The sequence below is a fragment of the Schistocerca serialis genome, chromosome 1 (genome assembly GCF_023864345.2).
Source record: "Schistocerca serialis cubense isolate TAMUIC-IGC-003099 chromosome 1, iqSchSeri2.2, whole genome shotgun sequence".
Lineage (NCBI taxonomy): Eukaryota > Metazoa > Arthropoda > Insecta > Orthoptera > Acrididae > Schistocerca > Schistocerca serialis.
The window spans coordinates 1,082,264,586-1,082,336,674 of record NC_064638.1 but is presented as its reverse complement, the minus strand read 5'-3'; positions in this window follow the sequence as shown (position 1 = coordinate 1,082,336,674).

Genomic DNA, 72,089 nt, shown 5'->3' with positions numbered 1-72,089 from the left:
GCCGTTGTAGGATTTTGTGCTCGAACTGACCGCACGATTATGTCCCATATCTGTTCGATGGGGTTCATGTCGGGTACCCTGAGTGACCAACCATTCGCTTGAATTGTCCAGAATGTTATTTAAGCCGGAGCAAATGTGGCCCGGTGAGATGTCGCATTGTAATCCATAAACATTCCGTCATTGTTTGGGAACATAAAGTATAATCGGTTGCAAATGGTCCCCAAGTAGCCGGATAGAACGATTTCCAGTCAATGGTCAGCTCCATTGGACCAGAAGACCTAGTCTATTGCATGTAAATACAGCTCACACGATTATTGATCCACCACCAGCTTGCACAGTGCCTTGTTGACGAATTCGGCGCCGGCTGGGGTGGCCGAGCGGTTCTAGGCACTCCAGTCTGGGACCACGTGACCGCTGCTGTCGCATGTTCGAATCCTGCCTCGGGCATGGGTGTGTGTGATGTCCTTATGTTAGTTAGGTTTAAGTAGTTCTAAGTTCTAGGGGACTGATGACCTCAGGAGTTAAGTCCCATAGTGATCAGAGCCATATGAACCATTTGAACGACTTCGGCGCATGGTTTCGTGGGGTATGCGCCGTCAGCTCTTACCAACTGAAATCGGGGCTCACGTAATCAGGCCACGCTTTTTCCAGTCGGGTATGGTCTCGAGCACAGGAGAGCCGCTGTTGCAGATGTCATACTATTAACAAAGCCACTCGCGTCGTTGGTCTGCTCCTATAGCCCACTAACACCAAATTTCGCCGCACTGTCCTAACGGATAATGTTATCGTACGTCCCACATTGATTTATACGTTCAAAGTCTGTTAATCTCCGTTGGAAACCTTTTCACAAGATTTACGCTGACGATTATCCCTTTGGAATGTTTTTTCTTCTTCTTTTGTTGTACATAGAATAAACACGACAAATTACTAATGGGTCTCTGGAATTCTAAGTTTTCCCTGCATAAAAACCGAAGGTAAATTAAAACATACACACCATTGAAAGGGGTATCAGAGAGAACTGCATTCATCTATTTTACCTTAAAGATTGTCTACCTGATGTAAATTTGAACCAAATTACATCCCTCATCAGATACCTGTATGAACTTTATTCATTATGTAACTGTAAATCCAATAAAAAATTTGGTCACTATAGGTGGGAATTTAAAAACCAACAAGGGAGGTGTCACCATTTCTGGTACCGGAAATATTATACCAATTATCAAATACGTACGTCATTCTCCATTCGTAGCTTCACGTACGTGAACTGGAGCTACTGGAATGAAAAAGGTATCAGCTCTCTCTATCCAGGACTGATGCTCTGCCCCCCTACCCCCACCAGCCCTCACTCTGTCACACCACACATAAAAATGTAGACTGACATGTAACAATCTACTATGAATAAATAACGACTCATTACAAGGGGATTTGTGTCATTTGACATCACACTCTTGCGGAACTTTCTGACCCTGAGGCCACATTTGTCATTCAGAGCTGATTAATTTAAAAAGAAACTGGTTTACAGAGATCTTATAATTTCTTACGTGAATTTTGAACTCCAACTTACTTTACTGATTTAGAAAATTAAGCAACATTTGATCAAAATGCTGTGCTTCCTTGCACTTTTTAACACTTCAGCTCTGCGTATAAAAGATGAAACGGTGACCGAAGTTGGTAGTTAACTCCCTTTACAACTATTAACTGGGGAATCTGCGACAAAGTTACCGCTTTTACACAAATTGCCGAAGAGAAACAGACATACCATCACTTTAGAATATTCGCAATCCACTCACTTTGGTAAAGAAACTACTTGAAGACCCGTGACGTGGGATCACGTAAACTGCTCCCGAAGAACACTTATAGCAGCAGCTGACCCCTTCATCTGGATGAGCTGAAACTGTAATTAAACAGCAAACTTTCAGAATCAGCGGCAGAACCATTAACAAATGCTCAACATATGTTTTTCCTTGCAGTAAAGGTACGATTATTTTTAGTCACACAGTACTGGACTTTCTAAGAGTATTAAGCTGCATTAAAAATTGATCATGAAATGAGTCCATGGGATTTTAGGAGATGTTCTACATTGTCTGTAAGGCATAGGGGTAGAAGTAGGCGAGAAAGCCGAAATGACTGTATTTGCTGCACAGCGCACCGTTCTTTTATCTTTATAAAGCTTCTCAAAATTATTGAGAATTTTGTTTAACAGGGTATTACGCAACACATTTGTATCGAGCATCAGTAACCTAAGAGTCAACTTATCTTCTGTAATTTATATAATGTGCAACTGAAAGCTGTTTCCCACAAGTCACGAACTGCTGCAGATGACTTTTCTAACGTGAATATACCGTGCCATACCAGAGCCACAGTAAATACTGGTTCCTCAGATGGCAAAATTAATCGCCCTCTGTTCGAATCCTTAACAGTGTCATACGAAGAGACTACTTCAGTTTCTTCATCCAACTGCAACCTTGCAGTGCTGACTTCTGTCACACATCCATAACTGGATAACCTATGTCGGTTAGTATAGTTAAGGTATCGTAAGCGATGTTCTCTATTTTGAAACTCTCACATACCACATCTGCTAAAATATGTATATCAATATTCCGATCTTCGCTCTGGTGCACAGGAATCAAAGTTTTCAGTTGTACAATGCCACTGTCAACTGACTGAACGATTATTCATATCAGGAAAATGCTCTGTGTTATTCTCATTTCTCTTTGACTCCCTGTTATTCCTAACGTATTTTATTATGTGGAGTGTATCGAACATAAAAAAAGAATCCAGGAGATGTACAATACTGGGCTGTAGGATTTTATTTGGACTGAAGAGATCAAAAACCTTTTTGTTCACGCTGTCATTATCAGCAACGAGACTTACAAAGTTTAATCCTATCTCTTCTACCATACAAAGAACATTACTGGTGAAAGACTTTAGCTGTTCAGCTGCCATGCCTGCGATACGTATAACAGCCACTACATTAACATATTAGGATGCAAGAGCAGAAATCATAAAAACCTGGGCTGTCTTTGTGCGTATCTCAGCATCAAAAGTATTACTTTCATGTATTTCACCACAGATAAATGAAAGAAGTGGCTTCACACAAATCTTATCGATTAAAAGGGATACTTACGGTTGATGTTGTTTTATATACTGAATGTTTTTCAAATGATGGCTACTTTCAAATGACGAACTGAGTAGCTGATAATTACAAATAAGCTTCTGTAAGGTACGAGGGAGTGGAATGATCATGAAGTCATATTTTCTCAGAGCATTGCAAGTAGAGACTGATTGTACATGTAAACAACATGCTAATATCGTGGTTTTGTTACCATATCTCTATTGTTTTTGATATCTGTGACAGTTCGAATTGTTCAACAACAAAAAAATCATACACTCCTGGAAATGGAAAAAAGAACACATTGACACCGGTGTGTCAGACCCACCATACTTGCTCCGGACACTGCGAGAGGGCTGTACAAGCAATGATCACACGCACGGCACAGCGGACACACCAGGAACCGCGGTGTTGGCCGTCGAATGGCGCTAGCTGCGCAGCATTTATGCACCGCCGCCGTCAGTGTCAGCCAGTTTGCCGTGGCATACGGAGCTCCATCGCAGTCTTCAACACTGGTAGCATGCCGCGACAGCGTGGACGTGAACCGTATGTGCAGTTGACGGACTTTGAGCGAGGGCGTATAGTGGGCATGCGGGAGGCCGGGTGGACGTACCGCCGAATTCCTCAACACGTGGGGCGTGAGGTCTCCACAGTACATCGATGTTGTCGCCAGTGGTCGGCGGAAGGTGCACGTGCCCGTCGACCTGGGACCGGACCGCAGCGACGCACGGATGCACGCCAATCCCGTAGGATCCTACGCAGTGCCGTAGGGGACCGCACCGCCACTTCCCAGCAAATTAGGGACACTGTTGCTCCTGGGGTATCGGCGAGGACCATTCGCAACCGTCTCCATGAAGCTGGGCTACGGTCCCGCACACCGTTAGGCCGTCTTCCGCTCACGCCCCAACATCGTGCAGCCCGCCTCCAGTGGTGTCGCGACAGGCGTGAATGGAGGGACGAATGGAGACGTGTCGTCTTCAGCGATGAGAGTCGCTTCTGCCTTGGTGCCAATGATGGTCGTATGCGTGTTTGGCGCCGTGCAGGTGAGCGCCACAATCAGGACTGCATACGACCGAGGCACACAGGGCCAACACCCGCCATCATGGTTTGGGGAGCGATCTCCTACACTGGCCGTACACCACTGGTGATCGTCGAGCGGACACTGAATAGTGCACGGTACATCCAAACCGTCATCGAACCCATCGTTCTACCATTCCTAGACCGGCAAGGGAACTTGCTGTTCCAACAGGACAATGCACGTCCGCGTGTATCCCGTGCCACCCAACGTGCTCTAGAAGGTGTAAGTCAACTACCCTGGCCAGCAAGATCTCCGGATCTGTCCCCCATTGAGCATGTTTGGGACTGGATGAAGCGTCGTCTCACGCGGTCTGCACGTCCAGCACGAACACTGGTCCAACTGAGGCGCCAGGTGGAATTGGCATGGCAAGCCGTTCCACAGGAGTACATCCAGCATCTCTACGATCGTCTCGATGGGAGAATAGCAGCCTGCATTGCTGCGAAAGGTGGATATACACTGTACTAGTGCCGACATTGTGCATGCTCTGTTGCCCGTGTATATGTGCCTGTGGTTCTGTCAGTGTGATCATGTGATGTATCTGACCCCAGGAATGTGTCAATAAAGTTTCCCCTTCCTGGGACAATGAATTCACGGTGTTCTTATTTCAATTTCCAGGAGTGTATATTCATTTTGATCATAGTTGGGTGTAGTTGCAGACACTGGATGTCACTGTCTAACTTACTTGTGACATCTGGTACTATCTTCTTTTCTTCTATTTGTAGCATAATGGTGTCTAAACTGTTCGCAGAGCATGAACAAAGAGAGTACTGGCAGTATTTACGTTTGAACTGCAACTCAAATCATAGTTTATTGTGATGAAGATAGTGACACAAGGCACTCCCCTACAAACTCCCAACAGAGAAAGATGCAGTTTGTCATCATTAATTACTGACCACTTGTTACTAATTTTTCTGGTTTGTAAATGCGACCTTTTGTAATTTAAGCTTTTGAGTGCATCCTGTGCAAACTAATTCTTACTGACTTCAATACTATCGTGAACGGTGTTACGTTGCTCGCTTATTTCCAAGTCAGTATCGATCTTAGTGCTGAGTTTTCACTCAGACGGCGCTTTGGCGTTAGGCTGCTGTTTCCGTGTGGCTGGAGCTTAGCTGGAGGCGTGTGAGAAGAAAAGAGGTGGGTGCCTTGGCGTGGAGACAGTTCGGCTCGGCTGGGGTTGTTTGCGTCTGAACGCCTAGTGGGGCCCGATGGGAAGACCGGACCTAGATTTTACTATTAATAGTGTGGACAGCGGCGTGGTGTGCAGTTTAACTTGATTCGCAAGGGGAGCAAAATCTCGCCTGTTGTAGTTTGCCGAGCCTGAGTTTAAAAAACCTTATATGTGTGGCGGGATGTCATTTTGTCCTCCTGTCTCTCCGTCGCTGGGATTGCTATCCTCGTTTACCATCCCCTGGGTGTATATCGGTGAGGTACGCTACTCTCCGTACTCTACTAGACGCTGGTGATGGAAGTGCGTCGTTCAGCGGCACAGTAGTTTGGGTGCATTATGTTTGATCTTCAAGTGCATAGTCTTCGAGTGGCACTCATTAGAGTTTCCCTTGCGCAGTTAGATTGGAGTTAATTTTGTCTTGTGGTGCTTCTGCTTTCCGTAAACGGAGGTTAAGCTTGATTCGGCACTCCGTACGACGCTTGGCACCTCAGCAGGTGGGTCGGAGCCACCTTCGCGACTAAACGGAAGCCTTTGGACTGAGAGGTCTTGTGTTTTGCATATTGTTTATAAATTGTTGTTTTGGTATTAAGTTGGCTGAGGTTTCTTATGGATTTCCCGGCATTTGGTCTGTTGTCCGGCCCGGGCTAGGTCTCATTATTTTAAAAGTCGGTCCTCGGTTTGGCTTAGTACGATTTTGGTTCACTGCCTGGTGGTTCTGGTAGTACACCGGGTCGCGCTGGTTGTGTTGCATTTTGTATGGGGCTGTGTGCTCGGAGCCGTGGAGTACCATTTGTGTGAACAGCTTCACTGGGGAGTACTGATCGGGCCATTCTTGGTCCTCTGCGGTATGAAATGATTTTATTATTATTTTAAAGTAACATTATCACTTAAATGATCTAATTCTTGTTGCGTTAATTACAACTTGGGTACTGAGAAATTACGGAAGATTTAATAGTGGCACATACCCCTTTACCTGTATCGTAATCTCTTAATTACAGAAAGATTCAAAAAATGGTTCAAATGGCTCTGAGCACTATGGGACTCAACTGCTGAGGTCATTAGTCCCCTGGAACTTAGAACTAGTTAAACCTAACTAACCTAAGGACATCACAAACATCCATGCCCGAGGCAGGATTCGAACCTGCGACCGTAGCGGTCTTGCGGTTCCAGACTGCAGCGCCTTTAACTGCACGGCCACTTCGGCCGGCATTACCGAAAGACCTTAAGCTCATAGTCATATGATGTTATTTTGTTAAATTATTGTATTTTGATGTCATGTTATTGTTTTTTTTTAATTTGCTGGTGACAGGTGTACTGTTCCAAGTATTAAAATGTTTCAGGTAGCTATTACTTGGGTGAAACGCGCGGAACCGCAACGGAGAGAGTAGTTGCGTGCCTTACGTGTCCGTTGTTGGCGCGGCCTGGTGTCCGTTGTTTGTTTTGGTGCACCTGAGTTAAGTATTGTGTTGCCTCCTCCCTTGCGGCCCCGTCGTGGTCTTCTCATAAACATTTACTTCAAGACACTTTAGTTAATTTTATGCTAGTATTATTTTAACTTCTTACATTGGTAAAATTGTGCGGCCTTCATTATGCACACTGTTTGTCATAGCGGATTTGATGTGACATTGTAATTTCTTAAACTCCATTGTGTGTGCCGTTCGTGATACATATTGTTTGTCATAATAGATTTGAGTATGGCAATTATAATGTCTCATATATCATGATGCGCGTGTGTAATGGTGCAATCAATGGATGATCGTTATTTCAGTTTTTGGCGCCCTTCATGCCTCCTTTCTTGTCCATATTGGTACGCTATCCTTGTACTTGTGTTGGTGAGCCACATGAAACAGTCTTTCGCAGGTGTATTCCTCTACAGCAGCCAGACTTTTGTTTTTGTGACGATTTTAGAACAATAGGATGACCTGTTTGCAAATATAGCTGACAAGGCATTTTCTGTTATTCGTGGATACACTTTTAGTTCTCCTTTGTCCATGATTCTGTCTACTCGAGTTATGTATGATTAGTCGAAATGTCTCACACATTCATCTGTTGTTTTAGTTTAGTGAAATCCGTTGGGATGTGACGAAGCCACATATTACGGCGATTTTCATCGTATGCCAGTGAAAATATCGTCGTCTTGTCAGTTTCAGATTTGCCAATAGATCTGCATCCAAATACACTGCACTTGCGTGGCATTTCGGTGTTACACAAAAACTGCAAACAAAATGAAGTAAAATTAGTGCATGATTTAGAAGTGCCTGTCACATTTAATTTCTAATATTGCAGTTTGTGAGCAGTAACGAGAACTGTAACTGGGGCACACTATACTAAATTTCTGATGCTACATACCTTCTTGATTTACTTCCAAACACTTAGGTATAAAATAACGAAAAGCTGTTGAGCCATGTGTGCATTTGGATAGTTATTATATTAGTGGCTTGCACGACAAATGTACTTATTTTCAAACTCAAACTGAAAGAAAATAGGCGAGTAAGGGAAATACACGTGGCTGATGTCATGAAAACACCTATTTCACTGTTAATAACTGTAGATGCGTTGAGTGACATCATTATACACATTGTAACAAGCTTGCGTGAAAATAACTTCCATTTTAAAACTTCGCACACATAAACCTCACACACAAACACACTCAACAACTAAGACGAAGGACACAAGCAATTTACACAGAGGCCCTAAATGCTGACGTCACGCTAACGTGCCGAGGCTTGTCTTTCTCGTCGGCCTCGCTCTGTGTTGTGTGACGTACGTAACGAAGTCGTTTCCTCAGTCGCAAGGGACCACGTGTTTATCGAGTGCTCGTTGGCGAGTGCTCGCCCACGTGAAAGCAAGTGAAACCGAATCACGTGGATGGCGAACGATACGGAACGGGTGCCGCTCACTCGGCTTCGTCACGTGGATGCAATGCTCCAGAGGTTGTAATGGAACATTTCCGGTCCGCGACTGTTGATGAGTATTGGTCGCTACTGTGTGCTACAGTGACGGTTTCCCAGTGTCCATGGGACAGCGACTGTTCTCCAGCATGGAGAAATGGGCTTGGTTTTCCTAATGTGGCTAACGGGAGATGGAGTGCCCCAAATTGGCGACCTACAAAGATAAGTTAGTGGTTTTCCTACAGTGAAGAGCCAAAGAAACCGGTACAACTGCCTAACATCGTGTAGGGCCCCTGCGAGCACGCAGGAGTACCGCTACAAGACGTGGCATGGACTCGACTAATGTCTGAAAAAATTCTGTAGGGAACTTACACCATGATTCTGGAGGACTGTCCATAATTCCGTAAGAGTACGAGAGGGTGGAGATCCTCTGAACAGCACTTCGCATGGCATTCCGGATATGCTCAATAATGTTCATGTCTGGGGAGTTTCGTAGCCAGCGGAAGTGTTTAAACTCAGAAGAGTGTTCCTGGAGCCACTCTGTAGAAATTCTGGACGTGTGAGGTGTCACATTATCCTGCTGGAATTGCTCAAGTCCATCAGAATGCATAATGGACATGAATGGATGCAGGTGATCAGACAGGTTTCTTACGTACGTGTCACCTGTCAGAGTCTTTCCTAGACGTATTAGGGGTCCCATATCACTTCAACTGCACACGCCCCACACCATTACAGAGCCTCCACTACGTTGAACAGTCCCCTGCTGACATGCAGGCTCCTTGGTTCAAAAAATGGTTCAAATGGCTCTGAGCACTAAGGGACTTAATCTGAGGTAATCAGTCCCCTAGAACTTAGAACTACTTAAACCTAACTAACCTAAGGACATCACACACATCCATGCCCGAGGCAGGATTCGAACCTGCGACCGCAGCGGTCGCGCTGTTCCATACTGAAGCGCCTAGAGCCGCTCGGCCACACCGGCCGGCCAGGGTCCTTGGATTCATGAGGTTGTCTCCACACTCGTACAGGTGCATTCTTTCGATACAATTTGAAACGAGACTCGTCCGAGCAGGCAGCATATTTCCAGTCGTCAACAGTCCAATGTCGGTGTTGACGGGCCCAGGCGAGGCGTAAAGCCTTGTGTCGTGCAGTAATCAAGGGTACATGAGTGGGCCCGTGTCTCCGAAAGCTCATTTCCCGATGTTGCTTTGAATGATTCGCAAGCTGACACTTACTAATGGCCCAGCATTGAAATCTGAAGTAATTTGCGGAAGGGTTGCACTAGATGTTTTACCGTATTCCTGATATTCACGGTAAACTCGGGAAATGGCGGTATGGGAAAATCCCCACTTCATCGCTATCTCGGTGATGCTGTGTCCCGTCGCTCGTGCGACAGCTACAACACCACTTTGAAACTCACTTAAATCTTAATAACCTGCCATTGTAGCAGCAATAACCGATGTAACAATGCACCAGAGACTTGTCGCCTAATATAGGCAATACCGACCGCAGCGCCGTATGCTGTCTATTAACATATCTCTGTGTTTGAATAGGCATGCCTTAGCCAGTTTCTTTAGCGCTTCAGTGTAGTACCCTTTGGGAAACAAACTCCTAAGGAGTCGGCAGGCAATGGTACTTCACAGTAGTGCTATAACTGTTTGCCTTGAAGGCTCATGGGCCTGACCTTCTGAATGTGTGTTGGTGCCTTGGATAGCCATCGAAATCGATGAATCCGTCGGTGACCCTGTTAGTTTTAGCCCTTTCGGGTGGAGGTGATGTGGAGGTGCACCTAGGAATTTTTTTGTCTTGGGGTCAGTAAGGCTGTTTTGGTGTATGTAAGGTCCAGAAAGTGGTCGGAAATTCGTTTTCTTTCGTGCGGATGGGATATGTCTGAAGTCTGTTGTATGTTCTCGAGTGAGTGTTCGTGTTTCACGTCGTATATTGACTGTTGAGGAAGAGGCCGCCAAAAAGAGTGTGGAGCAACTGGCTAGCTGCAACCATTGTCTAACGAACGCTACGGATTTGCTGAGGTGTATTACAAGAGAATGAACTGTGAAGTTCTTGTGTGTAGCAGTTTCCTCTTTAATTTTAGACTTTGATCCTGTGTAGTCTACAGAGGAGAGGTAGAAACTGATCGGGGACTGTGCAGAAACTGATTGCGGTGTTTGTTGTTCAGTAAAGTAGTCGGACTTCAGAGCGTTTAGAGGGTAATGAGGCTGCTGCAGGGCTTAGAAGAGTGGTGCAGTGGAAGTGACTAATTTCACCGTATCTGACGGATGAAGGCATGGCTGGGACAGATACCTAGCTCGATGGGTTGTATGTAGCAGGGCACATAAATTATCCGGGTCCACCAATAATTTTTTTGGAGAGAGTCTACTGGGCAATACGAAGTGTGATTAGTCTCGTGCACCTAACGACGCTAAGAGATCGTGGAAAGCCGGCCGCAGTGGCCGAGCGGTTCTAGGCGCTTAAGTCTGGAACAGCGCGATCGCTAGGGCGGCAGGTTCGAATCCTGCCTTGGGCATGGATGTGTGTGATGTCCTTAGGTTAGTTAGGTTTAAGTAATTCTAAGTTCTAGGGGACTGATGACCTCAGATGTTTAGTCCCATAGTGCTCAGAGCCATTTTAACCATTTGAGTTCGTGGAATCTGGCCGCGGCTGTGAGGGGACGACACTAGAAGCTGCAGGAGCTCCGAGACGGCAGACGAGGGAGAACGTTTCAAGGTCAGCAGGAATGGAAATGACAAATGCTGTGGTTGTCCGTGCGCCGGCCTTTCAAGTTCCCACGAGTATTAAAAAAGTACTGGTTATACCCAAAAGTATCTGAACTCATAACTTTCCTTGATAGTGTAGTATACTGACGGAAATATCTCTAAGGACAAAGGAAACGAGACTGCTTAGTATTTTTGTAATTTCCGAAATAATGGACATGTATATAAAATTACAAAGAAAATTCCAATGCAGCGTAGGAAGCTGCACCAAGCTGTGAAGCTATAGATGAGCCATACTACTAACACCTCAAAAATTTGGTCTTTGACAGTTCAGGAAAAAACATTTGATCAATGAACCTATTACCAGTGTGTTGGAACACGGTCCGAGTGTCGCGTTTCACATTAAAGCTGGTAATCCCCTCATTTATAGAGCCCAATAATACGAGTGTAATAATCTGTTCTACTATACACAGACAAGTCGGTGTTTACTGTTGTTGTCAAAAATCTTCAAAGTTTCTTGACCTGATAACTTCATATTTTTACACGATACCCTAATAAATGTTCGGAGGCACGGGGCTACGTGTTCCTCTAAATATCTGGTATACGCTATAAGGTTAGTAGCAAAAATCTCGAGAACTTCTTGATCAGTTTACTTCAGACTTTTACAAGATTAATAACCGAGGGGATGAATATAGGCTACAATGTAGTTTGCGGTGTGGAAACGTACAATAAAATCTAATCCACTATACAAAGATAAGTCGTTGTTTACGTTTGTTACAAAAAAATCTCAAAAAATTCTTGAGCGCTTCACTTCGAGCTTCAACTTTATAGTATAATCGCCATACTGGCAAGCAACGGGCTAGATTTTGCTTCAACAATAGTTGTTGCAAGAGAATTGCAAGCAAAAATGCTATTATTTGAAAAAGTGTGATTTCTTTTCTTTCTCGCAGTTCGTTTTAGCTACTGTAGCAGAGCATTTAAACCACTAGTCAGATTGTTTTCCCCTGTTGTTGTGGTCTACAGTCCAGAGACTGGTTTGATGCTGCTCTTCATGCTACTCCAAACTGTGCAAGCTTCTTCATCCCAAATAACTACTGCAACCTATATCCTTCTGAACCTGCTTAGTGTATTCATCTCTTGGTCTCCCTCTACGATTTTTGCCCCCCACGCTGCCACCCACTACTAAATTGGTAATCCCTTGGTGCCTCAGAGCATGTCATACCAACCGATCTCTTCTCCTAGTCAAGTTGTGCCACAAACTCCTCTTCTCCCGAATTCTGTTCAGTACTTCCTCATTAGTTGCGTGATATAACCATCTAATCTTCAGCACTCTTCTGTAACACCACATTTCGAAAGCTTCTATTCTCTTCTTGTCTATTTATCGTTCCTGTTTCACTTCCATACATGGCTACACTCCATACAAATACGTTCAGAAAGGCTTTGCTGACATTTAAATCTATACTAGAAGTTAAAATATTTCTCTTCCTCAGAAACGCTTTCATTGCCAGTCTACATTTGATATCCTCTCTACTTCGACCATCATCAGTTATTTTGCTTCCCAAACTCATTTACTATTTTAAGTGTCTCATTTCCTAATCTAATTCCCTCAGCATTAGTTGATTTAAAGGGACCACACCCTGCCTATCTAACCCATGTTGATTTAGGCAAGTATTTGACCCATTTCTAAAAAAACTATTTGATGCAGGACCTTAATATTTTTACTGTTGTTACATAATGCTAATAGAGTCAACTGTACTAAAATCTACTTCCTCCATATTATTGTTTTTAAGAAATAATTTTTTAAATTTATTAACAAAAAATATTAAGTTTTTCCTGCAGAAAATATTTTTTGCGAACTTCCTAATGGGGGAATATTAATGAATGTAGTACCAGAGGTGGCTTTTCGTGTTACGCAGTCTCTGAAAATTTCACTCATTTATCTATGATAGTTTCTGATATAATGGGGCAAATGTACTGAAAATTTTAATTTGTGGTAAATTGACTTTAAAGTAAAAGTTTTGAGATTTGTTACTTACAGTTAATTAAAACTTTCCTGCTGCATACGTTGGCCCTTCTTTGGCTCCTCGCAGGTTTTCCAGCTTCTTTTTCACCTTCCTGGATGTTTGTCTACCTTTCTTGGTCATATTAGATGCAGAGCTGTCTGTATCGGCTATCCTCATTTTATCGCAATGTTGCAGCCCAGTGATCATATTTTCACCAGGATTAATTCCCAGCTTTTCCAGTACCCAAAACATTCCAATGTAACCACAACTGACTCTAATAACAGCATCATGAACTCCTAATTTCATTGTATGTATGCCTACAAATACAATTTTAGGAAGGCGGTTCCAAATTATACTGTTGAAACATTCATTTGGGCTATGTGTCTGCCCATGCAGACATTTGCTTAGATGGTCAGGATGAGCCAAGTGTCTGAAAATAGGTTTAATTGCTGTAATAACGGCAGCAGGAAGAATGTTGGTAAGAATAAGATTCTCCAGTTGGCTGAGCGCTATTGTATTTGCACCATGAATTTTGTCCTGGTGGACACAATCCATGACTTGGCTTATCATCAGTAGAGGACTTATGGAAGAATATGTCCCAAACATCACTCTTCTTTGCCTCCAGATGTTCTTTATATCTCCTAATTGCCTGCCCATAGTATACCTGCAAGTTTTCTATAACAACTACTCGCAATCACACTTGAACAAAACTAACAGCGTGTTTGAAAGCGTGTTGTTTACAAACAGAAGAAACAATAGAATACCGACCGTTGCATTCCAAGGATAGCCAACACACTCGGAAGTAAAAAAAGTCCCTAACGTGTAAGGGAATAAAGATCTAAAATATATGCAGAAAAGAGTTTGACAAAAATGTGGTGCGCCAACGACAGCAGCAGGACCGCGCGACCACTACGGTCGGAGGTTCGAATCCTGCCTTGGGCATGGAGGTGTGTGATGTCCTTAGGTTAGTTAGGTTTAAGTAGCTCTAAGTTCTAGGGGACTGATGACCTCAGATGTTAAGTCCCATAGTACTCAGAGCCATTTTTGAACAGCAGCAGGTACCTTTATGTAATGCCTTCGAAACCTAGCGTATCGTAGTTAGTCAGAAGGTGGTTTCCGAAAGCTTAAACGTAATGGCGCCGGGCGAATCCGTCGAATGGTCTCCATACAGCCAACTATGTAGGCGGTACGTTGGACAGCAGATGACGAGGTTCCAACACGTTATCCACGTCAGAGGAAAAGCATTCGGGAAACTGAGTGAACTTTATTTCGTCTTAAGTACCACGTCTTCTCCTCCTCATCACCTAACACTTGCCTTATACAAAATTATGATGTTTCCGGTACTGGAATATGTTGCTACTGTATGGGGCAGCACAGAAGGATGCAACCCACAGTGTTTACTCACAATAAAAAAGCCTTAGTAAGTGCACTGGAAGTACCTTCTTGATAGCCTTCTAAAACGATTCACGAATGAGTGGGGTGTCGCTCGTTCGCGAGCACTTTAAAAACTCGGCGCAACTGTTCTCTTAAAAGAATCCGTGATCTGGGCCACGAGGTCCGTCTGCACGAGATAATTAAGTGGCCCGAGCACCAGCAAGAGTAGAGCGTTATTGTTCTACATGCCAGCACGAAACGACGCCAGCAATGAACAATTAATGCCCACCACAGTTGTAGTTACGATTGTAGCAACAGCGCAACGCATTTGGCCTCCACACACTCCTCGAAGCTGCGTATTTCCAGCTATGTTAGACAGCGCCCATGACATGCCAGCTCTCGCTACTTATTATAAATTTGGCCACTCACGTTACAGGACGGAACTTTATGCTTGACCTGTCCACCGCGACTATATTTGAATTTCATTAAAGTAAAACAACTGACTTTAATTTCTAACTGGTAAAGCTGGTGTCTTAAAATTTCGAAAATCTCAAGCTATAATGTCTTATAATAGTATTGAGACCTAACTGGTAGGTAGTCAGAGAGCGCACAGGATAAGGTTAAGGTTGTGGATGGGCCTGTAAACAGTTACTGGAGTTGCAAAATCAAACACACTACTTTATTTTTCTAAGAACCGCTTATTTACACATGGGCATAAAACATCACAACTAAACAATACGGCTGAAGGCCTAGTTAAAGAAAACTTGAGATGCTTTCTGGGGTGAAGGCCCAAAACCGTACAGCAAACACAAGAACGGCTGAAGGCCTGGGTTAGAAATCAAAAGCAATTAAAAATAGAAGGTAGGAATTTTTTTTAAAATAAGCTTGCAATGAAAACAATTAACGGCTGAAGGCCAACACTACACTTCTGAAGGACAACTATAATTAAGGAACATTAATACACGGTTATATCTAAGCAAGAAAATTTCGTTTCAGACTTACAACAGAACGGCCGAAGCCTGATTAACTTATTGGACGACTGAAGGCCATAAACAAACCTGAAACAACGGCTGAAGGCCTGAACAACAAGTCAGATAAATAATTTAGAATAAACCCCTTGCTCCTTATGAAAATTTTCCTTTAGAGAATACAGACAGCTGAAGGCCTTATTAAGGGGTTCATTCAAATCCTCGGCTAAAGGTTCAAATGGTTCAAATGGCTCTGAGCACTATGGGACTTAACATCTGTGGTCATCAGTCCCCTAGAACTTAGAACTACTTAAACCTAACTAACCTAAGGACATCACACACATCCATGCCCGAGGCAGGATTCGAACCTGCGACCGTAGCGGTCACGCGGTTCCAGACTGAAGCGCCTTTAACCGCTCGGCCACACCGGCCGGCTTCGGCTAAAGGCCACACATGACACATGGAACAATTAACGGCTTAGAGCATGGATTGCAAACAATTTCAGATCAATTTCTAAGAATAAGAATTATTTTCCTAGAACAATCAATGCTCGAAATTTTAATTTGATACGGCTAAAGGCCTTTATGTAAAATTTAAAAACAAAACTCAATTAACGCATGGCCAAAGGCTCGCACAACACTACAACTAAAATGAAATTCACAGTGGTACTCAGAAGTGTTCGAAGGATCGGCCTGGGAAGGTAGCTCAAACATAAGGCGATGTGAGACAGGCAGCCAAGAGCTGAAGTTACGTAATCGCATGGCAACCCAAACTAGGGACAGCACAAGGACTGACCAACAATTTCACCAATTTCCTTACGTCCGACCAACGGATCAACGATGGAAAATATCGGCCGAGGACGAGAATACGCACAGCACTTTGTCGCTCTTGCAGCTAGCGCCTCACGATCCGACAGCGGTTGCACACCGCCAGTGGTCCCGGCCTGGGCTCGCGCCGCGGAGACTTGCTCGCTGCTCTGTCCCAACTGATCGACTCAATCCAGCACGTAGACAGCATTGAAATAACTGCTCAGTCAAAACCACACAAACCGCACACGATTCCACGGAAACACTTTCACAAACAAGTCGAACAATACTATACCCAGTTACAGGGAACAACCAGGACGAATCACAAGTCCACACACACAGATAACCCAGAAGCGATTGGCAATCAAACATACATCGTCCGATGAGACGACCGGTCAAACGACTAACCAAGGTCATCCCCACTCAAGGCATATGTCGGGCGAGTCATGGTTGGCCGGACCGCACTGCTTCTCCGTCTCCACTCCCTTTGGACAAACGACATCCCGAAGACACTGGCACAGACCCAACCATGCAGAGGGAACACTGGCCCATTAGGCACCTGACATTTCTGCACAAGCAAGGAACCGAGCCACGTCCCACTATATGACCAATTGAAGGGACCAGAAGCAGCCGGAAGACCAAATACACTTCGCCGATGAGACGACCGACCGAACAACCAACCAACGGTCTTCCCTGCTGAAGCCTCCTTCCGTCGGACAATGGATGTGTGCCCCCAGGGGTCAGGCGAGTACTGGCTGTGCAGACCTCACTGGTGCTCCATCCCGACTCAACTCACTGAACACCACGACCGGAAATACTAGCAGTCGCTCCAAAGATAGTACGACAGCGCTGCTGCTGCCACTCACAGGCAGGCCAGTTACTTAGTGACGCCAGTAAATCGAATAAGAAACTGGACGGCGGTACCGCGAATACAAGATGTAAGGTAATACATGGCATGAACGTGAGTCACGCATGGCTCACGTTTAGCATGCTTATACTTTTCATCTACACTGCTGGCCACCGTAAATGCAACACCCTGAAGGAAGCATCCGATTCAAGTGAATTTTACACCATGGGTTTGCAGCGATGAGATATGCAACTGATTAGAATTTCAGCGCAGACGCACATCACGCGCGCCTGTGGTGCCACCTCATAGCGCCATTTAAGGCTTGGCGATTTCGACGAGTGTACGTTCGGCACGTGTGTTTACCTTGTTGTTGTTTCACAAGACGATCAGTTATGCCTCGTAGACAACAGCGAACATCTTGTGATCAAGTACCCGAGTTCGACAGAGGAAGGATAGTGGCTTACCGAGATTGTGGATTATCATACAGCGAAATCGCTAGTCGTGTTGGACGAAACCAAACAACTGTGATGCGGATATGTGACCGTTGGATGCAGGAGGGTACGACGGACCGACGTGGTCGATCGCATTCACCTAGGTGCACCACTGCACGTGCTGATAGGCAAATTGTGCGCGTGGCAGTGACGGATCGCTCAGTGACATCCCGAACCATAGCACAGCACATTGCGTCTGTAACGCATCATCCAGTGTCTGCGCGTACCATTCAACGCCGTTTACAGCAGAGTGGTCTGTCCGCAAGAAGTCCATTGCTTCGTCTACCATTGACGCAGAACCACAGACGTCTCCGTCGCCAATGGTGTGATGACAGACGGATGTGGACGGCAGAATGGAATGACGTTGTCTTTACTGACGAGGCACGCTTCTGTCTGCAGCACCACGATGGTCGGATTCGAGTGTGGAGACACCGTGGAGAGAGGATGCTGGACAGCTGCATTATGCACCGCCACACTGGTCTTGCACCGGGTATTATGGTATGGGGCGGTATTGGATATTACTCTCGCACGCCTCTACTACGCATTGCCGGTACTTTAAATAGCCGGCGCTACATATCCGAGGTGCCGGAGCCAGTTGTCCTTCCTTACCTTCAGGGCTCGGCCACAGCCATATTTCAACAGGATAATGCGCGACCACACGTGGCACGCATTGTCCAAAGGTTCTTCGTCAATAACCAGATTGAATTGCTTCCCTGGCCGGCTCGCTCTCCGGATCTTTCGCCGATAGAAAACATGTGGTCCATGGTTGCTCAACGAGTGACCCAGATTACATCCCCAGCTGCCACACCAGATGATCTTTGGCAACGTGTGGAAGCTGCTTGGGCTGCTGTACCCCAGGAACACATCCAACGTCTCTTTGACTCAATGCCGAGACGTGTGGCAGCGGTGATCTCAAACAATGGCGGCTACTCTGGCTACTGATTCTGGCAGGAACCACATGTCACAGACGTCAGTAAACGTAATCATTTGATACTTGGTCAACATGTAATCTACAAAATAAATCTTGTTGTGCTACCTCTTGTCTTTCTTGGTGTTGCATTTACGGTGGCCAGCAGTGTATTAAGATGTACAGTTTTTATAATCATGAGAAGCTGATTTTTCGTGCGATATTATTGGGCATATAACTTTCAAATCTGCGCAACATTTCCTAGTGTAAACTTTTGTCCTTGCTTCATCATAGCACAATATAATCTAATTTGCTTTTATTTCTTCTGTTCGTATACTGTGTGGTGCGTGCGTGTGCATAAGAGATTTCACGTCGAAATTTCCGCATTCAAGTCATCATTGGAAATTATAAGAAAACGGAGAGATTTCATCAACGTCCTCTCTTGGTGGAATGGCTTCTCTCTTGGGTTCTTCGGCCGACGTTCATCTGTTGATTTTACTGACGTTTCGCCAGCACGAGTGGCTGGCATTGTCAAAGCTTCACCCTCAAAGCTGTAGAAAAACAAAAACACGCGAACAGCTTCAACAAGAAAGAGGAAAGCCTTAAGGTAAACGGATCCTGGCTTCCCGTATTGCGGCGAACGACCGTAGCAGGTAGCAAGAGGATAACTGCACCGGACGTTGGCGCGCCAGGTACATATAGTCTGCGGCCGCTAGCTCGACTCCAGTTCACCACCGGCAATAGAGGCTGAAGCTTTGACAACGCCAGTCACTCGTGCTGGCGAAACGTCAGTAAAATCATCAGATGAAAGTCGGCCGAAGAACCCGAGACAGAAGCCATTAGGCAGTTTGTCAACTTAATTAGAATTGAGAGGAAAATGAGAGTTTGAGCAAAAGCACGAAGTTGCTGTCGCCGTATCTGAGTGATACACGGGCTTCTGATTACGGCCTTCATTTCAAAAGAGGAAAATAGTACTGGTTGAGTTGAGTTTACGGAAAGCCTTCTGTTGCTTCACAATAATTGGTCATCTTTTACTTAACAGGATATGCTTAAAACGTCACCAATATACAAATCAATAGTATGTGAGATTGATTTCAGGACGACAAACGAAAAATACCAAACTTACAATAAGGTAGACCTGACAGAACAGGAAGTTTAAGGCAAGTTAACACAAGTTACACGAGGTGGTTTAAAAACCCCTTTTAAATGTAGCATTTTTTTTACGGGATATGTAATGCCTCCTAGAAATTCCAAGTTCAAAATTCGTAAAAATACAACTCGATAGCCCTTTAGGCACTCGTAAAATTTGAACCAGGCAAATTTTACTTCTCTACAATTACAGAAAGAGCATTACTATAACAAGTTGAGAAGCGCTCATTAGATAGTGAACTTCAAACAAGGAAGATGGCCCTTATTTGGAAGAATTTTACAAGTTCAGGATTACGATCAAAACTAACCTGGGGGGGGGGGGGGGGCTTTTGGCGCTAGCAATGTAGAAACCGAAGGATAATCCTTTTTTTTTTTAAATTTACAGGTTTAGCATTTCACAACACTGAGGGAGCCCTTTAACTTTAGGAACGTTTCAAACACGAAGGGCCGCGCAGAATTAGCCGAGCGGTTTTAGGCACTGCAGTCATGGACTGTGCGGCTGGTCCCGGCAGAGGTTCGAGGCCTCCCTCGGGCATGGGTGTGTGTGTTTGTCCTTAGGATAATTTAGATTAAATAGTGTGTAAGCGTAGGGACTGATGACCTTAGCAGTTAAGTCTGATAAGATTTTACACACTTTTGAACATCTTTTGAACAAACATGAAGGTAATAAGATTCAAAATTTTACAACTTCAGTATTTGACGTCTGAAGCCCCTTAGGGATTAGCAGTTTCCCAAACAACGGTAACAAAATTTTTAAGATATACTTGTTCAGTATTTCACCAGTCTGGAGAGTCTCTTTGCCGTAAGAAGTTTTTAAAACCGGAAAGGGAACAATATTTTAAAATTTACAGTTTCAGGTTCACGATAAAAAGATTTGGAGCGCCGTTTGGGCGCTAGCAATTTTGGAACAGGAAAGCAGCAACGATTTGAAAACTTCTAGTTTTAGAAATCCATAATTAAAGAATTGAAAGATCATCAAATCAAAGCAAATTTTAAGGCAGCAATGACAAGACACGACCGGTGTGGCAGAGACAAGGCTTGCCTACGATGCCTTAGGATAGCGAGCACTTTGATTTCGATTTAAGTCCGAACGCCATAAGATTAAGAACTTAACTTACAGAGAGACATGCCGTAGCAAGAAAGGAGGCCGTGCCGCCTCAGTGGCTCTACTGCAAGACAGGAGGCAGAACACCACGCTGCACACACACATACGCAGCCGACTGCTTGAATACAGCTCAGCAGTGTGGGATCCGTACCAGATAGGGTTGATGGAAGAGATAGAGGAGATCCAACGGAGAGCAGCGCGCTTCGTTACAGGTTCATTTAGCAATCGCGAAAGCGTTACGGAGATGATAGATAAACTCCAGTGGAAGACTTTGCAGGAGAGACGCTCAGTAGCTCGGTACGGGCTTTTGTTGAAGTTTCGAGAAATTACCTTCACCGAAGAGTCAAGCAGTGTATTGCTCCTCCTACGTATATCTCGCGAAGAGACCATGAGGATAAAATCAGAGAGATTAGAGCCCACACAGAGGCATACCGACAATCCTTCTTTCCACGAACAATACGAGACTGGAATAGAAGGGAGAACCGATAGAGGTACGTACTCAAGGTACCCTCCGTCACACAGCGTCAGGTGGCTTGAGGAGTATGAATGTAGATGTAGATGTAGATGTAGACTAGCCACGCCCGGAGAATCGGCTGATAGTGGACAACACACCAGGATCCACGGCTCCAACAATACGATTAAGTCGGGGAGTAAACAAACATGCATACAATTCATGCGAGACTGAGCATCAAAAAATAAATAAATTCTCAAGGCCCGACACGGGAATATCAAATGTGACGGTCAATCGGTCGCAACAGCGTAGAGCTGATCACTTCACTCCATTACATCCCAGTACAAGTAGCCGTCTGCTTGGACGAGCAACCACCGATCAGCACCCGTAATGGCACGTTCACCGCTCATCTCCGGCTTCTGTATCTCACTGCCCCACCCACAAGAATAACCAAGTTCCACCCGGTTTCGAAGCCGGAAAACGGATTGCGCTGGTAAGCAAAGCTGTAAAAGCTCGGAAAACGAGCCGACACGGCTCAAAAACAACAGTACTGTTAAGAAAAAAATATAGACTGATCAAAAATACAGATTTGCCATCGACATGAGATACGACCGCTGCTGAGAGCGACAACCTTCACTTAACGAGGGCTGTCACTATCCTCTTGTCTGACGCGCCATGTATTAGAGTTATAATATAGATCATTCGTCCTGGGACACATTTCCCCACAGTACCTGATTAGTACGCGACAGAAAATCTCGAAGTCCAGTATGAAGTACCCTCCACAATGCTCTGTACAATGTCTTATTGAGTATGTCTGTAGATGTAGGTTTATGTTCAGTAAAAAATGGTTAAAATGGCTCTAAGCACTATGGGACTTAACATCTGAGGTCATCAGTTCCCTAGACTTGGAACTACTTAAACCTAACTAACCTAAGGACATCGCACACATCCATGACCGAGGCAGGATTCGAACCTGCGGCCGTATCGGTCGAGTGGTTCCAGACTGAAGCGTCTAGAACCGCTCGGCCACACCGGCCGGCTGGTTATCAGCATCTCGTAGTTAATCACAATATTGATTTCAGATCATTATCCACAGGGGCTTCCACAGATAGCATAGAGGGTAATTGTTCAGCTGTGAAATCTCTTGTAGGGAAGGGGAAACGCCGGATTTCAACCCTTCTAAGTCACTTAGACGAATATTCATGGAGACGTAGTATTTCCCAAACATATTGCCCGTTTAAATATTTTGTTAAACGTCTTGGGCAAATGTACTGTCCGAAGTATGTTAGCTAATTTGTGCGTGTGTGTGTGTGTGTGTGTGTGTGTGTGTGTTGTGTGTTTTCATAATGTATTGTTTGTTTGAATGTGGGTATGTGATTTTTGTTGTCTTTCTAGGTGACTTCGGCTCTTTTAAGAAGTTCCCGTGTGGTAAGTTCAGTTTTCCATTTTTTTTCTTTTACTGCATTTGACTATTTTGACGTATTTCATTGTTGTATTACACCAATACGTATGTTTTCGTGTAGTGCAGTACGTAATAGAAATTTCTCAGCTATCGTTCTTCTTTCGTTTCCCAGCAATAGTATCAGTGCGATTTTTTCGAAGCTGTATTAGCAATATTAAAGGCGAAACGCCCAACACAACTAAAATTTGTGTGCCGTCCTTCAGTTGACCTTTACACTGACACTACCTATTCGAAAAGGACGGCGTATGAGATTTGCCTATATATGTCAAATGGATAGCAGGATACAAATGTTGTGTATGGCTATATAGCTCAACTAAAGAATGGGATACTATTGTCACTGCTGTGAACAAAACTATAACTTTCAGTCGATACTATTAGCATCAAAGGTGAAAAAAATTATGGCCCATAGTGATGTAGGGGATACAAATTGTATATGTATCGTGTTATTGCCTCTTTGCGTAGTTCAACTGAGGTACAGGTAGCAAATGTAACGTACGTCCGTTTCTAAGTTCTCGTTAGCAGTAGAGGTATGGGACACAAATATTATGTACGTAGCTCCTTCTGCCATCGGTAGTACTACTACCTACGTAAGAACAGACTATTACTGGTAACGGTGGTGAAAGAAACAACACATGTAAAATTTGTATCCCGTGTTTCAATTGACCTATATAGTTCAACTGAACAACAGGATATTAATGGTAACGAAAACGAAGAAATCGACGTACGCTAAATTTGTTTCCCGTTCTGTAGCTAACCAATACAGTTCAAATGAGGTTCAACATACAACTCATACATATGTGACGTGAGATATTCTACGCCACTAATATTTCCATCCATTTTTTCCCTTCATTTTCCACAGAAATAATACGATACAAACACGCGACATCCATAACGTCAAAATACTACTTGCCTTGATATATGTCAACTATATTTTTCGTCTCTCGTATTCCTTTGTTTCTGAACAGCCTTGTCAGCTCTTTCATCTGTGTAATAAATTCTCTCTGGCCAATTCTGACGTCATTGGTCAGAGCCGACGGGCTGTATCCCCTACTTCACTAGACCCGACTACTGACTGTTATGTTGTCGATAACCGATCTGGTTGAAATCAGAGTTTCTTTACGAGAAACTGGTACATATAAACGAAATATGGCTACATGTAACAGTCGGGTAATTATTTTTTGTTGCTATTGCTTCAATTATTATTAAGCAATTGTCAATAAATGTGTATAGAGACGAAGCAAGCAGCATATGAAGCCCTAAAAATGGCGTTATTACTGCGTATTTAAAAACCCAGATTTTTTTTCCGTCACAGCGTAGTATCGTGTGAATTGACTATTATTTGTCCATAGCTATTGCGAGCAGCCAACTTCAGACGCGCACTTCTCGTCGATGGCTTGGAACAGCGCATCCTTATCTCCCTAGCGATGTACTTTGTCTTCATTTGTCGCGCTTGACTGCCCTCTGAGAAATACGTTGCAGCCGTAATCTCATCTTTGCTATTACTGTCGCTTTACCGTTCTATTGTGATGAACGACCAACGAGCGCTAAAAAAGATCTACGATTATTGATAGTGATACAAAAGGCAGTTATAGGCGACCCAGTTAGGTCTAACGGAAGGCGTCGGACATGGGTTGCGAGTTGCACAGCAATGCAGCCCTTGTTCGCTGCCCTGATTGCGACGTTGTAGCCGCCAAGGGACGCATTAAACGTTACCGGCTGAACTACTGCTGGTAGTACCAGTTGCGTATGTGTGTCACTTAATGTACACAGTACATGTACACAACAGTGCATCTGCGAGATTTGTGGACGAGTAAACTATAGTCTACATTGCTTCGAAGATAAGACTGTGAAACACATTAATTCCGACGTCGTGCATTAAGTGAACGACGCAATATTCCACGCCTCTTCTAGCACATAGAAAGAAATTTGGTTTAACTGCTGCTGTTTGAGAATGGCTTTCAATCGATGATGTGAAGAAGTGTTTTATTTTAAACGAAGTAGAATTTTATTTAAAAAAGTAGTTAAGACAGTTGTCCACTTGTGGGGATGAAATTCGTTCTTGGTTAGCACTCGCTAATGGCGGGTGTGGAAGAAATTGGCAGCAACTTAATCTTCTGAGTTAGCCTTCTTAAACAATAACATCACGCATATTACTGTAACATACCTATATCTTCTTCTTTAATTCCGACGTGTGTTCAGTTTACCTTAACCTAAAAAAAGGGATTGTGATTTTCTCGTTTAATTTCAAAATTTCAAGTTAGTCAATATCACATTTTCGCAAGCGGTCAATTTGAAAAATACTTTTTTGGATATAATGGCGTGTCATACTGTATAATGAAACAAAATTTCTGCATCATGCGGTTTTATATCGAACGACATGTAACACCGCTATTACCGGCAAAGAAACTGAAATCGCTATGAAAATTTATATTATTTACACATCAGCTGTTAATGCAAGTGGATCTGACGACAGCTAAAAATGCCGTGAAATAAGGTGGATTTGACACGATATACATAAAGGGGCTTCACAACGATTTTCGCAAATCGTTAAATATAAGCAAGTATTTTCTGACTGTTATCACAAATCAAAAATTAAATGTGATTAGTTTATATACTGGATCATTTAGTTGATACTACCGATGTCGTTTTGTGCAACCAGCAATATTATATCTCGCCTTCAAAAACCGCATGCCAGATTTTCATATTCTCCCGTTCGCTATGCGCAAGTTATTAGTGCTACATAGAAAATGTAGTTAAATTTTGTATTCGGAAGCATATTCTATGGAGGCCGTATTTTTCGACTTCTTCAATAAAAATGTAGAAAAGCGACATTCAAACGCATCCCCACTCCCTCACTCTGGCCCCCGTGGTCAGGATTTCTAGTATGATGTTCGTGACACATCCTCCTACCACTGTACAAAAATTTGCGAATGCACGAATTATTTCTCACATTCAACCTTGTTTGGTCTTCACTGTCTGACCTTATTACGCCAGGGGCTTAGTCGAACATCTACCAATTGTAAAATAGACGCTCGTATAAATTTTACCTAACAATTTTGTGAATTTTAATAACACAGAATAAGCAATTCCATCGTAGTGTTCTACAGCCCTTCTGACTACGGAGTTACTGTGCTTGTAAGGATGAAGTCTCTATCAAATTTAATACGTAATTAGTTTTAGCGTTACGTTTAAAAAGTCGTTTTTCTTTCATTACCGCCAAGGACACGTACAAAGTTAATTATGTTTACGAAATGAGGGCGTAATAGCCCAATCAATAGAGACCAAAAACAGTGATGGAGGCTAAGGGGGGTGGGGGGGGGGGGGAACTATGGGGCTATAACCCCCTCAATGGAATATCATATAACTCTGGATAAAATAACTTCAGAAATCAGCGAATATATTACTCCAAGAGATTCAATCATTTTTTTTATAATTGTGTAGAAATATATTTCAAACACATTTTAATAAAAGAGTAAGAGCGGCAAACAGCTTACTATCTAAACCAATATGCATTATTTAATTTAAAGTTGGTGTCTTATTAGTTATTAATACACTTTTTTACCCTGAACTCCAAAAACAGTTACCAAAAACTGCTTTAAGCTAAACCAAATTTTACCACTTTGTCTGCGGAGCACCCCAACTCTCCTTTTGTTAAGCGATATTCCATTCCCCAAAACCCCTTCACCAGCACCCCTCCCATTAGCTGCCTCCCCCCCCCCCCCCCCTCGACCGACTTCTAGAATTGGCCCTGACCAAAACCGTCGAAAATCAAGAACCGGTAAACAGGTAGTAATGACAATTCTTTGCACAGCGGTAGGAAGGAGTGTCACGAAGAACATAGTAAACATCCTGACTGTTGAGGGATGAGTGTAGGCAGGACGTTCATTTGGAGGTCAGTTTTGCGCTTTTTTCTTTAGTTACTCGGATACCGTTGCCTCCAGCGTTATATTTCCTACAAAAATGTCTCATTCATTGTTTTTGTAGGGCTCTTAGTTTGTGCGTAGCTAGGGAGAGAATACGAAAATCTCGCGAGGTTGCGTTACTTTTGAAGGCCAGATGTAACACTGCAGGTTGCGTGAAACAACTTTGGAAAGGCAGATGAATCACAATGTCCTTTTTTCTTAATTTCGACAAATCTTATATTTTTATCTACCTTCAATGTTTAGCAGCTTTGTGTGCGGGTTTTGAGATTTTAAAATGAACAGGTGATCCCATTTTATGCGTCTTGTCATCCCAGTCTGCGAAAATGACTATGCCACGGGATGTTTTATTTAGCGGAAAAATTCTTCAGGTGAAATTGTTTTAACTTCAGAAATGCTAATGTATTCATTAAAGTCAAACTTGGAAATGGCGCGTTGTAGTATGTTCTGTTGAAAAATGTTGGAGGGTTGCTCTTTTGTCATCCGTTCTAAATGAATTTTCTCTTGCTGAGAATTTAGAAGAAGCGATCTGTTTTACTGAGGAAAAAAAATTCAGAATAAAGGGTCGGATAAATTAGTCTTTCTTGTAGACAACCGGTTTCAACCGCTGAAACTGTTATTTTCTGGTCTCGAAAAAAATTGTTCTTTGGGAAAAAACTTTCAGTATCCCAGGTCTCATCAATTAATCTTTATTGCTGACAATCGGTTTTTTGAAGACCATATGATGACAGTTATAACTGGCGAAACCAGTCGGCAACAATAGATGGTAATTTACGCACTCTTTGCTATTGAGAGTTTCTTCATCATGAGTGTTACGTGTGAATGGACTTCCTGCACGTGTAAATGTTTAGAAATCAAAAATAAATAGTTTCAAAATACGATTGTTTGCAGGGACATTGTTACTTTTTTAAGATGTGGCACGTCGATTGTGCAGTGGGCAAAAGATATATGAACCCGCTTAAGTCTGTCTGAAACTAAGGAAAACATTGCAGCAGAAGTCGTAGAACGATTTGCTGTTCATTTTTCTCACGATATCCTTTTGTTTGTCAGCGCTCTTAAATGGGACTCTGTTTCAAATGGTGGTGTCATTTTAATTAAAATACGTAGGCGATAAAAAAATCATTACTTATAGTCTTTATTCTTGTTGACAGAATTTAGTTGGTCATTGGTTTCTTCCAGTTGCACTTAGTGGCCATCAAGTGGAACTTGTAGTGTGGCCAATTAAATGTTATCGTTGCACGCATCAAAAAATTTGTGCCAGGGGCTAACATGGGAAACATTGTACGGTGTCCACTACAGCGTAAAGTGACACCCTAGCGAGACAGGACTCTTGAGAACGACGCGACGCGAGGCGAGAGAGAGAGAGAGAGAGAGAGAGAGCACCCAATCAGCCTGTGCCAATATTGACCAATAGCGCTTCTCGCCAGCGTGCCAGAGATCCTCCCGCCAGAATGACCTTTTCGCTAGAGCGCCCTCCTCTGAGAGCCACCGCCGTACCACCATCGACATCGCCCCTCAGCCAGCGTGCTCGCTCTCTGCACCATCAGCTGCCACGGACACTGAGCTACGTAGGTGTATACTGCGACACTGGAGCCACTGATACCTGTTGCTGGACTGTTTTTCAAGTGCATCGTCCATTATCATTACAGCGTTCCTCTCAGTTGAGTACTTTATCAGACTGTCGTTCAGTAAGTAACTCTTGTTCACATGGAAACAATACTCTGGAAACAATACTCTGCTGGTCATTTAAATTGCAACACCAGGGAAGATAGCAAATTACGAAAATTTGCTCGCTGTATTTAAGCAGTATGGTAGAAAGAATGTATGACTGAAAAATACGTGATTAAATTCTTATTAGTTGATTTGGAGGTATACAGGGTGTTTCGGACCTATTCGTTCAAATTAACGCAGGGGGTAGGTGACATCAAAACGAATATATTTAGTTGAGGTACATACGGCTTCTGACATCAAATTCTGGTTGTAGGGGCGACTTACACAGAGGATATTTCAGCAAGCTAATTACAGCAGTAACCATGAATGTACACAATATATTGTCGGAACATTGATAGTCTTGTCCGTTCGAGGATTTTTGCCACTTTCGCAATGGTACCAGCAGCGACCGCAGTCCTAGCGATGACGTCTTTTTCTGTTTCGACTACGGTTTCATACACCAGCTGCTTCATACTTCCCCAGAGAAGAAAATCCATATACCTGCGGTCAGGCTCACCTAGGTGTCCAGACGACTGGGCCACCTCAGCCGATCCGTCGATTCCCGAAGGCGGTTCTGATTCCTCACATCAATGTTGAAATGGGCTGACATCCCATCGTGATGGAAGTGCATCCTTTGTGTAATATACAGAGGTACATCCAACGAGTACAGCCAGCCATCCGCAGACAGAGTATGTAACACCACAGCTATTTACACGCCCGCATAGTTTTGCAGTAAGTTTTATTCCGTCAGGTCAAGCTGTATTGGAGACTGGCAATGAAGCCTCCCTCCCCGGCCGTTGTGTGGTCGGTTGCTGGCATCATAATGCCATCTGTCACGGTGTGCTGACCGTGAGAACTGCTCTGTGTGGAGCGTACTAAGATCACTTATTCATCTTATCTAAGAAACTAAAATAACTATGATAAATATGATCTGTTTGTTTTCAAATGGCCGGCCGAAATGGCCGTGCGGTTAAAGGCGCTGCAGTCTGGAACCGCAAGACCACTACGGTCGCAGGTTCGAATCCTGCCTCGGGCATGGGTGTTCTTAGGTTAGTTAGGTTTAACTAGTTCTAAGTTCTAGGGGACTAATGACCTCAGCAGTTGAGTCCCATAGTGCTCAGAGCAATTTGAATCATTTTTTGTTTTCAAATTTGGTATAGAAACTTTTACAATTTAGAAGAACAGTGTGTAAAATTTTCATGCGGATATCTTTAATACTTTTGAAAACATAAAAAACCTATTAAAAAGTATTTAACCGACACTTAGTAAATTCAGATAGGAATCACGGCAGTTTAAGTTTCTTTGTTATTTGAAAACAATAACAGCACTCTCAGTGCGCATAAGTTATTATTACAGAATTTTAATTCTAGACCTTCAATAATTTTGCTTTCGTAAGGAAACGCGGAAGATCAGTTTGGATTCCGTAGAAATGTTGGAACACGTGAGGCAATACTGACCCTTCGACTGATCTTAGAAGAAAGTTTAAGGAAAGGCAAACCTAGGTTTCTAGCATTTGTAGACTTAGAGAAAGCTTTTGACAATGTTGACTGGAACACTCTCTTTCATATTCTGAAGGTGGCAGGGGTAAAATACAGGGAGCGAAAGGCTATTTACAATTTGTACAGAAACCAGATGGCAGTTATAAGAGTCCAGGAACATGAAAGGGAAGAAGTGGTTGGGAAGGGAGTGAGACAGGGTTGTAGCCTCTCCCCGATGTTCAATCTGTATATTGATCAAGCATTAATGGAAACAAAAGAAAAGTTCGGAGTAGGTATTAAAATCCATGGAGAAGAAATAAAAACTTTGAGGTTCGCTGATGACATTGTAATTCTGTCAGAGACAGCAAAGAACTTGGATGAGCAGTTGAACGGAATGGACAGTGTCTTGAAAGGAGGGTATAAGATGAACATCAACATAAGCAAAGCGAGGATAATGGAAAGTAGTCGAATTAAGTCGGGTGATGCTGAGGGAATTAGATTAGGAAATGAGACACTCAAAGTAGTAAAGGAGTTTTGCTATTTGGGAAGCAAAATAACTGATGATGGTCGAAGTAGAGAGGATATAAAATGTAGACTGGCAATAGCAAGGAAAGCGTTTCTGAACAAGAGAAAATTGTTAACATCGAGTATTGATTTAAGTGTCAGGAAGTAGTTTATGAAAGTATTTGTATGGAGTGTAGCCATGTATGGAAGTGTAGCATGGACGATAAATAGTTTAGATAAGAAGAGAATAGGAGATTCCGAAATGTGGTGCTACAGAAGAATGCTGAAGATTAGATGGGTAGATCACATAACTAATAAGGAGGTATTGAATAGAATTGGGGAGAAGAGGAGTTTGTGGCACAACTTGACTAGAAGAAGGGGTCGTTTGGTAGGACATGTTCTGAGGCATAAAGGGATCACCAATTTAGTACTGGAGGGCAGTGTGGAGAGTAAAAATCGCAGAGGGAGACCAAAAGATGAATACACTAAACAGATTCAGAAGGATGTAGACTGTAGTAGGTACTGGGAGATGAAGGATAGAGCTGCCTCAAACCAGTCTCAGGACTGAAGACCCCAACAACAACAAGGAAAAATAAATGTTTAATATTTGATATTTATATTTTGTGTTAGGGTGGGAGTAGATGAGAGTGAATGTGAGTGTGTATGTGGGGAAATACTTCAAATTTCAATCTTTTTATATATTACACCATCCGTAATTAGCAAGTGTTACGTGACCAGTATGTCCTGAAAACGGTAAATCCCCCTAACTGGTGGATGGCGTATGTCTAGGAGCGTTTGCTTTTGCAATAAGGCAGCCAGAAAGATAATAAGAGGATACATAGCACTAAAGTATATATCAAGCATACTTTTCTTCTGATTTTGATTTAGTTTGGTTTTGTGGAACATTTTGCGAAATTTTGCAGTATGAAATGACGTAGATGCCTCTGCGAATGCTGATTGGAGTAAAGCCGTTTGCGCGCGAAATTGATCATGAAAGGTTAATCTGACTGACATTTTGATCAACCAATGAGAGAAAAGTCTTCCCGCATTATGATTTACTTGAAGCTTCTACACATGTGACTCAAAAAGATATCCGAGGTAGGGAACGGGATTAAGGTGATCTCTTATTTTGAGATCTATGTAGTCTTGGTCGGTTGTTGCTGCCGTCGGCAACATTATTCTTTGCGAGACTGAAATAGCAAAGCCATCAAACAACTTAACAGTTTTACAGGGTTTGCTTTTTCGTTGTCACAGATTTTGAATGTTGCACCTCACCGAGAATTGTTTTCAAAAAGTATATAGAGAGTTGATTCTGTTCATTTGAGTACGTATTATACAGCATCTCCGCTGTGTAACATCGATCTTTAGTAGTCTTAAAATGCAATTTTAATTCATTCCACTGGGATAAAATTCTTGCGATAGCCGGTTCGATAGATAGCCATCGTGGGTCACACGCTTTCAGTATTTTTAACGGTGCATCACCGCGATTAATTAGCTGAAAAATATTTTTATACTCAATTTGGCGATTTGACGAGTGTGAGAACCAGGTGTAGGTTTCACGGACCAGAAACTCTTTGTTTCGTGGCAAAGTCATTTCTGATGCGTGCGTTACTCCCAACTGTAATGAGTGACATACACAAGGTATCAAAATGAGATGTGGAAGATTGCGTTGCGTTTTCAGAATTGTATACACGCTGTGGCTGGAACCAGTCATAACAGCTGCATTATCGGTCCCTAATGCAATTAAATTTTTTAGTTTGAGGCCCTCAGCTTTTAAACGCTGTAAAAGTGCCGATACCATTCTGACGGCATCAGAACTCTCCAGGGGCTGCAAAGCTAAAAACGCAGACACTGTTTTTTTTATTTAAACTGAAATATCTTACTACGATTCCGAGAAATTTCCTGTTGCTTACATCTGTTGATTTACCTAATAATAAACTATGTTTTTGGTCACCTATGTCAATTAAAAGTTGTTTTTTGAAATGAGGTGCTAGAATATAATTTATTAGCTCCGTACATTTGGTTCTATGTAATTTCATGTCGTTTGTTGATTTCGAATCTTTAAAGCATTTTTACACACGTCAGTCAAGTGATCAATGTTGGAAATTGAGCTATGTTCAGCAATGCACAACGCTAACGTACACTCAGCTCTTGCACATGAATTACATGTTTTCACTGGTACTGCAGAAAATATCAGTTGCTTATTTTGAGGAATTTGTTCATATTTTGCTCTATGTTCTTTCGTTTCCAAATGCTTTTTCAAGTCGTTAATTTTTACATACATTTCGGACTGACAATAGCTACAATAGGCTTTAGTTGAGTTACCTGGCACAGGCTTCAACCAGTGTTTGAACTCCATGCAGTTATCCCACTCTTTTGTATAAGTCTGGCTGTAGACCTTTCTTTTAGGCGGCACTTTCATGATTTTCTTTTTATAATTGCGTTAATTCCACACAACTACTGTCGTTACACAATCAAAACCGATAATTTGTAATCAACTGCAAGAACTAACGACACCGCAACTCATCGATACAACTAAAATGAATATGATATTCCAAACAGTCCAGTTCCAATACAGAACTCTTGTTCTCACTCATTGCTGAGTCACGAAGCTCCTACAGTTTTTTCTGCAGGTTCGCTAGTGCAGTGGCACCAAGCGGCTGTTCTGTATAAACGCTGCGAAACGATTGTGCGTTTTGTAAGTGAAGTGCAAAAGCACATTCAAAATAAAAATGCGGTCGTATTTCTCACTTATTGTGGCACTCTAAATTGCAGCAGCTTTCAAAACTATCACTTTTTCGATTTCCAAAGAATGCTGTGAGGAATGTGAATACTTATTATAGGAATTTCAAAAAATGCCTATTTTAACGTACTTACACTTTTATGCTTGCGAGAAAATATTTACATTTTCTATTCACTCGTTTGGCATCAGAACTTTGACACTTAACGAGACTGGCAAAAATCTATCATCTTTCCAAGATGTTACTAGTGTGTCAATGGCAGGCCGTTTCTCGGATACAAATAAGCTTGTCAGTTGACAACTTTACCAGTTTGTACCTAATAGACTACCGGCCATTAAAATTTCAACACCACGAAGATGACGTGCTACAGCCGCGAAATTTTTACCGACAGGAAGAAGGTGCTGTGATATGCAAATGATTAGCTTTTCAGAGAATTCACACCAGGTTCGCGCCGGTGGTGACACCTACAACGTGCTGACATGAGGAAAGTTTCCAACCGATTTCTTATACACAAACAGCTGTTGACCGGCGTTGCCTGCTGAAACGTTGTTGTGATGCCTCGTGTCAGGTGACGAAATGGGTACCATCACGGTTCCGACTTTGATAAAGGTCGGATTGTAGACAATCGCGATTGCAGTTTATCGTATCGCGACATTGCTACTCGCGTTGGTCGAGATCTAATGACTGTTAGCAGAATATGGAATCGGTTGGTTCAGGAGGGTAATACGGAGCACCGTGCTGGATCCCAACGGCCTCGTATTACTAGCAGTCGAGATGACAGGCATCTTATCTGCATGGCTGTAACGGATCGTGCAGCCACGTCTCGATCCCTGAGTCAACAGATGGGGACGTTTGCAAGACAACAACCATCTGCACGAACAGTTCGACGACATTTGCAGCAGCACGGACCATCACTTCGGAGACCGTGGCTGCGGTTACCCTTGATGCTGCATCACAGACTAGATCGCCTGCGATGGTGTACTCAAGGAAATGGCTCTGAGCATTATGGGACTTAACTTCTAAGGTCGTCATTCCCCTAGATCTTAGAACTACTTAAACCTAACTAACCTAAGGACATCACATACATCCACGCCCGAGGCAGGATTCGAACCTGCGACCGTAGCGGTCGCACGGTTCCAGACTGAAGCACCTAGAACCGCTCGGCCACTCCGGCCGGCCTGTACTCAACGACGAACCTGAGTGCACGAATAGCAAAACGTCATTTTTTCGGATGAATCCAGGTTCTGTTTATAGCATCATGTTGGTCGCGGTGAACGCACATTGGAAGCGTGTTTTCGTCATCGCCATACTGGTGTATCACCCGGCGTGATGGTATGGGGTGCCATTGGTTACACGTCTCGCTCACCTCTTGTTCGCCCCGCGGCATTTTGAACAGTGGACGTTACATTTCAGATGTGTTACGACCCGTGGCTCTACCCTTCATTCGATCCCTGCGAAACCCTAAATTTCAGCAGGTTAACGCACGACCGCATGTTTCAGGTTCTGTACGGGTCTTTCTGGATACAGAAAATGTTCGACTGCCGCCCTGGCAGCACATTCTCCAGCTATCTCACCAACTGAAAACGCCTAGTCAATAGTGGCCGAGCAATTGGCTCGTCACAATTCGCCAGTGACTACTCTTGACGAACTGTGGTATTGTGTCGAAGCTGCATGGGCAGCTGTACCTGTACGCGGCATCCAAGCTCTGTTTGACTCAATGCCGAGGCGTATCAAGGCCGTTATTACGGCCAGAAGTGGTTGTTCTGGGTACTGATTTCTCAGGACCCAAACTGCGTGAAAATGTAATCACATGTCAATTCTAGTGTAATATATTTGTCCAATGAATACCCGTTTATCATCTGCATTCCTTCTTGGTGTAGCAATTTTAATGGCCAGTATTGTAATATACTAGTATTTGGTTTCATATGCTTCAGTTTCATTACAAAAGAAAAGTAAACACAGCTGTGCATTTTTGTACTATATTAAGGAAATATGTGGGTCTTTTTGTAGATATTAAGATAGCCGTGTATAAGTTTCCAAGAAAATTGTTAAAATTAGCAGGTCGTAAGAAAGTTCATGATAGGAAGGAAGCGTTTTGAATCGCAATTGACTACGTTATGCGAGTATAAACGTAGAGTTAATTAAAGTATCTAGCGGATAGTGGTGGTGTAAAAGTATTTTGCGGTACAATATGCATGCGTTGAGTTTTTCTCCATAGAGTAATCTTTTATTTTCCCTCCCCACAAGGGGAATTAGGGAAGTAAAGGTTCAAAAGGTTCAAATGGCTCTGAGCACTATGGGACATCAGTCCCATAGAACTTAGAACTACTTAAACCTAATTAACCTAAGGACATCACACACATCCATGCCCAAGGCAGGATTCGAACCTGCGACCGTAGCGGTCACGCGGTTCCTGATTGTACCACCGAGAACCGCAAGACCAGCCGGCGGAAGTAAAGGAATGTTGATATTTATTAGGAAGAGAAAATTAGCACAACACTGAGTATGTAGCGGTGGTCCATAGCCAAAAGTGACTGTGTTTTAAGACGGGCTCATATGCAAAAGATTTAAAAAGATAACTTAGTCCTGACTGCCTAAAACGTAGCTGGAAGTCGCTAAAATTTTTTTTCCGCTGAAGCCACAATTGAACGGCATCACTGCTCCTGCCTGTATTGTCTCTTCCACAAAGCATTGTTGCATTTGCTTGTTGTTTGATCTAAGTGTCAATTCGGAAAAAACTGTGCATACCAAGCAGATTGTGAATATGGTTTAAAGAAAAAGTAAGTGCATTATCCGTTTAACACGCATCTTTCTTTGGTATGGCGACCAGCTTCCCCTCAAAGTATATAATTTAATAATTTATTTTACAATTTTTTTAGTCTGTATGAACGACTTTACAACAAAGCAGTCTTCTTCCAGTCGCATGCGTTACTGCCGTCTAGTGCACATGCGCTGATTGGCAACAGGTGTATCACGTGCGAATTGTGTAATGTAACAGGCCTAACAGAATCAGTCTGCAGTCCCAAACTTGTACGCTTGGCACACTGCCGCATAGGTGTACACGCTGGATGCATCTTGTAATGGGGCTTAACTGTTATAATGTTGCCGGAAACGACCTTAGATAAATACTACTACATTCGTGCGGAAATAGAGACAGACAACTAAGTACCTAAAATTTTAACAGCTTCAACAACTTTTTTTGCGAGTCCCACATATGGCATGAGGCCGTCAGCTGTAGCCGACGTCACCGACTCCTAATGCCGCCACCGGTGCTTGCTGTTTGTTGTAGTACTTTCGAGAAATATGTAACAACGTTGTCCAACCCCAACGTAGGTGAAAATATTGATTGGGGCCAGATAATCGTTTTAATTTAGTTGCGCATTTAATATAAAGACAAGTTGTATTCAGACCAGTTACAGTTCAATTCAGTTTAGAAGAAACGTGTTTCAGTAGGATAACGAATTGTTGGTACGTGGTTTTGGTAATACGTAGACTTTTAATACAGTGAGAGGTAAAGTTGGACTAAATTTCATACTTTAGGAAAATGTAACTTCCTGGCAGACTCTGGACTTGAGAAGAATGTTTTGACAGGGTGAAGATTGTACTTCTCGACGTAAAAGAAGTTCCCGCCATGAAGGCGAAAGAAGAACATGGCACACTGATTCGGGCACTGGACTCGTATTCAGGGAAACGATTGTTCAAGTCCCTGTCCAGTCATCCAAATTTAGGTTTTCTATGATTTCCGTAAATCGCTCCAGGAAAATTCCGGAATGGCTTCTTTGGAAAGGACACAGTATCCTTTCATAAACCGAGCTAGTACTCCGTCTCTAGCCACCGCGTTGTCGACGGGACGTTAAATTCTAATTTTCCTTTCATTCTTCTTCCATGAAATCAACAGAGACTACCTGTCTCTGTGTGTGTGTGTGTGTATACGTCGTCATAGCATTCGATTCTTGTTAAAAAATAAACCAATAAAAAGTTAAGAGAGAAAGAGAAACTTCGAAAAGCGTCAGCTAGTTCTCTGGCTGACTCTTTTCATATGACGCTAATTTGCGCCACTGCACCAACAGGAATAATAATTGATTTCAAGTAGTATGAGGCAATTGCATAAGTTCAGTGGGAACACCCCTCTCATCCTATTCTTCCCATTGTAAAGTAATTGACTCTGTCGGTAGAGACATGGCATGGGAAATTTTTATCCTCTTTTAATAAAGGAACAAGTTTCCACTTGGTAAATAAATGAATGCTTTTGCCGTTGTACTGGCTCCAGGCAGAAGTGCGGCCAGCGGGTGGCCTTTTTGTGAAGTTCCGCTGAAAGATTTCTCCTCTCACTGCCGGGGACCCGAAATGTATTCCGCCCCCACGAGCTCTCTGTGAAAAGACGATGCAGTGGTGGCCCAAACCACGCGGTCGCTAGGGGAAAGGGGGGGGGGGGGGCAAGTCCTTACACATAGGCATTTTGTTTTGCTCTCGAGCATGGTGGAGTGAATTGGTGCGGAAACAAACACTATGGCTCCTAGAGTTCTTCATCCGGCGCCGCTTCGTTGCGGGCCAGTGAAAACTGCTCTTGTTAGTACGAAAGGGCTTGTTTACAAAGTGGAACGTTGGGAGAAATCGACATCGTACTGCTCATTACTGGCTTGTTTTCTTGCTCATTGTTAAGACTCGCAAGCCGATCTTTCACGTCAATGTAATGGTGATTCTCAGCGAGGTAGCTAGGGCCGGTGTCCTTTTCATTTGAGTCGACACAAGGGACAATGGAATGCTTATGCTTTCTGAAGACCAGAATGCAATGAAATCTTGATACAGTACCAGCTCTCTCCCTCTCTCTCCTCCCCTGAGGGGATATTTCCACTGGGACCTTTTCCTCAAAATTTGGTTATGAGTGGGCTTAGAAGTCTTGATCCCTACTCGTCATTGCCTGACCACGAGTTAGCATTTTTATCACCCAAAGAAAATTTTAGGTACATTTCCCTTTTGAAGATGCTGAGGAGAGTACTGAGGCGAATTCTTAAGAACAACCGAGTTTTAGTCTCTGATGAGAACATCTCTGATGATAATTTTCGTCAGAAATGCTCACACGTTAGGTTGCATGGGGAAAAGACTAAATTCTGGTGGATGAACATCCTTGCTTTCTATTTCCACGCCCCAAAGGGAGCGGACTGCACTTACAGCATGTGAGCTTCGTGGATGCAAACTTTGCCTTCAGATCCCTGAAGGCGTCTTTTTACTGGTGAGCGTTGCATGACTTCGTGGTCTATACAGATTCAGGAAATATGACAGAGATCAGAGTTTGTATTAACAGTCTCATGAGGAGTTTTGAGGGGTTTTAAGGGTGGTGTGTATTTGATTGGACTACCACAACAACGTTCCTCTTTTTCTTGTTTACTGTTAACTTCCATTTGAACTTACCATAGTTGATCCTGGTTCACTCATTTCTTGTTAAAGCTGTTCGTATGGTTCTCTTGGTCGAACAATGAACTTCTTACATGATTAATAATATTACCATACTGCAACTGTGTAATCGTTCCTATCCACCCTCCGAAGGGTGGCTTGAGCAAGATCTTAAGAAATCTGTTTTGCAGTTCCATGTGGTCCGTTTCATCATGTTTTCAGAGCAGTCTAGTAATTTGCCCTTGTTTTCATTAACAGTTCGTTCTTTTGTCTCTGTTCTGTTCCACAGATAAATACCTTTTAAGTTTCCTTCTTACTTTTGTGCTCATGAGGTCAAATAAATTGGGCAATGTTGCCTTATTTTGTCTTTTATTAGCTTAGAGAATCCCTGCCGTTTCTGTGGCTTAAATGGTTGTTCAAGATCGGCATCCATGACTCATTTGTAAGAGCTTTCCTCGTGGTCGTGCGGTAGCGTTCTCGCTTCCCACGCCCGGGTTCCCGGGTTGGATTCCCGGCTGTGTCAGGGATTTTCTCTGCCTTGTGATGACTGGGTGTTGTCCTTAGGTTAGTTAGGTTTAAGTAGTTCTAAGTTCTAGGGGACTGATGACCACAGATGTTAAGTCCCATAGTGCTCAGAGCCATTTGAACCATTTAAGAGCTTTCCTGCGTTGTCAGTTGCGTGACAAATGTTTGCTACATTCTGCATTTCAACTCACGTGGAGCGTTCAGATTTCCGGAAGTTCAGAAGGGATCATTTACCAAACTGACTAGTTAAGTCAGGGATTCATGACAGGCCTCTTACAGGTTGCTTCAGGCATATACTGGAAAGTAGTGATGAATCGAATTGTGTTATGGAAAAAATGAATAGACTGCTTGAGCCCAAAATAAAAAGTAAGGCAATTAATATGACTTCCGTACAGGAGAAAATTCCAGAAATTAGAGGCTTTCCGACAATCATTCTTTCCATGCATTATGTGCGAGAGCAGCACTGTTGGAGGGATAAGATAATAACTTCCGCCACACACCATTAGGTGGCTTCTGGAGTATGATGTAGATGTAGAGGTAGAGATCACCTGTTGTGTTGTTGTGGTCTTCAGTCCTGAGACTGGTTTGATGCAGCTCTCCATGCTACTCTATCCTGTGCAAGCTCCTTCATCTCCCAGTACGTACTGCAGCCTACATCCTTCTGTATCTCCTTAGTGTATTCAACTCTTGGTCTCCCTCTACGATTTTTACCCTCCACTCTGCCCTCAAATACTAAATTGGTGATCCCTTGATGCCTCAGAACATGTCCTACCAACCGATCCCTTCTTCTAGTCAAGTTGTGCCACAAACTCCTCTTCTCCCCAATTCTATTCAATACCTCCTCAGTAGTTATGTGATCTATCCATCTAATCTTCAGCATTCTTCTGTAGCACCACATTTCGAAAGCTTCTATTCTCTTCTTGTCCAAACTATTTATCGTCCATGTTTCACTTCCGTACATGGCTACACTCCATACAAATACTTTCAGAAACGACTTCCTGACACTTAAATGTATACTTGATGTTAACAGATTTCTCTTCTGCACAAACGCTTTCCTTGCCATTGTCAGTCTACATTTTATATCCTCTCTACTTCGACCATCATCAGTTATTTTTCTCCCCAAATAGCAAAACTCCTATACTACTTTAAGTGTCTCATTTCCTAAACTAATTCCCTCAGCATCACCCGACTTAATTCGACTACATTACATGATCCTCGTTTTGCTTTTGGTATGTTCATCTTATACCCTCCTTTCAAGACACTCTCCATTCCGTTCAACTGCTCTTCCAAGTCCTTTGCTGTCTCTGACAGAATTACAATGCCATCGGCGAACCTCAAAGTTTTTATTTCTTCTCAATGGATTTTAATACCTACTCCGACTTTTTCTTTTGTTTCTTTTACTCCTTGCTCAACATACAGATTGAATAACATCGGGGAGAGGCTACAACCCTGTCTCACTCCCTTCCCAAGCACTGCTTCCCTTTCATGTCCCTCGACTCTTATAACTGCCATCTGGTTTCTGTACAAATTGTAAATAGCCTTTCGCTCCCTGTATTTTACAAATGCCACCTTCAGAATTGGAAAGAGAGTATTCCAGTCAACATTGTCAAAAGCTTTCTCCAAGTCTACAAATGCTAGAAACGTAGGTTTGCCTTTTCTCAATCTAGCTTAGCGTCGTTATGATGGTCTAGGGGTGAGTGCGGCTCTCGCAGCTGAGCGAAGCAGACGTGCGGTGTGTGCTCTCCGCTGTCAGAGAGAGCCCGCGCGCCTTGTTTACTTTCTTCGGCCGACACTAACGTGACGCTGTAGCGCTACAAGACCATGGCAAACCAATACAGAAGATCAACCTTGAAATTCACATTTCGGAACGACTTCACCCGACCAAAGGCGCTCGAAGTCGAACGCTTTTTAAAAGAGGAAGCCAAGATCCCGGCCCCCGACATTGTCGGCATTCACTTTTCGATCGTCAGCAGCACGGTCTATGTAAAGCTCATAAACGAAACTACATGCGACAAGGTGCTTCGTGAGATGAAACAAGAACTCCGCTTCTGCCACGCAGATGGCAATGTTGGCAACGTCGAGGTCGGCCATGCCGCAATGGGACTGCGGACTATCCGCATATTCGAACTTCCACTTGAACTCCCGGCGGCAGAAGTTTTATCGGCGCTCCGCCCCTACGGCACGGTACACGAACACGTGGCTGAAAAATGGACCCAGTTTAAGGCGTATCCAGTACTCAATGGAGTACGCCAAGTGCGCATAGATCTCCAACGACACGTGCCATCCAATCTACAGATAGGAGGATGCCGGGCCATAGTTATTTATGACGACCAGCCGAAGACGTGTTCCGGATGCGGCAAAGAAGGACACGTTCGTTCCGAGTGCCTCCAGCGCCGGATCACACAACTCCCACCGAAGGACGTTGCACCACCAGCGGCGAAGACTATTGTACCCGTGACTTACGCGGCGGCGCTCACGACGTTCTCCACAGAACAGACACGGCCGACCGCTTCAGCGGTACAAGAATCACTTTCCACGGACATAAACCTGGATGAACCGCCGACCTGGCCAGTGGTGGAAAATAGTACTACGGCTCTGGAGCTACCGAACGCGACAGACATTGACGCCGGCAAGATGGCAATTGATACCCCTCTTGTACCGACCGAAGCGTTTGTTCCGGCGGAGCGTGAGTCAGTGCCGTCTTCTGACAATGAAGGCCATGTACGCAAACAGCGATCACCGAAACGCCGAAAGCGCCGTCGTCGGACCGTGTCGGAACACAGCGGTTCGCATTCGGCCGGGGAAGAACAACTGACCACTCAAGAAGCCAACCGCGAAGCTGAGGCTGTTTCCACTGACTCCAACCTTGCAGAACAGACAGAAAAACATGCAGCTTTCGAACATCAGCCCATTGACAGAAACAGTGAGCAGCGGGAAGGTACCAGTGCAGGCAGCGAAGTCGACCGGTCCCTTACTACCAAACATTCCGAGGCTATGGAACATGAACAGACATCCGCGCCCGCTTCGTGGGCCGAGGACGTCGAGACACAAGATCCCGACCCGCGGCCAGCTGAGGCGCCGCCGGATCATGCAGCATAAGCAGCACAAGGAGGACCGCGTTTGGCGGGGGGTGACATTACTTCCGATGTTCGCTTCTCTCCAACTTCAACATGGATAACCTCGCCCAAACAACGCGTTGCCAGGCTTACCGCCTGGCGACAATGAATATCAACATGATCAGTTCTCCTGTCAAGATCCAACTTTTGAAAGAAACCATACGAGCCATGGGCGTTGACTTTGCTTTCCTACAAGAAGTGAAAACGACTGCACTCCCGCACTTTTACGGTTACGCCACATATGTGACGCCCGGTAGCCCTGCAGACACCGGAGTGGCAATATTAGTGCGTGTAGGTATTGTAGTAACCGACGTCACATTTCTTCCCTCCGCACGAGGAACAGCATTTACGGCACTCAACACCCGATTCATTAATGTTTACGCGCCGTCGGGTACCACAAGACATCACGACCGCGCCAGATTCTACTCCACAGATGTCGCTCCCCTTTTCCTTGGACGATACGACCACAGCGTCTTCGCCGGCGATTTTAATTGCGTACTTCACCCCAAGGACCAAATCCCACATTACATGCCTTTTCCGGAACTGCGTGCGATGATCCGAGATCTTCACTTGTGCGACATGTGGGAAAAAGTCCACGGTAACCGCTCTGGCCACACTCATCTTACCAGTCATTCGGCCAGCCGACTTGACCGCATATATGTGTCACAAGATCTCACACAAGGTGTGGTGGACGCCGAATTATGGCCTCAAGCCTATTCCGATCACAGTGCCTATATCTGCACTATACACCTACGCCCCCAACAAGTCTGGCGCAGCAATGGCTTTTGGAAGCTCAACATAACTCATCTCCAGGACCTGGATTGCCGTCGGCAAGTTGCAGCAACGTGGACTGACTGTGAACGCCGCCACCCACGATACACCTCGACCCTGGAGTGGTGGCTCCTCTGTGCCAAACCAGCAATCCGTAGGACACTTATGCGATATGGCAAGGACGTGACTGCGTGGCATCGACAGACCCTCGATTTTTACTACGCGGCACTCAGGGACCTCGGCGCCTTACCCCCTTCCCCGGAGAGACAACATGACCAAAGCAGAATCAAGGCTCACATACTATCATTGACGAAGCGTCGACTTGAAGGTGCAGTAGTCCGCTCGCGACGGCACGACCGAACGGTTGCAGAGGAACCCACTATGCACCACGTTGTGGCGGATAAGCGCCGACAACGCCAACATTTAATCACACAACTCAGGACACACGACGGTCGCTTATGTACGACCCAAGCAACCATAGTAAAGGCGGTGGAGGATCATTTTCGTCATCTTTACAAGGAAAGAATCGTCAATGACGAGGCCACTACTGAAGTGTTACAGCAGGTAACACGTACTATCGACGAGGCTACCGTGAATGCACTAACAGCGGAAATCGCACTCGAAGAAGTCGAAGACGCCGTGGACAAAGGTGCGGCCAATAAATCTCCTGGACCTGATGGATTGCCCATCGAATTCTACCTGACTTTCCGTGACATCATGATGCCTCGCTGGGTTATAATGTTCCGCGAACTTATGTCTCCAGACTGTGTTGTGCCGCCAGCGTTTGTAGAAGGTCTCCTCATACCAGTGCACAAGCCAGGTTGAGGGCTATCGATTAACGACTATTGGCCGCTTACACTGCTGAACGCCGATTACAAGATTTTCACCAGGATTATGGCGAGCCGTATTAAGACGACTTTGCCGATGATCCTCGCTCCAGAACAGACGTCGCAGGGGGGAGAAGCCAACATACACATGGCCACCGGTGACTGCAGGGACTTAATAGCGATCGCTTCTGCGTGCCGTCTGAGAGCGGCGATCGTCTCCGTCGATTTCAACCGCGCCTTTGATAGGGTGCATAACAACTTCCTCCTACGAGTGATGGACTGTATGGGATTCCCCCCCGGGCCTCATCGACACCCTACGGCGTCTTTGGACCGCAGCCAGCTCACACGTCCAGGTCAATGGTAGGGCGGTAGCGCCAGTACCCATTAAGAGGTCTCTACGACAGGGTTGTCCCCTTCCTACCTACCTTTATGCAATCGCACTCGAGCCACTCCTAGGGGGCCTTAACCACCGCCTATCTGGCATCACGCTGCGGGACGTCACCTTTCGCTATGGGACATACGCTGACGACCTGCTACTGCTGGTTCGTTCCAATGACGAAGTTCAAAGCGTACTAATCTGGATTGAGCGATACGGACAGGCCGCAGGCAGTCTTCTGAACATCAACAAGTCGGCGGCGTTGGACATTGGGCGTGGTCTCGGACTGGAAGCCATCGCTCCCCTCCCACCAGTTTCTGATCTGCGATATTTGGGAATCACGTTCAAGAAAGATGTACGTAAAACAGCTGCAGCAAACTACCGACGGTTATTACAGATCATACGCGCAATGGTGCGACAGAACCTGCTCCGGGACTTGAATCAGCTACAACGTGTAGAATACCTGAACCTCTACGTAGCATCCAAACTCAACCACGTGGCACAGGTCCTCCCACTACCGCTCCAGATAGGTCGCCGGCTTCAAGCGGCCTTCAGTTACTACGTTTCCGCAGGTCATATCTTTAAAGTACGATACGACACTCTTACCCTCCCAGTGCACAAAGGAGGGCTGGGATTGGTCAACGTCAGGGCGAGAGCAGCTGCCCTTTACATGAGCAACATGAGGAAACGATTGAAAAGTCAATATGCCTCTCTCACGGGTCGTTTACTACAGGTTCTGATGCCAGCCTCTAACGTCCCGCCGGTGTCGGTTGCGCACGTCGCACCACAGCTCTCCCATGTGTCGACCTTCATTCTTGATTACAGCTATGTCAGCTCGAACCTCTCCGCCATACGTCCACCAGAGGCGAAAGATTTTTATACCAACCTTCTGCGGGCTGTTCACCATAACGTGGTGGAAAACAAGTACCCTACGGTTCACTGGCCAAGAGTGTGGAAAACGATACACCACCACTTTCTGTCATCCACGGTGCGTTCGAAGTAGTATCAGATCGCCAACAAAAAATATGCCACACGCCAGCGACTTCACACTATTGGACTGGCAGACTCCCCTTATTGCCCAGATTGTCACCTTTTGGATACCGATGAACATCGTTTTACTTGCGCATCATCGTCCGAAGTTTGGCGACTAACACAGAAGATATTGGCTTGTTACCTCCGGGTCATACCTGATATGATTGACCCGCAGACCCTACTCTGTCCCGATGAAACTTACTTTCCGGCTGCAAAATATCATGCGCTTAAATGGTTCAAAGGACTTACCGTCGCCTACATCTTTAGCGACGGAGAGAAAGAGCAGCTTGATTACTGGTGGTTCCTACAAAATGCTCACAATACCCTCGAACGCACACCGAAATACCGTACGCTCTTCGCAAATTATTTACGCAGCGTTTTCGTTAACCCCCCACTCAGCTGGGGAGTGCCAGGCTGTGGTTAATGTGCTGTGCCGCATCACACTAACGGCTCAACGTTCTGCCTTGTCAGCCATGACCAAAGGAAGAGACAAGTTGCTGCAAGGATACTGTTTTCCTGGAGGCACTAGCGAATCAGAATGCCTCCGTTGCAGATGCCCTTCAAAGGCGCTATTGGAGATTTCAGATAACGATGGCGAGGCTCCAAGTGGAACCAGTTACATTGTTGAAGAACCTTTTAGTTAGAATTACATCAGTGGTTTATATTTTTATTTTTTGATTACTCTTTTATGCCACCTTTGTTGTTGTAACACTTACTTGTAACACTTAGTTACTAGAATTCTCATTTGTACACGCTCCCTAAATGTAATCATATATAAAAAAAAAGTGGCAACGGATAGCCCTAACCTTGATTTCCCATACTTCCCCTGGTCTATAGGCAGCTCTCTGGGGTGGGTTTACTCCGGAGCCAACGCCTGAAGTGGATCAGATTTTTTTGTTATAGGATGACAAGTGGCAGTGGCACTTATGTTTTTTATTTTTTTATTTCTTTATTTTTTAGTTCCATTTAAAAAATAAAAAAAGGGTAGCGTCTAAAAAAATAAAAATAAAAAACAAAAATAAAAACAAAAACAAAAAGAGGTCGCTGGAAAAAATTAAAAAAAATTAAAAAAATATAAAAAATAAAAAAAGATGGATAGAGCAACTGCCCTGTAAGCAGGAGATCCCGGGTTCGTGTCCCGGTTGGGGCATACAAAAAAAGAAAAAAATAAATAAATAAATAAAAAAGGGGTAGCGTCTTTGTTTCATAATGAAAACGTCTTCGGTCCCGGGTTCGATCCCGGCCACTGCCTAAATTTTGATAAATAATCAGCATTGGCGGCCGAAGACTTCCGGCATAAGAAATCAGCCTCATTCTGCCAACGCCCTTGTCAAAGAGGGCGGGTTCAGGGCACTCTCTTGTCCTAGGGGTGGGAAATTGCCCCTACAGGCGGAAGAATCTGCAATGATCAACGACATGAGGATGCAGAAGGCAATGGAAACCACTGCATTAAAGACACGTAACGTGTATCCACAGGAAATGTGGCCTGTAATTGAAGAAGTGTCATGATGATCTCTCCATTGGCAAAAGATTCCGGAATAGTCCCCCATTCGGATCTCCGGGAGGGGACTGACAAGGGGGAGGTTACCATGAGAAAAAGACTGAATAATCAACGAAAGGATAACGTTCTACGAGTCGGGGCGTGGAATGTCAGAAGCTTGAACGTGGTAGGGAAACTAGAAAATCTGAAAAGGGAAATGCAAAGGCTCAATCTAGATATAGTAGGGGTCAGTGAAGTGATGTGGAAGGAAGTCAAGGATTTCTGGTCAGATGAGTATCGGGTAATATCAACAGCAGCAGAAAATGGTATAACAAGTGTAGGATTCGTTATGAATAGGAAGATAGGGCAGAGGGTGTGTTACTGTGAACAGTTCAGTGACCGGCTTGTTCTAATCAGAATCGACAGCAGACCAACACCGACAACGATAGGTCAGGTATACATGCCGACGTCGCAAGCTGAAGATGAACAGATAGTGAAAGTGTATGAGGATATTGAAAGGATAATGCAGTATGTAAAGGGAGACGAAAATCTAATAGTCATGGGCAACTGGAATGTAGTTGTAGGGGAAGGAGTAGAAGAAAAGGTTACAGGAGAATATGGCCTTGGGACAAGGAATGAAAGAGGAGAAAAACTAATTGAGTTATGTAACACGTTTCAGCTAGTAATAGCGAATACCCTGTACAGGAATCACAGGAGGAGGAGGTATACTTGGAAAAGGCCGGGATATACGGGAAGATTTCAATTAGATTACATCATGGTCAGACAGAGATTCCGAAATCAGATACTGGATTGTAAGGCGTGCCCAGGAGCAGACATAGACTCAGATCACAATATAGAAGTGATGAAGAGTAGGCTGAAGTTCAAGATATTAGTCAGGAAGAATCAATACGCAAAGAAGTGGGATACGGGAGTACTAAGGAATGACGAGATACGTTTGAAGTTCTCTAACGCTATAGATACAGCAATAAGGAATAGCGCAGTAGGCAGTACAGTTGAAGAGGAGTGGACATCTCTAAAAAGGGCCATCACAGAAGTTGAGATGGAAAACATAGGTACAAAGAAGGTAGCTGCGAAGAAACCATGGGTAACAGAAGAAATACTTCAGTTGATTGATGAAAGGAGGAAGTACAAACAGGTTCCGGGAAAATCAGGAATACAGAAATACAAGTCGCTGAGGAATGAAATAAATAGGAAGTGCAGGGAAGCTAAGACGAAATGGCTGCAGGAAAAATGTGAAGACATCGAAAAAGTTATGATTGTCGGAAGGACAGACTCAGCATACAGGAAAGTCAAAACAACCTTTGGTGACGTTAAAAGCAACGGTGGTAACATTAAGAGTGCAACGGGAATTCCACGGTTAAATGCAGAGGAGAGAGCAGATAGGTGGAAAGAATACATTGAAAACCTCTATGAGGGTGAAGATTTGTCTGATGTGATAGAAGAAGAAACAGGAGTCGATTTGGAAGAGATAGGGAATCCAGTATTAGAATCGGAATTTAAAAGAACTTTGGAGGACTTACGGTCAAGTAAGGCAGAAGGGATAGATAACATTCCATCAGAATTTCTAAAATCATTGGGGGAAGTGGCAACAAAACGACTATTCACGTTAGTGTGTAGAATATATGAGTCTGGCGATATACCATCTGACTTTCGGAAAAGTATCATCCACACAATTCCGAAGACGGCAAGAGCTGACAAGTGCGAGAATTATCGCACAATCAGCTTAACAGCTCATGCATCGAAGCTGCTTACAAGAATAATATACAGAAGAATGGAAAAGAAAATTGAGAATGCGCTAGGTGACGATCAGTTTGGCTTTAGGAAAAGTAAAGGGACGAGAGAGGCAATTCTGACGTTACGGCTAATAATGGAAGCAAGGCTAAAGAAAAATCAAGACACTTTCATAGGATTTGTCGAGCTGGAAAAAGCGTTCGACAATACAAAAGGGAGCAAGCTGTTCGAGATTCTGAAAAAAGTAGGGGTAAGTTATAGGGAGAGACAGGTCATATACAATATGTACAAAACCAAGAGGGAATAATAAGAGTGGACGATCAAGAACGAAGTGCTCGTATTAAGAAGGGTGTAAGACAAGGCTGTAGCCTTTCGCCCCTACTCTTCAATCTGTACATCGAGGAAGCAATGATGGAAATAAAAGAAAGGTTCAAGAGTGGAATTAAAATAAAAGGTGAAAGGATATCAATGATACGATTCACTGATGACATTGCTATCCTGAGTGAAAGTGAAGAAGAATTAAATGATCTGCTGTACGGAATGAACAGTCTAATGAGTACACAGTATGGTTTGAGAGTAAATCGGAGAAAGACGAAGGTAATGAAAAGTAGTAGAAATGAGAACAGCGAGAAACTTGGCATCAGGATTGATGGTCACGAAGTCAATGAAGTTAAGGAATTCTGCTACCTAGGCAGTAAAATAACCAATGACGGACGGAGCAAGGAGGACATCAAAAGCAGACTCGCTATGGCAAAAAAGGCATTTCTGGCCAAGCGAAGTCTACTAATATCAAATCCCGGCTTAATTTGAGGAAGAAATTTCTGAGGATGTACGTCTGGAGTACAGCATTGTATGGTAGTGAAACATGGACTGTGGGAAAACCGGAACAGACGAGAATCGAAGCATTTGAGATGTGGTGCTATAGACGAATGTTGAAAATTAGGTGGACTGATAAGGTAAGGAATGAGGAGATTCTACGCAGAATCGGAGAGTAAAGGAATATGTGGAAAACACTGATAAGGAGAAGGGACAGGATGATAGGACATCTGCTAAGACATGAGGGAATGACTTCCATGGTACTAGAGGGAGCTGTAGAGGGCAAAAACTGTAGAGGAAGACAGAGATTGGAATACGTCAAGCAAATAATTGAGGACGTAGGTTGCAAGTGCTACTCTGAGATGAAGTGGTTAGCACAGGAAAGGAATTCGTGGCGGGCCGCATCAAACCAGTCAGTAGACTGATGACCAAAAAAAAAAAAAAATCTAGCTTCTAAAATAAGTCGTAGGGTCAGTATTGCCTCACGTGTTCCCATATTTCTACGGAATCCAAACTGACCTTCCCCGAGGTCGGCTTCTACCAGATTTTCCATTCGTCTGTAAAGAATTCGCGTTAGTATTTTGCAGCCGTACTTATTAAACTGATAGTTCGGTAATTTTCACATCTGTCAACGCCTTCTTTCTTTGGAATTGGAATTATTATATTCTTCTTGAAGTCTGAGGATATTTCGCCTGTATCATGCATTTTGCTCACCAGATGCTAGAGTTTTGTCAGGACTGGCTCTCCTAAAGCTGTCAGTAGTTCTAATGGAATGTTGTCTACTCCCGGGGCCTTGTTTCGACTTTGGTCTTTCAGTGCTCTATCAAACTCTTGACGCAGTATGATATCTGCCATTTTATTTTTATCTACATCCTCTTCCATTTCTATAACATTGCCCTCAAGTACATCGCCCTTGTATAGACCCTCTATATGCTCCTTCCACCTTTCTGCTTTCGCTTCATTACTTAGAACTGGGTTTCCATCTGAGCTCTTGATATTCATACAAGTGGTTCTCCTTTCTCCAAGGTCTCTTTAATTTTTCTGTAGGCAGTATCTATCTTACCCCTCGTGAGATAAGCCTCTACATCGTTACATTTGTCCTCTAGCCATGCCTGTTTTTCCATTTTGCACTTCCTGTCGATCTCATTTTTGAGACGTTTGTATTCCTTTCGTCAATTAAATTCAATATTTCTTCTCTCATCCAAGGATTTCTGCTAGCCCTCGTCTTTTTACCCACTTGATCCTCTGCTGCCTTCACTACTTCATCCCTCAAAGCTACCCATTCTTCTTCTACTGTATTTCTTTCCCCCATTCTTGTCAATTGTTCCCTTATGCTCTCCCTGAAACTCTGTACAACCCCTGGTTCTTTCAGTTTATCCAGGTCCCATCTCCTTAAATTCCCACCTTCTTGCAGTTTCTTCAGTTTTAATCTGCAGTTCATAACCAATAGATTGTGGTCAGAGTCCACGTCTGCCCCTGGAAATGTCTTACGATTTAAAACCTGGTTCCTAAATCTCTGTCTTACCATTATATAATCTATCTGAAACCTTTTAGTATCTCCAGGGTTCTTCCATGTATGAGATCACCTGCGCGCGCCATAAGAACAAGGCAGATCATAGTTCATTACACAACCTTAAAAGGCAGTCGATTTTTCAGGGCTTAAAAGACAGTTGATTTTGCCATACTCCGTTCACATGACCATCTCATTACGGAGTATTTTATCATTTTTTGGATGTACTTCGGCAGTATTAATTCCTTGTCTGATTCTGTGGCTGCAAAGCTTACAACCATCTTCAAGACGAATTGGTGACAGAGCTCGCGGTGTCCAGCCGTGCCTATACTCTGATAGCCAAGAAACTATGTGATTCACGTTGTACTGCCAATTCAAGTACACAGGATGGTCCATTGATAGTGACCGGGCCAAATATCTCGGGAAATAAGCATCAAACGAAAAAACGACAAAGAACGAAACTCGTCTAGCGTGAAGGTGGAAGTCAGATGGCGCTATGGTTGGTCCGCTAGATGGCGCTGTCATAGGTCAAACGGATATCAACTGAATTTTTTTTAAATAGGAACCCCCAATTTTTAGTACGTGTTCGTGTAGTACGTAAAGAAATATGAATGTCTTAGTAGGACCACTTGTTTCGCTTTGTGATAGATGGCGCTGTAAGAGTCACAAACGTATATGTACGTGGTATCACACAAACAACTATTTCCGTGAAATCTAAGTGATCCGGGATGGTGAACAATCCTCGCAAGTTCACTTGCTACTTTTACTAAATACGTTTGGTAGGTGTCTAGCTCTGACGTCATTAGAGGCATAGGCGTACGTAAGCTGGCGTTTGACTGACATGGACCGATTGATAGCTGGTTGTGAAGTGTGTGTTACTGGCTCTCTGGTCGTATGTATACCGGGTGGTCCATTGATAGCGACCAGGCCAAATATCTCACGAAATAAGCGTCAAACGAAAAACCTACAAAGAACGAAACTCGTTTAACTTGAAGGAGGAAACCAGATGACGCTGCCATAGGTAAAACGGATATCAACTCCGTTTTTTTAAAAAGGAACCCCCATTTTTTTAATACATATTCGTGGAGTACGTAAAGAATTATGAATGTTTTAGTTGGACCACATTTGTAGCTTTGTGACAGATGGCGCTGTAATAGTCACAATCGAATAAATACTTGGTATCACGTAACATTCCGCCAGCGCGGACGGTATTTGCTTCGTGATACATTACCCTTGTTAAAATGGGCCGTTTACCAATTGCTGAAAAGGTCGATATCGTGTTGATGTATGGCTATTGTGACCAACATGCCCTATGGGCGTGTGCTGTGTATGCTGCTCGGTATCCTGGACGATATCATCCAAGTATCCAAACCGTTCGCCAGACAGTTACATTATTTAAGGAAACAGGAAGTGTTCAGCCACATGTGAAACGTCAACCACGACCTGCAACAAATGATGATGCCCAAGTAGGTGTTTTAGCTGCTGTCGCGGCTAATCCGCACGTCAGTAGCAGACAAATTGCGCGAGAATCGGGAATCTCAAAAACGTCGGTGTTGAGAATGCTACATCAACATCGATTGCAACCGTACCATATTTCTATGTACCAGGTATTGCATGGCGAAGACTTTGAACGTCGTGTACAGTTCTGCCACTGGGCACAAGAGAAATTACGGGACGATGACAGGTTTTTTGCACGCGTTCTTTTTAGCGACGAAGGGTCATTCACCAACAGCGGTAACGTAAACCAGAATAATATGCACTATTGGGCAACGGAAAATCCACGATGGCTGCGACAAGTGGAACATCAGCGACCTTGGCGGGTTAAAGTATGGTGCGGCATTATGTGAGGAAGGATAATTTGCCCCCATTTTATCGATCGCGATCTAAATGGTGCTATGTACGCTGATTTCCTACGTAATGTTCTACCGATGTTACTACAACATGGTTCACTGCATGACAGAATGGCGATGTTCTTCCAACGTGATGGATGACTCGCCTATAGCTCGCGTGCGGTTGAAGCGGTATTGAATAGCATATTTTGTGACAGGTGGATTGGTCGTCGAAGCCCCATACCATGGTCTGCACGTTCACCGGATCTGACGTCTCCGGATTTTTTTCTGTGGGGAAAGCTGAAGGGTATTTGCTATAATGATACACCGACAACCCCTGACAACATGCGTCAGTGCATTGTCAACGGAAGGCGAACTACTCGCTGTTGAGAGGAATGCATTGAGGTTGACGGACAACATTTTGAGGATTCATTGCATTAATGTGGTATTTACAGGTAATCACGCTGTAACAGCATGCTTTCTCAGAAATGATAAGTTCACAAAGGTACATGTATCACATTGGAACAACCAAAATGAAATGTTCGCGTGACCGCTACGGTCGCAGGTTCGAATCCTGCCTCGGGCATGGATGTGTGTGATGTCCTTAGGTTAGTTAGGTTTAATTAGTTCTAAGTTCTAGGCGACTGATGACCTCAGAAGTTAAGTCGCATAGTGCTCAAAGCCATTTATGAAATGAAATGTTCAAACATACCTACGTTTTGTATTTTAAATTAAAAAACCTACCTGTTACCAACTGTTCGTCTAAAATTGTGAGCCATATGTTTGTGACTATTACAGCGCCATCTATCTTAAAGCGAAGAAAGTGGTCCAACTAAAACATTTATATTTCTTTACGTACTACACGAATATGTAACAAAAATGCGGGTTTCTGTTTAAAAGAAAACGCAGTTGATATCCGTTTGGCCTATGGCAGCGCCATCTAGGGAGCCAACCATAGCGTCATCTGGTTTCCCCCTTCAACCTAGACGAGTTTCGTTCTTTGTAGTTTTCTCGTTTGATGCTTATTTCGTGAGATATTTGGCCCGGTCACGATCAATGGACCACCCTGTATATGCGTGACAGGTAACACAATCGGCAGCTCAGTACCAGTCATACATCAATATTATGCGTCAAGACATAAAAACGCTGCCGGAACCGAGTCTGCATATCCGTAGTGCTTACAAAATAAGCTGTTGATTATTAAAGAGGATCGCTGGAGTCGGAATGCTTAACAGTGATGATACAGAATAAAAGCTCTTTGAGAACGCAGACGTGGAATACGTTGTTTCCACGTTTCCACGAATCTTGAAGGCGAAGCCGTCCTCTTCGCTGATCAGATTGAGTTGTATTATTTTCATAATAATTAAACACTGAATCCTAATAGGATGAGGCTCTGGCCAATAATAATTCACATAATGACCAATAGAAATAAAGGGTGAAGATAAACTCTGATACGCTTGCTAAACACGAAGGGCAGAACAGGTGATTAGGATTGTGGAAAGGGCCAAATAATTCGGCGGTCAGTTTCACTTCAAAATTGTAATTTATTGTAACTTAATAACACATTTAAACCAAAACGGCACATAGCCGAACCTACACAACTACGACTTTCTAAATCCAATTTTTGCACGGCTGAAGGCCTCCAAACAAGAAATCTTAAAAATCAACAAGATTAATTTCAAGTGACTGAAGACACGCAGCTAAGATTTCAAATAAACTAACTGAAATATACACTCCTGGAAATGGAAAAAAGAACACATTGACACCGGTGTGTCAGACCCACCATACTTGCTCCGGACACTGCGAGAGGGCTGTACAAGCAATGATCACACGCACGGCACAGCGGACACACCAGGAACCGCGGTGTTGGCCGGTGAATGGCGCTAGCTGCGCAGCATTTGTGCACCGCCGCCGTCAGTGTCAGCCAGTTTGCCGTGGCATACGGAGCTCCGTCGCAGTCTTTAACACTGGTAGCATGCCGCGACAGCGTGGACGTGAACCGTATGTGCAGTTGACGGACTTTGAGCGAGGGCGTATAGTGGGCATGCGGGAGGCCGGGTGGACGTACCGCCGAATTGCTCAACACGTGGGGCGTGAGGTCTCCACAGTACATCGATGTTGTCGCCAGTGGTCGGCGGAAGGTGCACGTGCCCGTCGACCTGGGACCGGACCGCAGCGACGCAAGGATGCACGCCAAGACCGTAGGATCCTACGCAGTGCCGTAGGGGGCCGCACCGCCACTTCCCAGCAAATTAGGGACACTGTTGCTCCTGGGGTATCGGCGAGGACCATTCGCAACCGTCTCCATGAAGCTGGGCTACGGTCCCGCACACCGTTAGGCCGTCTTCCGCTCACGCCCCAACATCGTGCAGCCCGCCTCCAGTGGTGTCGCGACAGGCGTGAATGGAGGGACGAATGGAGACGTGTCGTCTTCAGCGATGAGAGTCGCTTCTGCCTTGGTGCCAATGATGGTCGTATGCGTGTTTGGCGCCGTGCAGGTGAGCGCCACAATCAGGACTGCATACGACCGAGGCATACAGGGCCAACACCCGGCATCATGGTGTGGGGAGCGATCTCCTACACTGGCTGTACACCACTGGTGATCGTCGAGGGGACACTGAATAGTGCACGGTACATCCAAACCGTCATCGAACCCATCGTTCTACCATTCCTAGACCGGCAAGGGAACTTGCTGTTCCAACAGGACAATGCACATCCTCATGTATCCCGTGCCACCCAACGTGCTCTAGAAGGTGTAAGTCAACTACCCTGGCCAGCAAGATCTCCGGATCTATCCCCCATTGAGCATGTTTGGGACTGGATGAAGCGTCGTCTCACGCGGTCTGCACGTCCAGCACGAACGCTGGTCCAACTGAGGCGCCAGGTGGAAATGGCATGGCAAGCCGTTCCACAGGACTACATCCAGCATCTCTACGATCGTCTCCATGGGAGAATAGAAGCCTGCATTGCTGCGAAAGGTGGATATACACTGTACTAGTGCCGACATTGTGCATGCTCTGTTGCCTGTGTCTATGTGCCTGTGGTTCTGTCAGTGTGATCATGTGATGTATCTGACCCCAGGAATGTGTCAATAAAGTTTCCCCTTCCTGGGACAATGAATTCACGGTGTTCTTATTTCAATTTCCAGGAGTGTATATGTATATATCACAGGTAGGCTTAAAGCCTCAAGCAAAAGTGGATAGAACAAACATAAACAAGGTGCAATACCAACGGCTGAAGGGCACAATTAAATTTCAAAATTTTAGAATATATTACCATAATCTTTTAAGGCAGAAGGCCGTAATACTTCCGCTTAAGGGGAAATTTTAAGAATAAGGGTTTAAGTGCCTGAAGGCCAACAGCTGATTTTCCAAAAATTCAAAAAATAGCTTGAACCTTTAAGTTTTAAGTAGCCGAAAGCACACTAAATGAAAAGGCATCGCAACGAAAATAACTAAATTTAAGAATGAGGTTTTAAGCGGCTAAAGTCCCACAACTGATTTTCCAAAAATTCAGAACACCTTAAACCTTTAAGCTTTACGTGGCTGACAGCGCACTAAATGAAAAGATAACACAACAACAGTAACTTCCAGCAAAATATCCACTTGCAGGATTCAAACTTACTTATACGGGCTGAAGGCCCTTGATTTACATAAAACACAATAAAATAATTTTCTTTAAAGCAACAGACTATTTAACACCCATGGACAGGACAGTATAGACCACGGCACTCAGACGCCCTCGAAACATTAACGTTCACTTAGGCGAGACAGGTGGTGGACGCAACTACACTTGATACGGCGGTAACTCAACCAAGAGACAGTCACAGACCGACCGACCAAACGACTTGCTAGCCACCAATCTGTACATGAAAACTCAAAAACAAAACTGTTACAGACAATGTTACAGACAATGAAATATGTATTAAACTGTTAAAACTACACACCGTGCTGGACAGCGACAACAGGTGATGAAAGGACACTGCCTGAATTTATGTTAGTGGCCAGGGCAGGTTAACGGAACACTAACGGCCACAAGGCAGAAAATTCCGCTGGTACACTTGAATCTGAAATAAGGTAATATAGTTAACTCCATCAAAAACAAACACTACCTGAATTTACGTCAGTGGCCATGGCAGGTAACCAGAACACTAACGGCCACAAGCCCGAAAATTCCGCTGGTGCAGTTGAACTGTAGTGAACCAATACAGTTAATTTCACCGCACGGCGGCTCGATTTCACCACTACAGACATTCGGTGTTGCTCACAGGAAAGGCTCCCAACAGAGAACCACCGAAACGAACGACACAACATGAACGGACGTGGCTTGGGTACTTTAGACACCACTCAACTTCTTAACGTCTTATGTCGGTGAGCCACGAAGCTCGTAGCGATCGGACAGCTCCACACACGCTCCGACACTGTGCAGGAACCGCCAGCGGACTCAGCCGACTGTACCGCACGGAGATATCCTCCCTGGTCCACACTAACCGACCGACTGCCCTCCGAATGCCGACAGTATCTAAACTAGTCGTCAGTGGAAGTAACGCCTACTACACACATAACCTGCCAAACACTTGCACGAAGACCTGAACGATACCCAACAGTAACTAAGCACGCACGAAGAGAAATCGGGAATCGATGCTCGCGCGCGCACACACTCACTCACACACACACACACACACACACACACACACACACACACACACACACAGCCGACTCATGAACGATCGGCAAGCCAAAACGCGTCGTCCGGTAGGACAACCGACCGATGATCCATCAAGATCGTGGCTCGGCTCAAGTGATGCGTGGCGGCAATTGGCAGGCGAGCCATGTCGACGCAGACCTCACAGCTCCAACCCGACTGCACTAGTGCCGCACTGCAACTCCCCGACTGACAGATTCGGACCGCACTCCAGACGCGTTCCAACTGACTGGCAGCACGAACCTCGCGACCCGAAATGGATTACGACAGACGACGACCCGGAAGTAATAACAGTCGAGCAATGATACCACGAGAGGGGATATATCGATACGCGCTGCTATCGCCGCTCACGGTCAGGTGAATTAGGAACTCAATGACACCAGTAATTTAAATTAACGTAGTGAGGTGGAAGTACGTTAAAAACAGGGTGTAAAATACATGCTGGCGGGAACATGAGCCACGCACGGCTCAAACTATTTACAAATTTACAAAACAAAAAAAAAACAAAAACTAACGATCCATGTTAGGTACCGATATGTGTTCTGTTGCGAATAGTAGTTTTAACTATAAAGCTTCCTAGGGGTGCACTTCCCCAGGAATATGCGTTTTTTTTGTAAATGGTAGCTTAACTTATAACATTCTTATGGATATGCTTGTGCTCCGGCATCATTTCATTTCCCTCTGTCGTTACAGGTAGGGTAATTAAGAGTGCTGTTGTCACAGTAATGTTTATACAGGATAAAGCGCAATGTGTTTTGTAATTTCATGGAACATGGTGGCCTCTTACAATTCTGTGACAGCTCCGAAGTGCCTATGGTCGAGATTTTCCATAAGCGAAAAACATGAAAAGTTTAAAGAGACAATAAAATTTTCTGTACTTTTGACACAGTCTCTTTTTATGAAAAAAATCGTAACCGGTCTCGAATCACGATGGTCATTTCAAATGTTATGGGTGGCATTTGTTGCACAGACCTTCGTATGTTGAATCTGGCCCACAGTGTCCATCTACTATGGGAACCAATTCGCTAACAGTTTGACAAGAAACCATGAACGTGTGTTTACAAAATGGCGCCTATCGCATCTGAAGATGGCCATTATGGGCCGAAACAGAGTATTTCACAAAAAGTGATTGCGTCAAAAATAAGCAAAGCTTGATAATGAGTCAATGTCCAGTCTCCACAAACAGAATGTCTACTTTTCCATAGTAGCAGTATTGGCTATAGGGCCAGAAGCGGTAGACCTGGAGTGAGTGACAACACAGTTGATACTTTGCGCAGAGAAACTAGCATACCCCGGAGTACTGTTGTGAAGATATTACACTAACAGTTGCATTTCCATGCATACGAGGTGCCGCTCCTGCAAGCTTTGCAGCCAGATGATAATCCCAGACGTGCTACCTTTGCTATGTATATGCTCGAACGAATCGATGCAGACACTGACTACCTTAATAAAGCTCGTTTTTCCGATTGAGCGACCTTTCGCATGTCATGGCAAGTGATTAGGTATAATTTCGGGATCTGTAGGTCGGAGAACCGATCTATCGTGATTCTGCGGATAAGGAACATGCCGAAAGTGATAGTGTGGAGCAGTTTAACGCAGAACACAGTCATTTGACCGTTTTTTTCCACTGAGTTTACTATTACGTCAACAGCCTACCTGAACATGCTGGAACTTACGTTACAACTAAGTTGGAACAGTTTTAACCATGCCTATTGTTTCAACAAGTTGATGCATAGTCACACGGGACGTAATTTGTTCGCAGCTCTTGAGTGATACCTTTGCGAACCGGTGGAACAGTAGGGACGGTCCAAGATCATGGTCACCGCGTTGAACGGCCATAACGCTTCTTGACTTTTTATGGGGTTACGTTAAGTATAAATTGTTCAATTCGCCAGTTCCTGATGCGCAAGCACTTACGACATGAATACGACATGACAGAAGAGATGCGGGTACAGACAGAGATATTGAGTGTCGCCTAGATGTTGTACAGTCAACAAACGGAATACATACGGAAGAGATCCATAAATACCTCATGAGTTAATCTGTCATTAGCAAGAAATCGCAAATCTGTAATCGCATAGTTCCTTAGAAATAGATTTTTGTATTAAAAGAAAGACTTTATTGTCACTCGGTGCCATGTTCGGCCGTCAAAGATTTGTTTCTCTGTAAATATCAACTGCGACGCTGGAATTCTGTGCATCATTAATGCGCGGAGTTTGTGGTTTTCACACAGTCACCGGCTCACCTTGAGAGTAGCTAATTGTATGGTTCACCACCGTAATACTGGAAGACAACGTGTTGCTGTCCATTATACAGGCCCGAAAAGTGACTGGATAATTCACTACCCAGGAAAACCTCAAAAATCACGTTAGACAGTGCTCTCGGGTTCCATATTATCACGTCTGTTGTGCCGCTTGACGTTCACATTATTTCATTTGTATATCTACAAACCTTCACTGGCGCCATCCAACGCAGTGATCGAGAGCCTAATAAATATTTACTATGTCTAGAATCCTTAAATAACACATAAACGGGAATATCAAAATACTGTAGAGCGTCCTCCATGGTGTGTGGGCATTGCTTTATTCATTTCTCTCTTTGTTGCAGACAGTGGGTTATATACGTTTGTGCAAATGATTTGCAAAGGCGCATGAAGACATACTAAGTGCTAAATTTCGATCATGCTTCACACAACACACACACCTTTCATACATATTCACCTTTCTGCTTTATGAAGCCGCTGTAATAAAGTGGGAGGTTAATTACTAGGTTACTCTCTTTCATGTTCGTAATAGAACGTTAAGTCCCCCATAAAATTCTTATGGCCCAAACTTTATTGCTCTCGTACTCCGGTCTCGAAACTTTTCTGCCCCTCTGCAAACAACACTGACACAGCTTTATACTTTTAGCGACTATTGAAAGCCGCTTTTGAAACAATGAGTATAAAACGCCAACTAAAAGAACTCAGAGCCCCTAAATGAAAAAAAGTGGCATAGCTCTAAACAGAGATTTCATTGCCCATATCAGGCTTTAGCAGCATGAGACTCTTCCCATGTTCCAAATACACAAATGACGAGAAAATATTTATTCCATCTATGTATGACGTAAGTAAAACTAGAATAAATGTAGCCCAAAAACAGTAGAGAAAACATAATATTTAAAACAGAAATCTATTGGCATGTATCGTACTCTCCGCCTTTGTCCACATTGGAGCTGCACATGTACGAGTGTAAGACGCGATCGCTATGCATCGATCACGATTTGATCACGCCTTCTCGAATTAAGAAAACTTTTTATAATGCTACGGAAGTACGTTCGACAGCAATCGATGAAACCTCAACAAGAATGCTTCAATAAATCAGCATTTTCTTCATAAAAGTGTTGGTATAAAACTGAGCTGAAAACAACAGTTTCCATATTATCGTGAGTTGACGTCTCATAGAGGAACAATACAGTTGCTATGCCGGTATGGCATAGTACGGTAGAAAAGACACCAGAAGTCGAGTAGTTTCTAAGAAAAGGAGGTATATGTGATGACCTAATGAAATCGATGTTATCGAATGAGGTTAGTGGGTAACACAACAGAAATAATATTGAAACGTTTTCCGATGTTATGGGTATGATCATTAACAGAGCAACAATACCTGTACCTGCACGTTAATATTTTTAGTGATAGAACTTCCTTCCAAAGGGCACAATAAACTTCTTTTCGCCGTAAAGGTATCCCATAGACTGGACTAGAAAATTGGAAATTTGTTACGAGACCTGTCGATAATTTTTTTTCTCTTCTTGTAGTTATTTAGTACGTGGAAGTTACTACTGACATATCAACAAAAAATAAAGTACGGTTAATATAGGAGTGGTTATCATACTGAACGAGAAAACTGCATTTGTGGATGAACGACAGCGTAGTAAAGGTATTGTCTTATCTATGACAAACAAAACACACAAGGACACAAGTCTACCAGCTACGAAGGAGATGAAGAGATTCAGTGTGTTATAAAATAAAAAAATCAACACTTTGATAATTTAAGTGTGAAATTTTAATTGTTATGTATGAATGAAATTAGACTGTGGAAAAGGAAGAGAAGGAAAGCCAATAGGTGAAGACAAACGAACAAAAATGAATGACTGGGGAAGCGGGCAAAACACAAATCACACTTCAATCTTTAGGAACCGTTGGCAGAATTATCATTATGGGAAGTTGCATACAAGGAAAAACCTTTGAGACATGAAAGGTTCCATATAGATAATGTAATAGTAATACAGTTTTTTGAAAACGGGGTTTTCATATCGACTACGTTTTAGAAGATGTTGTGGACTGTGACCATTTTTGATATGTTGTGAAAACAAGGCTAAAGCTGAAGAAAATGCAAAAACGTAAACTAATCGAAACAACGAGATGTGCTTGAGAGGTCCAAAATATCATTAGGCAAAGATTGGCTGAAATAGTGAATGAATGGTGGTTTTGACCAATGAAATAGTGAAAGCAGCAATGGAGTAAGTGGGCAAAAAGGCATGGCTCAGTATAAAACCTAGAATAACTTAAGCGACATCAAATTTAATTAATGAAAGGAGAAAATATTAAATTTCAGCGGAAGACACAGCAAAAAGTGAACAGAAGACTAAGAAATGAGACCTATAGAATGTACAAAGTGGCAAAGTAGGAATGCGTATATAATAAATGCCGCGCTGTAGAAGCATATATGACTATAGGAAAGATAGATGTTGTGTTTAGGAAAAGTGAAAAGATGGTTCAGAAAAAGAGAAACATTCATATGCATAAAAAGAATTTCGAAGGCAAACCACTACTAAACTTAGAGGGGAAAGCTGAAAGAAAGAAGGAACATATAGAAATAAACAGAACAAGCACCAAAAACTATTATGAAAAGGGCAACTCATTAGGGTGCAATGAACGACATATGAAATAAATTTGACAGAGCATTAGAAGATCTGACTCGAAACAATATACTCAGAGTAAATGAAGTCTCCTCAAAAGTATTAAGAAAGGTGGCCGAAGGAAATATGGCTATTGTTCCTCATGATATACATAATACGTGATACGGGCTAAACACACTTGCACTGGAAAAAGACTATAATTATTGCAGTACTAATGAAGGAAGGTTATGATAAGTACAAGCAAAAGGGAATTATCAGTTTAATAAGTGACTGTTACAAAACAGTGACGTAAATTAGTGACACCATAAATGGAGCGACAGGTGGACGTTGGTATTGGAGAAGATCAATTTGAGTGTAAGGGAAAAACAAGATGGTAGATTGAAGAACATACACCCACATTTCATCATTTAGAAAGAAATTATAAAGTTTTCTGGGATAAAAAATGGGAAAATAAAGGTTATTTACAACTCATATAGAGATTAGACTTCTGTTGTAAGAGTTGAAGGGCATGATGGCGACGAAGTAGTTGAGGAGAGAGTGAGACAGGTTTGTAGCCTGCCCCTCATGCTACTCAGTCCGTGTACGTAGTAAGCAGTAACGCAAACCCAAAAGAAGTTTCGATAAGGAATGAAAGCTAAGAGAGAAGAAATAAATTATTAAACTTTTTGGCATGACATTGCCGTTGTATGAGACACGGTAAATGAGTTGTACGATCATTAGAGTGGAATGCGTAGTGCTGAAAATAAGTTACAATATTAATATTATCAAGACAATGTTAGGTGAGTGTAATAGAATTACGTCAGATGTTGGATAAATTAGATTACTTCGAGAGGATGGGGTACAGTAACCGTTTATACAACTAAAAAATACGCTCTAATAAAAAAAAAAGCCGCACCACGAAGCAGTTATGCAAATTGATCACAAACTGATATTCATACAGGTATCAATGGAAAATACAAAACTGTAAACGTCGGTGGCCGATGGATAAGTGTTTGACTCTGCAACAGGCGTGGACAGAAAACAGGTAACGTGTTGATACCAGGGTATCTTCGCGAATTTCATTGCGTATACTCAGTTGGACAATAATTATGCCTCGCTGTAAGGAGCGTGATCAGTATATTCAGATGTCCACCTTTCACCCAGTACGTGTAGGTGGGCTCAAAGAAGCCGGCTGGAGTAATTGGCGAATCGCTCGACATTTGAATTGAACCGATAACACTATTCGACGTTGTTGACAGGAATGGGTGAACCATGGCAAAACACAGATTCAAGAAGTAAACGGTCGACCAAGACAGACAAAAGAATGTGAGTTCAGAGCCATTATCAGGGAGCCATTCAGAGCCAGGATTTGTCATCATCGATCCATAGTGCTTCATTTACCACAATGACCATTAATAGGCGGCTCACAGAAAGGAGGCTGAGCTCTCAGCGTACACTACCTCTATACATCAACAAGCCAGTTTGCAGTGATGTCGTGCACATTTATCCCGGAATTTCACTGAATGAAATATAATTGTCCTCTGTCATGAGGCCTGTTTCGAACTGAGCTCCAATGACCTAGGAAGACGCGTCTGGAGACATCCCAGACAGCGGTGGGATACCAACATTTGTCCACCATACAGGACTGATGGTCTAGAGTGCCACTTCGTTTCATAGCAGGACACCTCGGTTGTCATCAGCAGCTCCCTTACGGCACATCGATAGACCAACTGTATTCTTCCCCACGTTTTGTTGCCATGCATGGCAGGCCATCCTGGGCTTACATTTCAGCAAGATGATGTCTGTACGTACACAGTGAGTATTTCTACTGCTTGACTTTGTGCTTTCGAAACCCTAGCTTCACTGTCGGATCTCTCCCCAGTTAAGAACGTTTGCTGCATTAATGACAGCGTCCTCTCACGATCTCAGTATTTTTACAGTCTAACCCGCCAGTTTGACAGGATTTGCCACGATATCCCTCAGGTCACCTCTGTCAATCAGTACCAGGCCGAATAACTGCTTGCATAAATGCCAACTGCGGAGGAATGCATTAGTGACTTGTTCAGTTTGTGAAGCTCTTTCTCTTAAATAAATCATCCAATTTTTCTGAAATTGCAATTATTTGTATGTCTGTGCATGTATGTCACATCTAACGATTTTCGTCCCATTCATGTAATTCCTTTGTTGTGCGTGTTTCTTTGGCTTAGAGAGTATTTGATGACGGTTAACGAGAAGGAGATAGAAAATTCCGAGTGGAAAATGCAAGAAGAGCGCTTTAGCAACATAATAAATACAATGTCGGAAATGGGAAGTGTCACACCATGATCATAGTGACTAAACGCTATTATTTTATTAACATTTTCGAGATGTCAGTCTTCTATCTCGTTTTATACCGCCAACACGGATTCATGTCTTCTGCCAACCTCTTCATCTTGTAACAATTGCTCCCTACGCCCTGAATCATTTGTTGAGCGTATTGCCATCTTTCTTACCCAGCCTGCCGGAGTGGCCGAGCGGTTCTAGGCGCCACAGTGTGGAACCGCGCTACCGCTACGGTCGCAAGTTCGAATCCTGCCTCGGGCATGGATGTGTGTGATGTCCTTAGGTTAGGTTAGGTTTAAGTAGTTCTTAGTTCTAGGGGACTGATGACCTTAGCAGTTAAGTCCCATAGTGCTCAGAGCCATTCTTTGTCTTACCCTACTGTTTTCACCCTCAACAGCTGTCTCTAGTAATGTGAAATTTGTTCCCTAATGTCTTAGCACATGTCCTATTATCGTGTTCCTTTCTCTCGTCAGTGTTCTCCATATATTACTTTCTTCACCGATTCTGCGCAAAACCTCTGCACTCCCTATCAGCGTACGTAATTTTCAGCATCCACGAACACCTCGATTCTCTTCTTTTCCGGTTTTGTAGAGATGATAATTCCGTACTATACTGCAGTGTGCTCTAAACGCACATTCTTTCAAAATTCCTGAGATTAATGCCTATGTTTGACGCCAGCAAACTTCTTAGGGCCAGGAATGTCTTTCGCTTGTGGTAGTGTACATTTTGTTCTCTCTGCTTCGTTCACTGTGTGTTATATTCTTCCAACGTAGGAGAAACCTTTTTCTATGTCTACTTCATGGTCATCAACTTTGATGTTAATTTTATCGTTAATCTTTACTTTTGTATAAACCGAACAGTAATTCTGAAAAAATACATCCCTCTCTTATACCTCTTAAATCCAAGTGGTTCGTTCTTTATTTCCCTTTCTTAGTGTTCTCTCTTCATCATTTTACATACTGTATGTTACACATATTCCCCCATAGCTTGCTCCTGTTTTCCTAAGAATTTCGAACTCTACCAAACCTACACTCCAGTATTTCGTGTCTTTCCGACGATAAATGTGGGAGTGTGAACTATGGCGTCGTTATTATCAAATGTGTCCAAATAGGACCAAAGTGTTGTTATTCTGTTCTTGACTGCCGAGGTACAAACACGGGTAGATATCAACCGGAAAATGAAGAATATGACAAGGGGCAGCATGTCTGTCGAAAACCTCTGCTGTGGAATGGTGCTCCAAGTTCTGTGCTGTCGCGATTCGACACAAGACGCCAGTCGATGTGGGAGGTCAGCCTCATCCAAATGGGAGATACTTGGGCACCCATCCTACAGTCATGGTATCTCCCCCAGGTAATCATCACAACTTCAGTCCCTTAGAAAAGACACTGAAAGGTCGACGACTCCTGTCGCACACGGGAAAGCAGTGGGAAGTTACGGATTTCTTCGTGCAGCAGGTCACACCGTTTTCCAAAAGGGGTATCTTCAACCTGATGCATCAGTAGGAGAATTGCCTCAATGTTCACTGTGGTGTAGCCTGATTGTGCACTTATGGCCTTCGAACCGATACTTTCTGATCGCTCCTCTTATTAAATCAATTTTCATGCTCATGTGATCTCATTTTTCATTACGAAAGAAAGCCATTGCAACCGATGAAGGATGGTGCGAATGTATATGACTACTGGATATGTCTGATGTTACTGGAACATTACAGGATATTGCAACTTAGCATGCTTAGAGGACATGCGTGTGCAGCTTACCGCCGTCTTCAGATTTTGGAAGAGGTCAGGTCATTGGTAGAGGCAAAATGGGAGTGGTACAAAGACTGACGAACGAGTAGTGACAGTTGAGCAAGGAATGTGGTACAGGTTCTTACAAAAGGATTACATCACAACAGCATCGTGGAACTTGTAAAGTACCCTCAAACTTCGAAACACACTGCGTTCCCCTTATTTTCCAAATTTACATTTGATGTTTTCTCGAAATCAGTAGCACTCAGTGAGCTGCAGCTGTACCGCAGAACGCATTAGTAGGGCGTAAGATTTCAGTTCTGCCTCTAGCGGAAATAACCCTTGCACCATATGGTGCTGGCAGTAGACGGTGGGGTGAGGCGCAGTGGCTAGCCTTCAGAAAGGCACATCAGCACACGCTGCGTCGGGAAACCGCTGCCGCTCCGGTGCCAAACACATGATATTGTTTAATAAATATATACTAATAAGAACAACTTTTCCGTCTATGTGTTTTAGCAGAAACCTACTTAGACATAAGCACTATCGTCCACCAATATTACGACGCAAGAAATCAGTTGCTTCAGTAAATATAGGAATAATGATTAAGTTAATGCAGTTGTATGACCAGTCGCAATGTTTTACTATGGTAAGTACAAGTCCTCGACTGTGTGTGGTACTCGCCGTCGTACTCGCCAGTCACCATAGGGTGCCTTCCAATCTACTTCTTGTCGTAAGTGTATGCTCTAAAAGATTCTAGTTGTTAGTAATTTCTGATATACTGTTTCATTATTCTTATTTTACCGTGTTTTCTCAAACACATCATAACGACATCCACGGACGCATTTAAGGTAATGTAGCTACCCACAGCGTCGAATAGAATTACAGGGTGTACAATTACACATTTCAAAGAATTCGATGGCGCTGCTACAGCTGCTGCGGAGAACATCAACTACGAGAGCTTCATGGCATAACAGTTGGGAAGAAATCCTACCCGACAACTTAATAACATCATTTAAGGACGGATTCCCTTATTTATGGCATCAGTCTATCCTTGAAGGTTGATGGTATCATCATCATCATCATCATTTAAGACTGATTATGCCTTTCAGCGTTCAGTCTGGAGCATAGCCCCCCTTATAAAATTCCTCCATGATCCCCTATTCAGTGCTAACATTGGTGCCTCTTCTGAAGTTAAAGCTATTACTTCAAAATCATTCTTAACCGAATCCAGGAGCCTTCTCCTTGGTCTGCCCCGACTCCTCCTACCTCTACTGCTGAACCCATGAGTCTCTTGGGTAACCTTGCTTCTCCCATGGGTGTAACATGACCCCACCACCTAAGCCTGTTCGCCCTGACTGCTACATCTATAGAATTCATTCCCAGTTTTTCTTTGATTTCATCATTGTGGACACCCTCCTGCCATTGTTCCCATCTACTAGTACCTGCAATCATCCTAGCTACTTTCATATCCGTAACCTCAGCCTTATTGATAAGGTAACCTGAATCCACCCAGCTTTTGCTCCCATACAACAAAGTTGGTCGAAAGATTGAACGGTGCACAGATAACTTAGTCTTGGTACTGACTTCCTTCTTGCAGAAGAGAGTAGATCGTAGCTGAGCGCTCACTGCATTAGCCTTGCTACACCTCGCTTCCAGTTCTTTCACTATGTTGCCATCCTGTGAGAATATGCATCCTAAGTACTTGAAACCGTCCACCTGTTCTAACTTTGTTCCTCCTATTTGGCACTCAATCCATTTATATTACTTTCCCACTAACATTACTTTTAAGTCATCCGCATATGCAAGACTGCTTATTTTGTGTTCACATATCTTAATCTCACCCAGCCAGTCTATTGCTTTCAACATACGATCCATAAATAATATGAACACAAGTGGAGACAGGTTGCAGCCTTGTCTTACCCCTGAAACTACTCTGAACCATGAACTCAGTTTACCGTCAACTCTAACTGCTGCCTGACTATCCATGTAAAGACCTTTAATTGCTTGCAAAAGTTTGCCTCCTATTCCATAATCTCGTAGAACAGACAATAACTTCCTCCTAGGAACCCGGTCATATGCCTTTTCTAGATCTATAAAGCATAGATACAATTCCCTGTTCCACTCATAACACTTCTCCATTATTTGTCGTAAGCTAAAGATCTGGTCCTGACAACCTCTAAGAGGCCTAAACCCACACTGATTTTCATCCAATTGGTCCTCAACTAATACTCGCACTTTCCTTTCAACAATACCTGAGAAGATTTTACCCACAACGCTGATTAAAGAGATACCTCTGTAGTTGTTACAATCTTTACTGTTTCCATGTTTAAAGATTGGTGTGATTACTGCTTTTGTCCAGTCTGATGGAACCTGTCCCGACTCCCAGGCCATTTCAATTATCCTGTGTAGCCATTTAAGACCTGACATTCCACTGTACTTGATGAGTTCCGACTTAATTTCATCCACCCCAGCTGCTTTATTGCACTGCAATCTATTGACCATTTTCTCCACTTCCTCAAACGTGATCCTATTTCCATCATCATTCCTATCCCATTCTACCTTGAAATCTGAAACATTACTGATCGTATTTTCACCTACATTGAGCAACTCTTCAAAATATTCCCTCCATCTGTCCAAGGCATCCACAGGATTCACCAGCAGTTTTACTGACCTGTCCAAAATACTTGTCATTTCCTTCTTACCTCCTTTTTGAAGACTGCTAATTACACTCCAGAATGGTTTTCCAGCAGCTTGACCCAATGTCTCCAACCTGTTTCCAAAGTCTTCCCAAGATTTCTTCTTGGATGCTGCAATTATCTGTTTGGCTTTGTTTCTTTCTTCAACATAACTTTCTCTGTCTACCTGAGTTCTAGTATGTAGCCATTTTTTATACGCCTTCTTTTTCCTTTTACAGGCTGCCTTGACTGTGTCATTCCACCAAGCTGTTTGCTTCCTCCTACTTTTACACACTACTGTTCCAAGACATTCTTTAGCCACTTCTAGTACTGTGTCCCTGTACCTTGTCCATTCCTTTTCCAATGACTGTAATTGACTACATTCAACTAACTGGTACCTTTCTGAGATCGCTGTTATGTACTTGTGCCTGATTTCTTTATCCTGAAGTTTCTCCATTCTTATCCTCCTACATATGGACCTGACCTCCTGCACTTTTGGCCTCGCAATCCCAGTTTCACTGCAGATTAAATAATGATCAGTGTCATCAAAGAATCCTCTGAATACACGTGTGTCCCTCACAGCCTTCCTGAATTCCTGATCTGTTATTATATAGTCAATGACAGATCTGGTTCCCCTGCTTTCCCAAGTATACCGGTGAATGTTCTTATGTTTAAAAAAGGAGTTTGTGATTACTAAGCCCATACTGGCACGGAAATCCAAGAGTTGCTGCCCGTTCCTGTTGGCCTCCATATCCTCTCCAAATTTACCCATAACCTTTTCATACCCTTCTGTTCGATTTCCAGTCCTGGCGTTAAAATCACCCATGAGCAGAACACTGTCCTTGTCCTTTACTCTAACAACTACGTTACTGAGTGCCTCATAAAAACTATCCATCTTATCTTGATCAGTCCATTCACAATGCGAATATACTGACACAATCCTAATTTTCTTGCTAGACACTGTCAAATCTATCCACATCAGTCGTTCATTTACATACCTTATTGCAACTACGCTGGGTTCCATTTCTTTCCTGATGTAAAGCCCTACACCCCATTGTGCTATTCCTGCTTTGACTCCTGACAAGTAGACCTTGTATTCTCCCACTTCTTCTTCTTTCTCACCCCTTACCCGAATGTCACTAACAGCTAAAACGTCCATCCCCATCTTACTTGCAGCCTCTGCCAGCTCTACCTTCTTCCAAGAGTAGCCCCCACTGATATTAATAGCTCCCCATCTCATTACCATTTGTTTGCCAAGTCGTATCTTAGGAGTCCCTGGTTTGTCAGTTAGAGGTGGGACTCCGTCACCTCCAAAGGTCCGAGGCATTTTGCTCTGATTGTTGCCAGCATCATATTTAAAGTACCAGGGAAGCAGGTTGCTAGCCTTACTTGCCCCGAGTCCCATTGGGTTTTACCCCTAACGGCTGAGGGACTAACCGGTGGATTTGGTAGTCTTTGCCGTATGGGCACAAAGGTGACCACCACTCAGAATATGTTCGAGATGCCCAGCCTTATTCCAAAGTAACTGGTATCCTGACTGTCGGGACCACTTACTTGGCCACTCATACGTTGCCCGTGGTTCATGAACTAGGACATGACTACAGGAACCCACACCATGAACCACGGTTGATGGTATAGCGTACTTAATTCACAGCCTGCAACGTCTGCCGTTCCTGAATAGTACCATTGTAGAGTGACAGTCAGTACTGTAGTCTGGGCACGTGAAACGTGGGGGACTTTAACAGAGGCCGCTCCCCCATTCCATCGTGTCTTCTTCCTGATGTGCTCTTGTGTGCATTCGTTCTCTGCTAGCCCGACTTCATTTCACTCAGTTAGTCGCCACTTGACACGGTCATCAGCAGTACTTTCCCAGTAACTTGGATTGATGTTGGCCTTGGTAAGGTCTCTCTTGAAGACACCCATGAACCGAAGGTGCGGTCTTCCCACTGGCCTCACACTCTCCTGAAGTTCTCCGTACAACAGTCTTTTCGGTATTTGCTCAGGATCCATACACCTGACATGTCCCAGCCACATTAGATGTCGGTGGTTCACGAGTACATGAGTGCTGGTTTTGTTTGGGAACTGTAAGACTTCAGTGTTGGATACTGTATCTCTCCAAGACATCTGAAGGATCCCCAGAGACAGTGGGGATGAAAGCCGTTCAGTTCAGATTCACGCTTAGCAAGAGTTGTCTACGTCTCACAGCTATAGAGAAGGGTGCTGATAACACAAACTTAGTATTCTTGTAGTTTAGTGTTTTATCCATCTTCAGCAACTGTAGTCATGTGTAATAAAATAACATGCAAACAGTTGCATAAAAGAAATTTAGTTTCATTACCAGTTTTGGAGCCATCACGGATCAGAAAGATGTGCCTATCACATTATTTGCGTGTGTCAATAATAAAGTGCCTACAGGAAAATACTATGGTCTTAAAAATATAAGCAGGATCAATAAGCAATACAATACTGAAGCCATTCGTACCATAAGAGTTCTTAGATATCTACATGTAGTTCATATAAAATTCATGCAGTTTTATACAGACACTGTAAACTACATGTAGGCATCTAAGAGCTCTTATTGTATGAAAGTATTTATTGTTGTTTTACTTATTGCGTCTGTTTGTACATTTTAGGACCACGGCAGTTTGCTGTACACACTTATTGCTGACATTCGCAAATAACGCCGCTGGCAGATCCTTCTGAAGAAGGGCACTATGTGCCCGATACCGGAAAGGATATTTTAATTTCTTTTATTTGACTGGTTGATTATTATTTGATTATATATTTCTAATTCAGTTGAGCGGTGCATTATTCCATACCAAGTTTGGAAGGTAGGAGACGAGATACTGGCAGAAGTAAAGCTGTGAGTACCGGGCGTGAGTCGTACTTCGGTAGCTCAGATGGTAGAGCACTTGCCCGCGAAAGGCAAAGGTCACGAGTTCGAGTCTCGGTCGGGCACACAGTTTTAATCTGCCAGGAAGTTTCATATAAGCGCACACTCCGCTGCAGAGTGAAAATCTCATTCAGGAAACATCCCCCAGGCTGTGGCTAAGCTATGTCTCCGCAATATCCTTTCTTTCAGGAGTGCTAGTTCTGCAAGGTTTGCAGGAGAGTTTCTGTAAAGTTTGGAAGGTAGGAGACGAGATACTGGCAGACGTAAAGCTGTGAGTACCGGGCGTGAGTCGTACTTCGGTAGCTCAAATGGTAGAGCACTTGCCCGCGAAAGGCAAAGGTCCCGAGTTCGAGTCTCGGTCGAGAACACAGTTTTAATCTGCCAGGAAGTTTCATATCAGCGCGCACTCCGTTGCAGAGTGAAAATCTCATTCTGGATTCCACACTATGTTTCTCAATCTAGCTATGAAAGATTACGCTTTTGCGATTCTGTAACTAGTCTCACTGTCCACAGACAAGTTGCTACGTGTTGTAGATCCCAAGTAACTAAAGTCATCAACTACTGGAGAGAACTTCCGTCAGTGCTG